This window comes from Monodelphis domestica, chromosome 6 (assembly GCF_027887165.1).
Source record: "Monodelphis domestica isolate mMonDom1 chromosome 6, mMonDom1.pri, whole genome shotgun sequence".
Classification (NCBI taxonomy): domain Eukaryota; kingdom Metazoa; phylum Chordata; class Mammalia; order Didelphimorphia; family Didelphidae; genus Monodelphis; species Monodelphis domestica.
In genome coordinates this window covers 151,904,333-151,976,421 of record NC_077232.1, presented here as the reverse complement: position 1 = coordinate 151,976,421, position 72,089 = coordinate 151,904,333, and the positions used below count along the sequence as shown (strand labels likewise).

Here is a 72,089-nt window from a genome sequence, read left to right as displayed (position 1 = left end):
AGTAATGTACTGAACTGCCATGTCAAAGTCCTGCTCTCTAAAGCAATGTCTTGAAAATTTAATTTCTGCAGATCATCAATCAGAGAGGAGAGGAGGCTGAGAGAGTTTAGAAGATATTCAGTGTCTAATGCTGAGTAAACAGCATTGTGATGAGATTTCAGACTGAATAATGGACCCTAAGGTATCTGAAACTGCTGACCTGTGATTCCCTAGAGGGTGGATTCTGACAAAAACAAGGAACAAATACAAGCTTTGGGGTCTCCAACCCACAAGCTAATCCTAAAATGGGGTTCATCAGATCCCACCAAGCTACAAGTTTGGGGTTTCTAAATCCCATGTTGACAATCCAGATACATCTCTTCTTACCAGTAAACTTATGTAAAAGTTAATTATGAAGGAAGTAGAAATTAATTACATTTTCATTATTTGGATGCAAGATTATTTTAAAAATAAAATAGTATGGAGTATTTGAATTTAGAAATGCTATTTTAAAGGAGTTTGTCTTTTTTTTTTCTTTAGGGTTTACCCTTTTACTTAGAAATCATTATTTTCAAAAGATTTTACTCATCCCTTCTCTCACCCCCAGGCTCCCAAAAAGGGAGGGGAAAACTTCTGGTACCATATGAAGTCTAGGAAATATAGCTCCTGACTCTGTCCATGCTACCTTGTTGATATCACTTAATGTTTGAGTTTTAGGTAACTGTCTTAGACAACATGTTTCAGAAGAGTCAGACTGTAATTAGGAAGGATTACTTCACAGAGCAATTGCCTTACACCAATGGAATCACTAACCTAGTTCATATCCATTATTTTTAAAAGTTTAAGTGCTTGTAGGTTGGCCAGGAGACTCCTGAACAACAATGACCTTGAATGTACTTAATGAAATTATATGGAATGGATCTGCGCCATAAGAAAGATCACCTACCATGAAACTGGACATGACTTTATACTAAGATACATGGCTTTGTTGGAATGACATAGCATCTCCTTATTGTCTCTTATGAAATGGGGATTAGGCAGAAGATAACTGGTCTCAGAGAGTCAGGAGTACGGACACAAATCAAGCTATCAAGAGTTGTTGGGATAGTTCTGGATGCTCTCTTTTGCATCTTCTCACCAAATGTATTTTCTCACCTTGAATTTGGTGCCATACTGGAAGTTTCTCATTTCTTCCCATTTCCCACTCTTCTCACCCTAGTAGCAATGATAATCAAGATGCCTGAGAAACGTCCTTGAGCCTTCTGTAGTTTTTTTTTTCCTATTTAGTAAATGTGATACATTAATAATCTTGAGAAATGCATATTTCCCAGAAGTCACCTCCTGCTCAATCTTCAATGTAAGAGATTTTTACACTTCACATTTTGAAGGAAAATACAATCTCACCATTAAGATTGTACTACAGTTGTAAGACTAGAGTCCTATATTCTATTTGCCTAGTAGATCTTTACTTTGTAAATTATATGACATTTGAGATGAATGTGAAGGCAAGATGTCTGTTCTTTGGTCTCACAAGTTGTCTTAACTTGTATGTAATGACTTTACAGCAATGGACTTTGGCATCAGGTCTCCCCCTCCCCCCAGGATGAATACTTGTTCATATGATGCTGGAGATGGAATTCCTTGTAAGAAGGTTCCCTATGCTTCTCCATAATATGTAAAACAGTTTTTTTTTTGGACTTCATAATTCATTTCCCTATATAAAGAATTTTGTGAAAATTGGATAGATTTCAATTTATTGATTAGTTGTGCTGATGCTTTACTCTTTTTATTTTTGACTTAATATATAATTTGTTACATGGGAAGGCTCTCTGAGAAGAGAAGAGGGATGAATTTTGGAGAAAATTTTGATAATACAAAAAACAAAAGACATAATAAAAAGTTATTATTTAAATTGAATTGGTTTCTTCTTTTCAGCTCAAAAAGAGTATCTACTCTATGACATACTTGAAATATTATACTTTGTTAATACCATAGAATTTAAGATTAATACATAATGTTTAAGAAAAAACATATTCAGAATTATACCTTGGACCTCTGGGAATATATGTCCAAACATGTAATGAATAGCTTTTCCCTTCCTACCTACCAGACAGTAGAAATAAGACCATCTTCATACATTTGGAACTCTGAGTACATAGCACAGTGGGACTTAGGTCAGAGGAATGATTGGGGAGGAGAGGTGAAGACATACAAACTCTTGGGTTAGAAGGTGGAAAAACATTCTAAAGAGACACAGGAAAAACAATTAGAACTGTTTTCAATAGAGATATACAGAACAATTCCTGGCCCAGATTTGACTCTTTAGTTAATCATTTTCTTTTCTTTTTCCTTCAAGTAGTAGAGTTATTATCAATTTATTTCTTTTTTCACTCCTTGAAGGTAAAAACACTCCTTATCCCCACCCAATATAAACTATCCATGAGAGCAATACAACATACACACAGACAACTAAAGTCTTTCACATGTTTTTTTACTTGTAGTTTATTTGAGATTGCAAATATAAGTGTAAACAAACAAAATGAATAAGTTAAAAGGTGTCATTGGCAGTACAAAATATAAAAATCAATTAAGATTCATCTGCATTTTGGACTAACATGAGTTATGATGTATTTGTTTTATTCATTGAAAGAGTTAGGGTCAAGTGGGATCGCTGATAAATATTACATGGAGTCTCTAGTTCAAGAGAGAAAGAGAAAATAGGGAGCTGGCTTTAGGCACTGAATCAAAATGAAATAAAAATAAGAAGAGAAATACAAATTTAAGGATTCTATGGTTTTATTAATCAGATTGTTGGAAGAGTTTGGGAGGGACAGTTAAAGAGAGAAAAAGAGGAAGAAAAAACATAAAAATATATTTTTAATGAGAGATAAAAAGTGTTTGTATAAACAAAACCAATGCAACCAAAATTAGAAGGGAAGCAACAAATTGGGAAACAATTTTCATAACAAAAACCTATGTCAAAGGTCTAATCATGCAAATTTATAAGGAGCTAAATCAATTGTACAAAAAATGAAGCCATTCCTCAATTGATAAATGGACAAGAGACATTAATAGGGAATTGTCAGATAAAGAAATAAAAACTATAAATAAGCAAATGAAGAAGTGTTCTAAATATCTTATGATCAGAGAAATACAAATCAAAACAACTCTGAGGTACCACCTCACACCTAACAGATTGGCTAATATGACAACAAAGGACAATAATAAATGTTGGAGAGGATGTGGCAAAATTGGGACATTAATACATTGGAGGTGGATTGATCCAACCATTCTGGATGGTAATTTGGAACTATGCCCAAAGGGCACTAATAGACTGTCTGCCCTTTGATCCAGCCATAGCACTGCTGGGTTTGTACCCCAAAGAGATCATAAGGGAAAAGACTTGTACAAGAATATTTATAGCTGTGCTCTTTGTGGTGGCAAAAAATTGGAAAATGAGGGAATGCCCTTCAATTGCGTAATGGCTGAACAAATTGTGGTATCTGATGGTGATGGAACACTATTGTGTTGAAAGGAATAATGAATTGGAGGAATACCATGTGAACTGGAAGGACCTCCAGGAAGTGATGCAGAGTGAGAGGAGCAGAACCAGGAGAACATTGTACACAGAGACTGATATACTGTGGTACAATCGAACTTAATGGACTTCTCTACTAGCAGCAATGCAATAATCCAGAACAATTCTGAGGGACTTATGAGAAAGAATTCTATCCACATTCAGAGGAAGAATTGTGGGAATAGAGACACAGAAGAAAAACAACTCCTAGGTCACATGGGCTTATGGGGATATGACTAGGGATATAGACTCTAAATGATCACGCTAGTGCAAATATCATTTATATGGAAATAGTTCTTGATCAATGACACATGTAAAACCCAGTGGAATTGTGTGCCAGCTATGAGTTGGAAGTGGGGTTAGGGGAGGGAAAGAACAGAAATCTTGTATCCATGGAAAAATATTTTAAATTAATTAATTAAAAATTTCCAAAACTTAAAAAAATAAAATGAGAGATAAAAATAAATGGGGATAATTCAACATTTTAGAATATATAGAATACAAGTTTAAAAATGAGCTTAATTGGGCAGCTGGGTGGTTTAGTGAATTGAGAACCAGGCTGAGAGATGAAAGGTCCTGGTTTCAAATTTGGCCTCAAGACACTTCCCAGCTTTGTGACTCTGGGCAAATCACTGAAATACTTAACAGCATTGATTCCAAGACAGAAAGTAAGGGCTTTAAAAAAAACAGCAGTTTTGTTATTAAATGTTTAAATTTAGTGTATAAGTAAATTATTTTTAACAAAATTTTGCTGATTTGTTTAGAATATTCATTTTTTATCTCCTCTGGATATCATGAAAATGGGTCAATGTTAATTTGCATGAGACTCTTCATTGTTGTAAACTGATTATTCAGCATTTCATGTCTTTTAAGGGGAAGATTTAAATGAAACCAGATAGAAGAAAGATTCTAACCTTCTGGCTTCCAGTTTTGAGAAAGATAACATAATGAGAGAGGAAAAGAAAAAAAACCTCTTGAAAAAAGCTGTCTGAGACCACCTATTTTTCTTTCTCAGATCCAGAAGACCAAAGTGTCTTTTTTCTCTAGTTCTTGGCAACTCCAAGTCCACCACTCACCAGGCATGGGACACTGAAAAACCATCTTCCACGACTGAGGAAAGTCTTTTTAATATAGGCTTTTAGTCACATATTAGAAGAATATCTTTTCAATGGAAAAAAGCTCTTTAGTGAAATCGGGGCTATAATTTGTATTTCTCAATCATTTAGCCCTCCCATTTTCTCTCCTTTTTCATCACCAGATCCCTATTGACATCCAAAATCTTCACTCTTCCTGGGACTGGTGAAAATGGGGACTACAATGAGTATATTTAGGGAGCTGAAGAGAAAAGGACACCAAACAAAGAATATCAGAGGTGGACAAGAGAAGATGAAGAGGAAATCCTAAAAGAGGCCATGGTAGAGGACAAGCATATTTCTTGTGGCTAATTGAGGTCACAAGGGTAAGGACCTTTGTATAAGTAAAGTGAATATAAATTAGAAACTGCTTTGAGCATCTTTTTATTTGAAATCTTTGTAATATCCAGAATAAATTAATGAAATCTGTTTATATCTATTTTTCTTATTAAAAAATAAACTTTGACTTGACCTCAAAAGAAGTGAGCCTGACATCATTACAATATCATATCCTAGTACCAAAACTGGAAAGGACTTTAGTGGAAATACAGATCCATTTCATTATTCTAGATTTAGTTGTATCTAACCTTATTTAAGTTTTAACTTCTCCAAAAGAAATCGGGGTATTGGGTATGAGGAGAGGAGGGATATGTGAAGAATAAGACATTTTAAAAAGACTGACAGCAAGATTTTATATTTTTATTTTATAATTTAACCAAGAAAAAACACTTTTCAGGAAGACCGTATAATCTCTAAGAATCTCAGCTACCTACATGGTTTCTGGTATACAATGCTGGATAGGCACTTCTTGCTTGGATTAGTCTAAAAGGGTGTATTAATGATAAGAAATAGACTTTTTTATAAGATTGGGTTTATGTCATGGTCTTTTGGGCAGCCTTTATTCTACTTGATAGAGTTAAATGTGTATGTAGCATATAATGGAAATTCTCAAATAAGGAAATTATTATGCTACATGAAGCAGAAAAGAAGATATATGTATATCTTCAGCATGCTCATAAGAATCTGTAAGTACTGGATTTTCAGTTATGACTAAATCATATTTATGATTTTAATATATTTGCAAAAAAACAAAAATAAACCCAAAGCAATAATAATATTACTCTCTGGAGTGCCATTATCAACTATAATAATCAGTTCTACAATTTCATTCTGGAGTTCATTTTTCAACTCTGCTTTATCAGTGAAATTAACTGCTTTATCAGGAAGTAAAGAGCATGCACGCATTGTCTTTGATAAAAGGAAACAGATTTTAGCACCAACACAGAGCTGTTACCAATGACATTTTCAGTAAGGACATAAATTGTTGATGGCTTAATGTGTCCCCATCTTAACTGCAATTGATTGTATTAGGCAACCCATATATGGATTTTATGGAAAAAAAAAAAACACCACCAAGTGTCTGTATCTGTGTGGATGTGGAGGGAGAGAGGAAATGGAAGAGGTGGGGGCTGGAGAAGAAGGGATAATACAGGATGCCCAGAAGTAGTGTCAGTCAAACAAAAATAAATTTAGGCATTAGTCCTCTGGAAGGAGAGGATAAGCACCCCCACTACTGCTGCTGAGGAAAAAAAAAAAAGTTGGACTCCCCTGTGGCTGTACATTTTGTGAAATATCACCATGACATTAACTCTCTTAGATTTATAGGTATCGAAAAGGTCTCTCCCCCTTATGGAGACAGTAATATGGCCCCTCACAAGCATTATTCCCACCTAAGAGTTATGTCTCTGAAATATTTAGAACATTTTAGTAACTGTGGTGCTTATTTACATTAAATGTACACAAGATTCAATTGCTTATTGAATTGAGAGGTTTGCTATTGTGAGAAATAACATTTGAGGTAACTATTCCCAGTGACACAATGGGGCAGTGGTAGAAACAGAAAAGAAAGGATGAGAGGGGGTTTCAGCCTTATTTCTTCTAGTGCAGCCATTTCTAAGGGAGATCTTGCCAACACTGGTTTTGAACCTGGATGAGCTGCCTTGTATACTGCCAATCTATGGGTTGCAAAAGACTCTATTGCCACTGAGAGATCCATATCATGTTTTTCATGTAGCTTTCAAAAAATTAAGAAAAATATTTTTCTAAATTCTTATTTAATGGGGATTTTGTGTGTATTCATTCAAACTAATGAGGATTAGAGTTCAAGCTGACTGGTTAATATGAAGACCTAGTTATTGAAGTCATGCTCCAGAAAAAAAATAATTTAAAAAACCTTTGGGTGAAATGGTCTTCCAGTTGGCAGTTAGAGATACAGGAAAAAATATCAACAAAATCCTGCACATTGGGGAGGGCTAAGAAGAAGGGAATGGTTGTTTTTTACAACAACCTAAGTAGGGCTTTTGAAGTCCTCAGCCTGGGGATGGAGAACAAAGATTCAAGGGGAAAGAGAGAGAGAGAGCTGGACCAGACAGGGCAGAAGCCTTTTAGCAACTTTATTCATGATATATCCATGCTCTCTACAATCTTATGGCCATTCAAATACTCTCTAAAGAGGTGAATATTGATCACTCCATGCTTCATTCCATTCATATCAAATATCTTCTTTCTTTCCTTTTTTCTTTTTTCAAATCTTTTTTCAAAATCTTGTTCTTCATTTGAGTTAATTTAGACAACACATTCTTCAGAGAATATCTTTCTACTGTTAAAGGGTAATAGTTCTTTGGGTTATTTACCAATTTATTATTTTTTAATAAATTTTCAATCAATTTGGATATGAGGTTGTATGCAATACTTTATTTTGGGGGTATGTAGGAATTTCTCCCCTAATCTGACCAAAATTCAGTTATGTGTGAGCCAAGAGACATTGTGGTTAAGTTTTCATGTTTTTAATTGTGACTAACTTTTCTAATACTGACAAAGGGTGATACTTTTAGGATACAGAATAAGCAATACATTTTTAGCACAAACAAGAAAGAAGTTTGCTATTTTTTTAATAATTGGAAGCCAACATATTTGTTAACTGTAGATATGTTATATTTGTTAATCTCTTTAATTAAATTTAACATCTCTCATAGTACTGTACCAGGAATTATAACAGACACTAGAAGAAAAGAAATATTTTGTTCCTACCTATAAATCATTCATAAATAGAAATAAAGCAAGGGTGCAAATAAATGTAATGCAAAATGGGGGGTGAATAAAGGAAATACATAAAATGGAAGGAACAACATTTTTGAGATTATCCAGGAAGGAAGGAATTTTAAACAATGGAATATCAAACAAAATTTAGAGGTGAAGTACAATAGTTTAAATGCAAAATAGTGACATGATGAAGTTAGAGAATCAGTAAGCTTAAAAGTAATGCTTACCAAAGAATATTAGGTTCTTAGATTCAATGATAATTTTTTCTGCTTTAATGAATATTTGCAAGGTAGATAAGTTTTGGTTGCCATGGGAATCATAATTTTGAATTTTTACACTGTTATTCAAGTAAAATGTCTGCCATGAAGTTACTGGAATGCATTTTTGCATTCAATTATCTTGATTGGTGATGGAGGATGAAGAAAAGAAAAAATGCACCAAATGACATAAAATTATAAATATGAAAGTCTGAAGCAAATTATTTAAAAAACAATTGAAGATAAGATGCTATAATATGAAATTTTCTAAAAGGAATGTTTGGCCCTCTGGTCCCAGTTTCTGATTAAAATTAAATAAAGAAAAATTATCTGTACAAATAAACATTCTCAACAGCATCATTTGTTCTATCAAGGCATATTAGAAACAAATTGATTATTCATTGACTTAGAAATGGATGAAAAATTATAGGCTATAACTGATTGGAATATTATGGCACCATAGGACAAATAAAAAGGAAGGATATAAAATATATTGAAGTATTAAAAAGCAATAATATAGATTGAAGAACAGAAACAAAAAAGAAAAACTAGTTTTTTATTATAGCTATGTCATTAAAATGTAAATATTATAGTAGCAATCAATCCATCAGTGTGAATCAATGAAAAGATTTCTTGATTCTGTTAAATGACTTATAAATTCTGGATTTTCTACTTGTATCTCTATTTGAATACAAGGATTCAGTTGTTTGTCTATTAGTATACTACAGTCTCTTTGATAATTTTTATTTCTACTTTTATTATCTCTGCCATGATTGATAGACTGTATCTAAAAAACAGAATTTTTTTAAGTCTACATTTCTATTATTAGTGATTTGGTGATTTGAATAATGGTTATTACATTCTTTCACTATAAAAATCACCTTCATATTTGTTAAGAATTTCTATGAAAAGCAGAATGCATTTTTTCAGAAATTATGTTTACAAATGTTATTGCATTGAGGGCTACAAATTCCTGAATAGATTGGAATTTAAGGATAAAAGGGTAGGAAATTTCACTTACTGAAAATGAATTGTAGCATATTTTGTTTTTGTGATTTAATATTTTTCTGTTTTGACATCTTTATCTTCATTTTGTGTTTTTTAAGAGATAAGACTTTATATGTCACAAAATGTTACATATGTTATATAATATATTACATATAATTTGTTATTAAAATGAAATAAATGGAGACAGATACAGAGACAAAAAAAAAAACAAAGACATTCAGAGAAGAGAGAAACCATTAGTTTGATAAAATCACAGTAGTATTGAGAAAGACTCCAATACCACAGATCATAAAAGTGGCAAGAGATACATAAATGAAGAATTCATGGTCAATAATCCCCCAAACTTTAATTGTCATTTCTTCATTTATAGAAGAAAAACTCAATTACAATAATTTTTAAAGTATCATTTAATATTGGAAAATTAACACTTTCCTCTAACATGTGTCTCTATAAATGCCCTTCCTTCCAGAGAGACATTTTAGAACAATCTGGATAGAGTCAAATAATTAATTGGTAGCTTCTGAATCAATAAATTAAAATTATTATCCCAGGCTAAACTTGTAGCTTGATTATCTTCCTGTTCTGACTATCATAATCATGGAACACTAATTAAATCCCTTGTGATTATCATCTTTCTTTCAAAGGTAATGCAAGGAATATTCAAGCAGTTTTGTGGTCATTCTGTGGCTTAAAGAAGTTTAAATTTCAGCGATAAAAAGGTATTCTAAATCTCTCAGAGCACCAAAGCAAATGGGCATTTAAATAGCTAAAAATGAATGTCATGAAAGAAAGAGTTTTAAAAATGGAAAACTTTATAAAAATGTTTGTATTACATATTTTCTATTTCAAGTAAATTATATCTATGTATGTATCTATGTATCTATCATCTGTCTATCTGTTTCTCTATCTATCTGTATGCCTATCTATAGATAATTTCCCTCCTGCTTTGGACAGATAAAAAAGCTTAATTATCCAGGCAACCAAGTTCTGTTTGTTAAGCATCAGTAAGCACCAAGTGTGGACTGTCTTTAATATGATATAGCTTAATGACAAAAAAGCTACTCTGCATTATCTAGAATTCTCTTCAGCATACCATTATTGGGAAAGGAATAATATCCTAAAATGTGTTCAAATGCAATAAAAATTTGAATGAGCCACTCTAAATCAACCTAGCTTAAATACCACCTTCCAAGGGTCAACTGAGAGTCAGAGGGAGCAACCAGAACACCAAAATTATCTTTGTCAGCTCTTGGCAGATCTTCCCATCAGTATCTTGCTGTTCCTGTAACACTGAAAAATCCTTTTGAAATGTTAAAAAAAATGTTTTCTATTTAGTTTAAATTGCATCAAGCAACTAGTTTAATTCACTTTTTAATGGACAGACTGATAGATTTTTAAAAATAAATTATTTGGTATTTTCTGAGATTGAATGTTTTTTCTCCTTTGTATTCCAAATCCAAAATATTTAAGGTAAGTTTTGGGTCAAAGAAAGATACTTAAACTTCTTTTCCTGAAATTTTCCTTTCTATCCTGTTTGCTTGGACTTAATATAGCATAAGTTATGCCATGTTAGCTGCCTCAAGTCAGAGATTTAGAGCATTTCCAAAAGAAAATATTAATTTAAAATTATATACAAACTAGTGTTAGTTCACAGTATCTTTAATCTCTGCCTTGAGCAATAGCTCCCTCTTACCAATATCCTAATTGACATTTACATCTAAATGTCCTATATATCTCTGAAATTCCAAAGCCATAACCCAGCTTTTTATAAATTCCCTAAAACCAATAGTCTTCTTCACTTCTCTATTTCTGAAATAATGATTGATCTCTTGACTGTCAAACTCATTAACCTTTTAAAAATTTTGATCTTTCTTGATCTCTCTGTAGCCTTTAAAAATATTCATTTCTCTTTCCCCCTTAATATTCTCTATTTTCTATTAAGGAGTTACTACAATCTCCTGCTTCTTTTCATACCTATATTACCATTCCTTTTTAGTTTTCTTTGCTCCATTTCATCCAGATTACATCTACTAACCATGTAAATGCCACAGGTTTCTGTCTACACACTTTTTTCTTCCTCTAAACTTTCACTGGATCCTTTTAGTTCCTTTTGATTAAAGTATTATGTCTATGCTGATGATTCTCAAACCTTCCCTGACATCTTGGATGACCTCCAGTCTCTCATCTTAAATTTTCTATCAGACACATTGAACTTAATATCTAGTACATACCCTAAACCCAACATGCCTCAAATTGAACTGATATATTCCCCCAAACTCTCCTGCCTTCGAAATGTCTTTATTACTATCAAAGGGAACACTATCCTTTCAGTTCCTCAGACTTACAACCTGGTTGTCATGGTCAAATACTAATTATCTCTTAGCCCTGTCCTCCATATCCAATCTGTTTCCAAAGTGCGCCATTTATAGATTTTACCTTTGAGACACCTGATACTGCCACTACCATTATACAGATCTTTATTATTTCATGACTCATCTATTGTAATATATTTCCTGGTGGCCTGTCCGATACAGTTCTTTCAATCCATCCTCCTTTAATCCACCAAAGTGATTTACTTAACCTCTATGTCACTCCCACCACACACTCAATAAACTTCAGGTGCCTCTTGATTACCTTGAGAATCAAATATAAAATTCTCTGGTAATCAGATTCCTTCAAAATCTAGTCTTCTATTTCCAAAACCCTTCCCCCACCAACTGCACTGAAAGCCTTGGTAAGACTCTTGATGAAAAGAGATAATCTGTGGAACTATTTTTAGTTGCAGTAAATGGATACTCTGGCTTTGCTAGAGAGATACTAGGGGACACCTCAGGATGCCTATTATAATGGAGATAGAAATACTTCTGAGAGATAGAGAGTTGCTACTAGAGGGGTTACTCTGAGGTTGCCTATTGATCACTATTTATGTGTAATACATAAAGATATTTCCTACCCCTCTCCTCCCTTCACCTCCCAGTTTCCACCCATGCCCTTCTGCCTCCCATTCCCCTCCCCGGGTCTTAGTCAGCCACCTTCTAAGTAACTCAGGGGAACTATGAGATCTCAGAGAAATATGCTTTACTCTTCTTTTCTCAAATAAGGGGGTTTATTGGGAACAACAGGATGGAAAACTGAGGTAAGATGAGGTGAGAGGGATGAGGGTTTCCCTAATCTATAATGAGGGATAGGAGGATTTTGGGAAATGTCAGTCCTGTCACAACTGTGACTCAGGGACAGTCAGAAAATGTGGAGGACAAGTATTTTTCTTCTTTTCTTCTTTAAACGAGTTAGATAATCTTTGCTCGAGTAATTCAAGCCCCGACTCTGAAGCCACAAAGGTCTCTCTCTGCCTAGATTAGAAAAAGCCAGTCTCTCCCTTGGTCAGAAACCCGCAGAGAAGAAGTCTCTTAGTTCATCTCCTCTGGCCAGGTTCCAACTGCCTTTCCTGGGAACATTCTATTTGGAATCTTCACCTTGATTGGCAGATAAAGTCCTCAGCTTTCTATCATGCTTGCATGAAAATTCTCTCTTCATGTCTCTCCCACATTCTCCCCTTTTCTTCTTTTTTTTTTAGTATTGATCTTTTCCTCTTTTTTTTTTACTCTTTATTTTTTTTAAAATATATTTTATTTGATCATTTCCAAGCATTATTCGTTAAAGATCATTTTCTTTTCCTCCCCCCCACCCTCCATAGCCGACGCGTAAGTCCACTGGGCATTAGATGTTTTCTTGATTTGAACCCATTGCTTTGTTGATAATATTTGCACTAGAGTGTTCATTTAGAGTCTGTCCTCTGTCATGTCCCCTCAACCTCTGTATTCAGGCAGTTGCTTTTCCTCGGTGTTTCCACTCCCATAGTTTATCCTTTGCTTATGAATGGTGTTTTTTTCTCCTGGATCCCTGCAAGTTGTTCAGGGACATTACACCGCCACTAATGGAGAAGTCCATTACGTTCGATTATACCACAGTGTATTAGTCTCTGTGTACAATGTTCTCCTGGTTCTGCTCCTCTCGCTCTGCATCACTTCCTGGAGGTTGTTCCAGTCTCCATGGAACTCCTCCACTTTATTATTCCTTTTAGCACAATAGTACTCCATCACCAACATATACCACAGTTTGTTCAGCCATTCCCCAATTGATGGGCATCCCCTCGTTTTCCAGTTTTGGGCCACCACAAAGAGCGCAGCTATGAATATTTTTGTACAAGTCTTTTTGTCCATTATCTCTTTGGGGTACAGACCCAGCAGTGCTATGGCTGGGTCAAAGGGTAGATATTCTTTTGTCGCCCTTTGGGCATAGTTCCAAATTGCCCTCCAGAATGGTTGGATCAATTCACAACTCCACCAGCAATGAATCAATGTCCCTACTTTGCCACATCCCCTTTTCTTCTTTTAAAAAAATGCACCTTGCATTTTTAATGATACTTACCTTTATATATATATATATATATATATATATATATATATATGTATAAAACACTATCTATCTATTTCTAACTCTGTTCTATCTTAAATATTTCCTTACCCCCTGAAATAACAAAATCCTAACTTATCTTAGCTATTTTTGTCTACCTAGCTGCTAAGCTAAGAGTGGATATAGGAAAATATTTTAGGTAAGGGATGTACATGAACGTAATTTTACATAAAAAATACTGGAACCATTTTTCAAATCATTCCAACAATTTCACTAACATGCAGAATATGCAATTGTCCTATTTCCTAATATCTATAAATTCACTAAGTAAATAAATAAAACCCCATGTTGCAGGCTATAACTGTTACAGAATACCTTGATTAAAAGATGGAAAGCACAGTTCCCTTCAACCTCCACACCATTACTTACTTATACCTTCAGCTTCTGCCACTAGCTGGGGAAGATTTGGCCTCTGGGCTCATTATTACTCCATCAGCATAATCTAGTTAATCAGCAGAGCAGAGAAGAAGCCCCTTCAGTACAGAATAACCAAAACCCACAAATCCAGCAAATAATCAGAGGAGCAATATTACAACCAATGACAGGGGAGAAAGAAGGAAAAAAATGAGTAAACAACAGAAAAGGGAAAAATAAATTACAATTGACAGCTTCTGTCTAGGTAATGAACAAAGAAAATGGAACAGAATAGGACCAAGGAAAACCAAGTAAAAATTCAAAAACTCTAGGGAATTGGACTCAGGCTTTCAAAGAACTCAAAACACAATTCAAAAAACAATTAAGAGAGGTTGAAGACAATTGGGAAAAGAACTTAAAAAGCAAAATAAGTCATTTGGAAAGAGAGGCACATGAACAAAAATAAGAAAGCAGTGTCTCAAAAGCCAAAGTTGACCAGCTTGAAAACAAGGCAAAGAAAGTGAAAGATGATCTACTGAGAAAAACAGACCAGAAGGAGAAGGATAACCAAAAAGCTAGGGATGAAATTCAGTCTTTAAAAATTGGAATCCAAAAAATAGAAGCAAATGACTTTGCAAGGCAGCAAGAGTCTATAAAATAAAATCAAAATAATGACAAAAAATGAGGAAAATAGGAAAGATCTCATTTATAAAACCACAGAGTTGGATAATAGATCCAGGAGAGACTATTTAAGAATTATTGGACTACTGGAGAATCATGACAAAAGAAAAAGGTTGGACATAGTTCTATATGAAATTATTCAAGAAAACTGCCCAGACATTCTTGAACAAGAGGGAAAAGTGGAGATTAAAAGAATCCATTTATCACCTTCTACATTTAATTCCCAATTGACAAGTCCCAGGAATGTAATAACCAAATTCAAGAACTACCAGACCAAGGAAATAAAATTACAAGCTGCTGAGAAGTCATTCAGATATCATGGAATTGTAGTTAGGATAACACAGGACCTGGCTACATCCACACTGAAGGAACAAAAGGCATGGGATATTATATTCTGGAAAGAAAGGGAACTGCATGTACCACCAAGAATCAACTACCCAGCAAAATTAACTATATTCTTGCAGGGGAAAGTATGCATTTAATGAAATAGAAGACTTTCAAGCAATCATAAAAAAAAACCTGACTTAAAGAGAAAATTTGATGCCCAAACACAGAACTCAAGAGAATCACCAATGGGTAATCAAGAAAGGGGAAAAACAAACAAACAAACAAACAAACAAACTTTTTAAGGGATCCAATAAGTTTAAATAATTTGTATTCCTATAATAAAAGATGACATTGGTAAGTCTTGAAAATTGTTATCATCAGGTTATATAGAATAAGTATACTTAGAGGAAACAGTGACAAACTATAGGATGATATATATATATATATATATATATTTAAACTAGTGGCAAAAAGAGTATAATATTAAGAGAAATGGGAAAATGAATGGGGTAATTTTATATTTCATAAAGAAGCAAATGGGGGAAGGGGGAGAAGACAAAAATCATGGAAGGTTCAAAAATATTGGAGACAGTCTCCAAAAGAATTTTAATCATTACAGTGGGAAGGGTCAGAAAGGACCAAATCAAAGGAAAACCTTGAAACTCCAAATTCAATCATCATCATCAATAACATCATCAACATCAAAGACATTACCATCACTGCCATCATCATCAACATCATCATCAACAACACCAACATCATCAGCATCAATGACATCACAAACACCATCATCAACATTGTCGACCTTAGCATCATCAACAACATCATCATCTTCAACATCACTGACATCAATATCATCATCAACAACTACATCTCCTTCTTCATCATCATCATCATCACCAACATCAACATCCAACTATCCATCTTTTCCTGGCCCAGGAAAGATTTTTGCTGGGTGACCTAACCTAATATCATACTATGCAGACTACTGAAGGAAAAGCCAAAAAACCTAAACTCTAGTCTTGGGTGCCACTATGTTTCCTTTGGTGGTAAATAGAAAGCCTTTTTTTTTTCTTGGATTCAGTTTCTTCTTTTATGTATGAGTGAAGCTTACCTGGACTCTGGATTAAGTTATATCAATTAAATCAAAGTGTAAACCATGTGTAAACAAGAAAAAATAAGCATGTTTTTTGATGAAACAAAAAAAATCTAGTCTCCTCCACCCTACATTTTCAGTCTTTTTTACATCTTACACCATGCCTCTGCCATGTATTTTTTTTTGATCTATTCACTATCTGCCTTAGTATTCTTGTAACAAGACATTTGATTCTTATATAGCATTTTCACTGACTATTCCTCATGCCTAAAATAGTTTCCCTCATTTCTGTCTATTAAATTTCCTGGCTTCCTTCAAGTTCCAACTGAAAATTACTTTCTATAGATGGTAAGCCATCCCTAGTCCCTCTCAATTCAAGTGCCTTCTCTCTCCTAATTATTTCCAATGTATCCATTATGTAGCTTGTTAATACAGGTTTTTTTTCTAGCATTAGATTGTGAGCCCTTTGACTGCAGAAACTATTTTTTCCCTTTCTCTTATAACCAGATTAGTACAGTGCATGACATTTATCTTCATAAATGCTTACTGACTGACTTTATATTCCACAAAACTGGATTATGTCCTGTTCCTTATGCATGGCATTTCATTACAAATCTATGCTTTTATCCATATATAGTTTACTATGCCTACAATATGCTTCCTGATTGTTTCTGCCTATTAGAACTCCTAGGTTTCTTCAGTAATCACCTCAAATGTTACCTCTTATGAAAGTCTATTCCTGACATCACCCGATTTTAATACCACCCACTTACTTTTTGCCTTTATTTTAACATGTATTTATTTTTGTTTATTCATATATCTCCCTTCTCCTAATCCTTCAGAATGTACATTTCTTTTTTTTTTCCACTTTAAACATTATTTTATTTGATCATTTCCAAACATTATTCATTGGAAACAAAGCTCATTTTCTTTTCCTCCCCCCTACCCCCTTCCCACCACCTCTCCCATAGCCGAAGCACGATTCCACTGGGTATCACATGTGTTCTTGGTTTGAACCCATTTCCATGTTGTTGGTATTTGCAATAGAGTGTTCATTTAAAGTCTCTCCTCAGTCGTATCCCCTTCTCCCCTGTAGTCAAGCAGTTGCTTTTCATCGGTGTTTTTACTCCCACAGTTTATCCTCTGCTTGTGGATAGTGTTTTTTAGATCCCTGCAGATTATCCAGGGACATTGCATTGACACTAATGAAGAAGTCCATTACCTTCGATTGTACCACAGTGTCTCAGTCTCTGTGTACAATGTTCTCCTGGTTCTGCTCCTCTCGCTCTGCATCACTTCTTGGAGGTCTTTCCAGTCTCCATGGAATTCCTCTACTTTATTATTCCTTTTAGCACAATAGTATTCCTTCACCAACATATACCACAATTTGTTCAGCCATTCCCCAATTGAAGGGCATCCCCTCATTTTCCAATTTTTGGCCACCACAAAGAGTGCAGCTATAAATATTCTTGTACAAGTCTTTTTACTTATTATCTCTTTGGGGTACAAACCCAGCAGTGCTATAGCTGGATCAAAGGGCAGACAGTCTTTTATCACCATTTGGGCATAGTTCCAAATTGCCCTCCAGAATGATTGGATCAGTTAACAACTCCACCAGCAATGAATTAATGTCCCCACTTTGCCACATCCCCTCCAGCATTCATTACTTTCCATAGCTGTCATGTTAGCCAATCTGCTAGGTGTGAAGTGATACTTTGGGGTTGTTTTGATTTGTATCTCTCTGATTATAAGAGATTTAGAACACTTTTTCATGTGCTTATTAATAGTTTTGATTTCTTTGGCTCAGAACTGCCTGTTCATGTCGCTTGCCCATTTATCAATTGGAGAATGGCTTGATTTTGTGTACAATTGATGTAGCTCTTTTTAAATTTGCGTAATTAAACCTTTGTCAGAGGTTTTTATGAAGATTGTTTCCCAATTTGTTGCTGCCCTTCAGGTTTTATTTGTACAAAATTGGTTTTATTTGTACAAAAACTTTTTAATTTGATATATTCCAGATTATTTATTTTGCATTTTGTTACTCTTTCTAAGTCTTGCTTGGTTTTGAAGTATTTCCCTTCCCAAAGGTCTGACGTGTATGCTATTCTGTGTTCACCTAATTTTCTTATAGTTTCCTTCTTTATGTTCAAGTCATTCTCCCATTTTGAATTTATCTTGGTGTAGGGTGTGAGGTGTTGATATAAACCTAATCTTTCCCACACTGTCCTCCAATTTTCCCAGTAGTTTTTATGAAATAGTGGATTTTTGTCCCAAAAGTTGGGATCTTTGGGTTTGTCATATACTGTCTTGCTGAGTTCGCTTGCCCCCAGTCTATTCCACTGATCCTCCTTTCTGTCTCTTAGCCAGTACCAGATTGTTTTGGTGACCCCTCCTTTATAATATAGTTTGAGATCTGGGACTGCAAGACCCCCTTCCTTTGTATTTTTTTTTCATTATTTCCCTGGATATTGTTGATCTTTTGTTCTTCCAAATTAACTTTGTTATGGTTTTTTTCTAAATCAGTAAAAATTTTTTTTGGAAGTTTCATGGGTATGGCACTAAATAGATAGATGAGTTTGGGTAGGATGGTCATTTTTATTATATTGGCTCATCCTACCCATGAGCAATTAATGTTTTTCTAATTGTTCAAGTCTAGTTTTAGTTGTGTGGAGAGTGTTTTGTAGTTGTGTTCATAAAGTTCCTGTGATTGTCTCGGGAGGTAGATTCCTAAGTATTTTATTTTGTCTAAGGTAATTTTGAATGGGATTTCTCTTTCTAGTTCTTGCTGCTGAGCTGTGTTGGAAATATATAGAAATGCTGATGACTTATGTGGGTTTATTTTATTTATCCTGCAACTTTGCTAAAGTTGTTGATTATTTCAATTAGCTTTTTGATTGAATCTCTAGGATTCTTTAAGTAGACCATCATATCTTCTGCAAAGAGTGATAACTTGGTCTCCTTGTTGCCAATTTTAATGCCTTCAATTTCTTTTCCTTCTCTAATTGCTACTGCTAGTGTTTCTAGTACAATGTCAAATAATAGAGGTGATAATGGGCATCCTTGTTTCACTCCTGATCTTAATGGGAATGCATCTAGTTTATCCCCATTGCAGATGATATTAGTTGATGGTTTTAGATATATACTGTTTATTATTTTTAGGAATGACCCTTCTATTCCTATGTTTTCCAGTGTTTTTAATAGGAATGGGTGTTGTATTTTATCAAAGGCTTTTTCTGTGTCTATTGAAATAATCATGTGGTTCTTGCTAGTTTGCTTGTTGATGTGGTCAATTATGTGGATGGTTTTCCTAATATTGAACCAGCCCTGCATCGCTTGTATAAATCCTACTTGATCATGGTGAATGATCCTTCTGATCACTTGCTGGAGTCTTTTTGCTAGTATCCTATTTAAGATTTTTGCATCTATATTCATTAGGGAGATTGGCCTATAGTTTTCTTTCTCTGTTTTTGACCTGCCTGGTTTTGGAATCAGTACCATGTTTGTGTCGTAAAAGGAGTTTGGTAGAACTCCCTCTTTGCTTATTATGTCACATAGTTTGTATAGTATTGGGGTTAGTTGTTTTTGAATGTTTGATAGAATTCACTGGTGAATCCATCAGGCCCTGGGGATTTTTTCTTAGGAAGTTCTTTGATGGCCTGTTGGATTTCTGTTTCTAATATGGGATTATTTAAGAAATCAATTTCTTCTTCTGTTAGTCTAGGAAATTTGTATTTTTGTAAATATTCATCCATATCACCTACGTTGGTATATTTATTGCCATATAGTTGGGCAAAGTAGTTTTTAATGATTGCCTTAATTTCCTCTTCGTTAGAGGTGAAGAATGTACATTTCTTAAGCAAAGTTTTGTTCTGTTTCTATGTCTTTTTTTCATGGTGTCTGGCAGATAGTCAGCACTTAATGAAACTTATTGAATGAATTAAAATCAGAAAAATATTTCCAGGCCCTCAAACTGGCAATTTAATTGTCATGTTCAAATCTTTGCTATCTCTCACCCCCCATATGCAATCTGTTGCCAAGTTCTGTCAGTTTTGCCCTTCTATTATCTCTCGAATATATTCCCTTTTCTTCTCTGGCACTTTCACCACTCAAGCACAGGACCTCATGACCTTATGCCTGGAATATATCTATATCTATATCTATATCTATATCTATATCTATATCTATATCTATATCTATATCTATATCTACCTCTACCTCTACCTCTACCTCTATCTCTATACATATATATCTATACATATATATCTATATCTATCTATCTATCTATCGATCTATCTATCTATCAATCTACTATCTATATTTCTTATCCATCCTTTATTTAGGTTGTTTTTACATATTACCTTGTCTTCCCATTATTTTTTGAGATTATTTAGGAAAGGGATGTTTTATTGCCATTTTTTGTGTATCCTCATCACATAGCACAGTACCTGGCATATAGTCAGTACTTAAATTCTTATTGCCTGACTGAATAATAAAGGCCTGTGTAAATATTTTATTACATAACAGTACAAGTCATACCAAATATCTTGAACATTGTATTTTACCTTTAAACTTATATAAGTAACAATAAACATGAGTATAATCTAATTATGGGCCATTAGAATAGTTTGTTTCTAAGTTATTGTTCATCACCGTATTTTATTACTCTCCTACAAGAAATGAGCCATAGTCAAATCAAATCAATTTTAGAATGACTGAAAAAAATATAAAATACTTATTGAAAACAGTGAATGTTTTCTCCTGTAATCAAGGCCTGATAGTTACCTTAGTAAATCTGTTAATTGCATATTCTACAGAGAAGAAAAAAATACACACACACACACACACATATATATATATGTACATATATTATATATGAACAAGAATTGAATCTATGACTTCAATAAGTATGGGAAACACACATATAGGGAAACAACCACTAGTGTTCATTGTGCTCTCTACTATTTACTGACCTAGAGGGTTGCCTAGAATTTTCTGAAGATAAATTCTTCCTGCCTGATTATCTCTCTACCAAGTCATACATCACCATTATCATTAGCAATAGCACCAAATAAGACTTTAAGGTCAGCAGAGTTATTTACATGTCTAGTTCTTTTTATCTTAAACACAGCCATATGAATGATAATCTTAGAGAAAATGGGACAATAAATATGGAAGGTAATGCAATCTTATTCTAATATGTTATTGGAATCTTTGAGACTGCCACTGTAATCCAAGCTCTGGAAGCTAGATTCTACCAAGCTGTAGTTATTCTTGCATGTCCAATAGATGATGAATTTCTATTGTTCAGACTATGATGAGAAGGTGGATGGATATGATATCTTGTATAGACAACAAGTTGATTATGGATCAGACCTAGATTAGAAGGGGAAGAAAAAGGGGAAGACTTCTATTGGAAATGTGAAAATTAAATTAAGCCTAAATTCTGTCCTACTGTATTTCCTGGAATGCTATATGGTTTTAAGTAAAAGGACCCTACAATCACTGAAGAACTAAAGATGATAATCATCCAAAAAGCAATGCCCATATTAAGTGTGAATTGCCTGCATTGTGTTCTGCTTATAAATGAAGAAGTGGTATGAGAATATCATCCAAAATCAAGATGAGCAATCATGTAGAAAGAATAATGTATAATCTCTGGTATCTTCAACATATTAACAGAATACAAAGGAAAATCTCAAAATATCTATGGCATATTTATTAGAGGGTGTAGAAAAGAGTAGGCACAGGATAAACTGGTATAGAGGAATTATTATCTATAATCTTGAAATGAATATGCCCAATTGGTAAATAACAGAAATGTTCTATTATATTATAAATATTAATTATTATAGGAGTAATAAATATATTTTGAAATTATTATTTAAAAGTTTCAGAGTACCATCTCAGGGATAGACATATTATGTTAAAAGACAAGTTAAACCTAGCTGTTCAAGGCATTTTCTCAAGATCGTGTTCAGTTATCAGTGATAAATTTTATAGTTATGGTGGCACATAAAACAACAGAAAAATATGAAGTAGACATCAATCCCTGTAATCTCCTCTTTTTTCCATATTGTTTGTGTCAGAATGTTATCTCTGTTGATAGACTTTAAATTCCCTAAGACCAATATTTTCTTTTTCTCACTTTCATCTTTCTATTTCCAGTACCTAGTAGATAATAGTGGCTTAATAAATTATTATTTATTGAATTATTGGTTGATCATAGATCACATTTTTAGAGATAAAGATGTCAGAATTATTTCATGAGGCACCCAAAGGCACTAAGAAATATAATTTTATGGAGTATGACCATCTTATTTTCCATCTTAATAATGCAGTGAGCATCATAAAGTGATGACTCCAAAATGAACTGCAATTTAGGTGTAAAAGTTCTCTGTAGAGGATAAAGAACTCAGAAAAATCTATGGAAATCTTGGCAAGGCACTCCTAAATATTTCAGTATATACTATATACTCAGTTTCTTCAGTGCAAAGCTGTGCAGAGGGTAAGTTGGAAAATAAAGCTCAGGATAAAAATGATGCAAGGTATAGAGTTTTCTAGACTTCTTAGATGCTTCAGACCTGGATATCATTAAGTATTATTTTAAAAGAAATTAGCAAGCAATGGACTAAACATCCAGAACCAAAAAAAAAAAAAGAAAATTGAAATATCCATAGGCAATGTATAACTACTTATTGATGTGTGAAGAATTTCTGAATCAGATATGTAATCAGATCATCCAGTTGTAGTAAAGTTTACTAATTTACTCCTACTAAAGTAAGAGTAAAGTTTAAAAATCAATATTGAATTTGAAGAAGTGATAAAAGTGAAAAGATGATGCAGAATGCTATTATACCTGGTTCATCCAATACCTGGTTAAACAATATGTTGAGTATAAAAATGAGAATATAATAAAACTCAATATATAAATTCTTATCATCATTTATGGGGAACTTTATAAAAGATAGGGGAGTCATCATGAGTAGATAAAATGGCCTGGATATTGCCTCAGTTATCAAATACTTGACCTTATTAAGTTTTATTGTAGTGTTCAAGGTCAAGGCCTTTTTAGTTAAATTTACAAATTATGACAGATTATGCATATTATTATGAATTAAAATAGTGAAAAATAGGGAAGAAAATATGAACCTAAAAACATCTTGGTATGAGACTGAATCATACCAAGAGCATTTGAGAATGAAAAAGGCAACAAATATAAATTAGAATATATTTCCAAGGATTTAAAAATAATATGATCCTATCAACAATGGTATTGGATCCTATGACCTTAGTTTTCAATATTACATAAGGAAATGAAAATTAAAATTAATGAGCTAATATCAGGAAAGAGAGGTAGTTCAGACCAATTACACATTTAAGAGACCTATGCTCAAAGCAAAATATAAACTCATAAAATAATTGAGGTTATATCTTGAGAAAATATATTATTAACAAAAATGATGGAGATTACATAAGCAACTATTAAATATTTTGAATATTTATCTTTTGCACATCTATGAGGATGTTCTAGAACTATATAAAAGTTATCCTTGAATATAATATGAGAAGGGAATGATCAATTTTTCATAGAAAATGTTAAATGTCATATCATATCGTCAGATTTAAATAAACAATGAAAGATAGTAAATAACTTCATTAGTGTTTGATGAGAATTTTTTTTTTGGTTCAATATGAGTAAAAATTAATATTGAGAGATCTCCTTCAACATGGAAATTTTCATGATTATATTGGTTTTGTCTCCCCCAAACTAAAGCAAACTGTGAAAAATAGGACATATTGTAAGAAATACATAACTAAACAAAATGTTGTAAGACTTATGAAATATTATTTAAGGGATTACATTTATCTGACTCATTGGGTTTTATATCAAGGAAATATATTTTCCTGCTGTTTGTTTAAACTGGAGTATTCTTCTTGCCTTTTCCTTTATCTAGATGCATGAACATTCTGAATAAAGCAACATTTCTGGGCTTTGGTCCATTTCTATATATTTGCCCAAAGCAACCATAACTGCATATCCAAGTGATGCATAATTCAAAAGTATTTGTCAGCAAGTTATTTTTATGGCATTGATATACCAATAAAATTCAGATAATACAAGATAGAAGAGGAAATTTTTATAATAAGAAAACTTATAGTTGTAAAATCAGATAGTACCTGAATCTTATTGCCATATTTTATGTTTGTTTATTTTTTGTTTTTATTTTCAAGTCAAATTTCACAGCTGTTAAAGAGCAATTATTCAGAGCCAAATAAAGGATGTATGTTTTTTCAAGGATAATCTTAAACACCCAATGGTTTGGGTTGTTACATATTGATTTGTCCTTGACTTTGGAATATTGTATTTCAGTTCATAATATGATGTTCAAAGTCAATGGAAATTAGAGAAACTTTTCTTTCTTTATTTGGCAGTTTTCCCATTAGATGTTAGGAGAATGTCATTAAATAAGGTTAGGACCATCATTGACTTCTGTCTCCTAATTCCTTCCTGACTGTGAATTTAAAATAAATTATACCCTCTTCTTGGGTCTGAAAAGCCATTTTTGGTCATAGTCACCCCATCTTTGACTGGGCCAGAATGAATGCTACATGAGGACACCAGAGGTCACCCTTACTCTTAGAAGAGGCTGATCCCAAGTTCTGTATGACTCCTGGTCTCCAGAAAATGGGTTCTGACTCAGACTGAGATCATGTTGATCCAACCAGAGTGACACAGAAAGCATGATGTCACTTGTTTTATAAGAAGGAGGATGGAAGAAGTACTTCTCTGCTTTTTGTGGAATGTGTGGGGACTGGAGACTCTTGCTAGCAAAATCACTTTTGGCTGATGAAAATATCATGGCAAACAGTTTAATTAGGCTCATACAAGTGATCATGTGATTTTCTCTCACTAACTTTTGCTAATAATCATAACAGACCAAATGGAAATCTACCAGGTAAACTCACTTTGGGGAGTTAAAGCACTTTCTTTGCATGTGGGAAAAATATTCCTAGACTTAAAAACATTTCTTTACCACAGTAGTTAAGATTTGTGTTTGAGAGATTATGGGAAAATGGAGGAGTAGAGCATGGGACTACTATCCTCTCTAAACTCTCCCACAATCATAAAAAAAATCTGTAGAATTAATGCTAAACAGAAAAGATGTCAGGAGTGAAACAAAAATGGAAAAGAATCAGAAGTGAAGCAGAGTAACCAAGCATAACTTGGAAAATAAACCATACCCTAGATTATAGAAATTGGAAGAGTTAAGTAGGATCCAGAAAATAACAAACACAAAAAAATTCCAAAACACGAGACATCACTACCTAAACCATGGGAACAGAGCTCAAGTCAAACATAAAACTTACAGTTAAACTTATTGGTTTGGCTGCTAATGCTTTGGCGAGTGGAAAGTGAACCAAAGAGAAAGAATCCAAATATAGATAGGTTATTATAGAGACTGAGAGGACCTGGATTCAAATTCAGAGGATAGTGATGTTAATACACGTACTTCTAAAACAGCTAAGAAAAAACTAAAAAAGTCTCAAAAAATTTTTTTGGAAAAGATTAAAAAAGAAATAAAAAACCATATCCCAGAGACTGGAGAAAAATGAGTGAGAAAATAAGAACAATGAAAGAAAATAAAGAAAATTATGAAAGAAACATTGCCCAATTGGAAAAAGAGATCTAAAAACTCACAGAACAATTGATTAAGAATTAAATAAGGGGAAGCAAATGACTTCCCAAGATAACAAGAAATTACAACAAAAAAATCAAAAGGATGAAATAATAGAAGAAAATATGAAACATCTTATAAAAACAACTAACCTGAAAAATAGATTGAGGAGAGATAATATAACAATTCTTGGACTACCAGAAAATTATGATAAAAAGAATTTAGGTACCATACTCCAATAAAAAATCAGTAAGAAAAATTGCCTGGAAGTTCTAGAACCAGAGAATAAAACAGATATTGAAAGAATACACAAATAACAACCACAAAGAAATTCCCAAGTTTAAAATTCACAGGAAGATCACTGTTAAATTCTGTAACTCACAGATCGATGAGAAAATCCAAAAAAGAAGAAGAAAAAAACAATTTAAATACAGTGTAGCATCAGTCAGAAAAACACAAAATTTAGCAGCATCAGCATTCAAAGAATGAAGGCATGGAACAATATTTTGAAGAGCAAAGCAGCTGGATTTTCATCAAAGAATAACAGCCTGGAAAACAGCATAATTACACAAAGGAAAAATAATGGATATTTAATGAACTATAGTAAACTATTCTTGTGGGGAAAAAAAAACAGAAGTTGATACAAAATTCAATTAAAAAAATCATAAAACTATGTTGAACATGCATACCATGATATGAGTGGGAAGAGAATGGAAACTTTTGCTGGCTCTTTGCCTAATCATGACCCCTGCTATATACTCTCCAGATTTCCTTCATGGATTGCAAAACTTTCCCTATCCATTGAAGCTGATCAGTCACTAAGGATATGAATATAGATAATCACTTGGTTTATTCTCTGCCCTTTACAAGACCAAGAAGAAGATTAAATTAGTATAGCTGGTCAACCTAAAAGGACTTTCAGAGGCCTACATTCATTTTCTTCTCCAATATAGTCAGTATACCCATGTGCCTTGAAGGAATTTTGGGAAATTTAACAAACCTAGACAGAGAATGGCATCATGCTTGAAGGATTGTTAAACTGTAGCTATGATTATTTCTAAAATTTTTGTAGAAAATGACCTCTTGGGCAACATGTAAATATCAAATATACTATCCAAGTTTTAGATGAATCTTTACTCCCTAATATGTGAATACTATTTTTAGAATGTTTAAAACATCTGGTTCTAGGTAATTTTAGAACTTTCTTAAGAGGAAAAAAACTAAAACAAAAATTAAAACAAAAATAAGAATATTTAGGGCTTAAGTACAAGTTGGCACAATCAGATTTTTCACACATTGTAAGATTTCTGATCAAGTTTTAAAAAGAGAAAGTTAGTGTGATTGTATATTACTAGACAAACAGCACCACCAAGAAATATATTTTCCTGAAAGCACACTTTCTCTATGTTTACATTCACTTCGACAATTGGCTTAAAGATTATCTCTTACTTATATGACCAAATACTTTAAGGTTCTTATTGGAAGTTATCAGTATGCCCTTTAGGAAAATTGTTATACATTGTCTCACAGAAGCACAATTGTATGTCAACTAATTTTGTATAATACACAGATTAATTCCATATTTATTTTTTACAACAAATCCTATAATTGAGCCTTCTTTTGTTGATCTTGTTATTTTAAATTGTTTTCTTGTCAAGATATGTTTCTGGGCTGAATCCTTCTTTTCTGTGTTTTTTGTAATGGAAGGTCAGCATGGTCAATGATGGCATGGCCTTACATATACTATTTTATGCTGGAGTAGAACTGGTTTTGCTAATAAGCATCTCCCCACTGATCCACAAAAGTTACAAAAAGCTTTAAAATGAAAAAGAATGCATTGGAAATTTTTTTTTTTAAAACTACAGTATTATAGAGTAAGAGCTGAAATGGGCCTTAGAGATCATCTTCTCCAGTCCTCTTATTTTATAGATGAAGAAACAGAGCCAGAGAATGTTATTTGACATAGCTTTTCCAATCAATTACAAAGTTAGGCTTTGAAGCCATGTTTTTCTACATTAACACATCATTCATTACACTGCATAAATCACCAAATTTAGTTTTTTTTTCTTGAGCCAAATATTGTCATTTCTCTCCATGTTATAATGGTTTACTAAAGAAAATGGTAAACAAAAGAGGATTTTAATGAAGATATGAGGTACATACTTTTAAGGCAGAGGTTATTATTTTATAGTATGTGAAATGTTTTAAAATGTATTTGACAATTATTTTCCATGTAATTGATTTATTTTATATATTTCTGTGCATTTTATTTCATTCATTTAAAAATACTATTCTGATAGGGGTCCATGGGTTTCACAAAATTTCCAGAGAGATCTATGGTACACAAAAATGATCAAGAACCTCTGGTTTAGAAATAAAAGGAAATGGAGACTTTTTTCTAATGCATTTTTTTTTTATATATGAGGAAACTATGCCCAAATGAAATGAAATTTGAGCATCAAAGCCAATATCTGCTAGGCCAGGACCTCTTGACCAAAAATCCAGAATTTTGTCCACTTTTACATTATCTTTGACAGTACTAACACGAAGTATGAATCAATGAATTATTTTACACCATAATTTGGGGGCACATTTCAATAGTTGACATGTTAAATGCCAATGATGCATTCATACATTACGAATATATGAAAAGGACACTCCAAAATACATTTTCCCAAGTATACATCCCAAAAGACAGATGCAAAAAAGAAGACCAAGAGGCAAAATACAAAAACAAATAGAAGAAATACATATAAAGTAAGAGAAATTTAAAAATTAACCAATATTTCTTAAGAATATATTTTATACACCATCCAGCGCTAGGTTTTGGCATCGTCTCCATAGTCAATTTGGAGGAAAAGGGAGAGATGGTAATATGAGTTGTACACAAATAATTATGAAACAAAGATAAATGTGAATTATGAAACAAAGAAAAGGCTATGGGATAGCCATATATGGTGTTCTAAGAAAAAAATTTAAAAATAAAGAATATTTTCATCTGGGATTTGGGAGGTGACTAGGAAGGGAGGTGAGAGAAGGCTTCATATAAGAGAAAGACTGTGTGGAGACTTAATAGAAAATAATGTCAACAGGCAGAGATGCAGAATGAATATACATTTAAAGCATGGATGAATAGGTAGAAGAAAGCAGGGTGGAGAATAGGGAAGTTGTTCAGTAAGGCTAGAATACATTGCATGTTTGAAGAAGAGTAATGCCAAATTAGAACATATAGTAAAGGGCCTTGGATGCCTGCCAAGAAATTTGTAGTTTCCTATTTAGAAAGACTAAAAATCAACAACAAATAGACAGTATTTAAAAAAGAGAGGAGTCACCAATTTTCTTCTTGGAATTTTCTAATCATTTTCTCTCAAATTTTCATCATTTATATCAAATCAGGTTGAAACCCTTATTCTAAAAATAAAAACACAAAAATACAATCTTCAAAATAAAAACAAATATCTGGACAAAAGAATGGAGGGAAATAACTCGGTGGATTTTGATTTGTAATTCAGTCATTACTTGTGACAAAAAAAGAAAAAGAGGCAACTATGACTCAGAATATCACTAAAATTATAAAATATTTCTTAAAAGTGACCAAGATAAAATTATAGAAATAGGGAACCAATTTAGTTCTAATAAAAAATATAAAGTATGTTATCAACTGAATTTTTAAAAAATAAATTATAATTTTAAAATTATTGCAAGATTTTAAGTAGGAGAGAAGAGGCAGTATGATCTAGTTGACAAAATCCTAATCCAGAATAAAAAAGAATTGAATTTAAGTATAATTTCTTACATACACTATCAATATAACCTTAGACAAATACATTAATCTCCTAGTGTGCCAGGCAACTCTATTAACATTAAAAATTGCAAAGTAAATGCTAATGGGCTTTGGAAAAACAATTCCCTTAATTGTAATTCCTTATGCCAATGGAAATTAAAAATCTTTTAAACAAAACAAATAAATCAAATAGTTCAAATGGTAAGAGAAAAACTCATATTGATCACAAATATGCTGTCAAAAAGGAATGAAAAGTGAGATAAGTAATATAAGATATATCATTATTTTGGCCTGACAATACTTTCAAATTGTGAGGAAATCTCAGGATGCATCTACTTCTGATACAGATGTGTAACTCTTCTGTAATTTAGTCTTAAAGAACATTAGGGTGTACTGAGAGGTTTTGATTTGCCAGTGTATTATGGAGTTACTATGTGTCAGAGGCAGATAAATTTTTCTTCTTGACTACAGCTAGCCCTAGACTGATGATGCCATACAGTCTTTTTAGTAATCCTGTTTGGCCAAAAAAGATGAGTTAAGAAGAATTAAAAATAATAAATGGGAAGCTTTGATGATAAACCATGTTAATCATATAAATGTTTTTAAAAACCAAATGTCTATATAAATAGATGCTAGGAGGCTTTTGGCAAAATACAATAATAATTATTTTCAAAGAACTCTAGAAATCATTGAAACAAATGGACTTTCCCTTAAAATAATAAAAAGCATTCATTTTAAAGAGCAAACTTTATATGTAATAAAGTAAAATTAGAAGCCTTTTTCAATAAGAAAAACGGTAATCCAAAATCATCCATTATCACCATTGTTATCTAAGTGTTAGAAATACCAGCCAAAGCAATAATAGAAGAAAAGAATATTGAAGTAATAAGAATAGACAAAGAAAAAGGGAAATTATCATTTTGTGGAGATGATAGGATTATATAATTAAAATACCATTGGGAGTATTCTAAAATTGAAATAATTAATTACATAAAAAAAGCTGCAGAATGTAAGATGAATCTACACAAGTAGTGACTATTCATGTATACACATTTATGTATGCAGAGGGAAAAAAAGGCAAGAAGATTCAGAAAGACTATTTCCATTAAAATGATTAGATAAGCAATAAAATTCTTGAGACTGTCTTCCAAGACTCACTCAGGTACAATAATAGATGGAAAAATTTTACTCACCCATGGAAAGACAAATTAATATATTAAAATTGAAACATTACTAAAATGATTTTTATTTATTCAGTGTTTTATCAATCAAATTTTCAAAAGATATTTTTTATACTTGGGAAAAGGTAAAACTAGTCTGTGGAAGAAAATATAGTTTCAAGAATATCAAGCCTAAAACTTGCACTTCCAGTCAATATGGCGGCTTAGAAGCAGCAAAAGTTCAGACCTCTGAAAACCCTTCCTTACTGATCACAAACTGAATACTCCTAGGAGACTTAAATTCAAATTTAACAATAGGACAGAGGCGGGGAACCCTCCTTCTGGACTCAAATCAAAAGGTACACCCCCACAAAAGCCAGAATCCTAGAACACTCTGGTCTAAGGGGAAGGCAGAAGGAATGTCCCAGGACCCCTCCCCCCAAACACAGAGCGCTGAGCCCCCAGCAGCAACTGGAAACTCTGGGCCGGCAAAGGTGCTGTTCTGAAGGGTGCACCTTGAAAGCAACCTGGGCCAGACTCGGGGCATCCAACACAGACAGTAGGGGAGCAGCCGGAGAGAGAGGGGGGAAGCCTGTAGCCCCGTGGCTGGATTCTTCCATTGGAGTCTCACCTGAGTTTTTTGCCTTGGGGCACATCCAGACCAACCCAGTTGAACCTAATCCCATCAAGGGTCCTCAGAGCTCAGGGAGGCCAAGACCCCTCCCCCCCCTAGAGTGCAGGGCCTCCTGAAAGGACAGGAACCTCAGGGCCTGCAAAGGCACTGGGGTACCTTGTGGACAGTGCTGTGCCAGGCTCAGAGCATGGAAATAAGGCAGTGGAGAAACAGCTGGAGAGAACTGAGAGCAGTAACACCAGAAACACTGGCAGGCAGGGGAGGGCAGACCCTGGGCTTCCCCAGGAAGACAGCACAGCTGCAGAGAACAAACAATTTGCCTGGGGCTAAAGCTTCGATCACTAGACTCACACACTGAGAGCAAGCCCTCCTCACTCAGATTTCTGACTGGAAAGGTGAGGAAAAACCATAGAGATGGCAAACAGGGCACAGGAGCAACAGCCTCCAAACACCAAGAAAAGCGAGAAGAAAGGGGGGATTTTGGACATATTTTATGGAGCAAAAATACAAAATACAGAGGAAATAAAAGAGGAAACATAAACAAATGCTCCAAAACCTTCCAAAAGAAATGGAAATTCTCCACAAGCTCTTGAATAATTTAATTTGGAAATTATCAAAAAAGATGGAAGTTTTCTGGCAGGAAAAATGGGAAATAATGCAAAAGGAACTCAGCAATCTGAGGGACCAAAATATGCAAATGCATAAACAACTCAAAGACTCAAAAAACAGATCAGACCAAACTGAAAAGGAAAACCAGTCTTTTAAAGTCAGAATCAAGCAAATGGAAGACAATGAGCTTGCAAAAGAGCAAGAATTAATAAAGCAAAGTCAAAAGACTAAAGAATTAGGAGATAATATAAAATATCTCACTGACAAGGTGACAGACCTGGAAAACAGAGGAAGGTGAGACAATCTGAGAATCATTGGTCTTCCAGAAAATCAAGAAATAAACAGTAATCTTGATATCATAATACATAATATCATCAAAGAAAACTGCCCAGAGATTCTAGAACAAGGTGGATAATATACATTGAAAGAGTTCATAGAACACTCTCTACACTAAATCCCCAAAAGACAACTCCCAGGAATGTAATTGCCAAATTCCAAAGCATCCAAACAAGAAAAAATCTTACAAGAAGCGAGAAAAAAGACAATTTAGATATAAAGGAACACCAATCAGGGTCACACAGGACCTAGCAATTTCCACTCTAAACGACCTTAAGGTATGGAACATGATATTCAGAAAAGTAAGAGAACTGGGTCTTCAATCAAGAATCAGCTATCCATCAAAACTGACTATATACTTCCAGGGGAAAGTATGGGTGTTCAAATAATTAGAAGATTTCCAAGTATTTGTAAAGAAAAGACCAGAGCTCTGTGGAAAGTTTGACATCCAAACACAAAGAGCAAGAGAAACATGAAAAGGTAAATATGAAGGAAAGGGAAAAGGAGAAAAGTGTTATCTTTTTCTTTTATTCAAACTCTCTTTTATAAGTACTACATTTATATCAAATTATACATACACACACACACACACATATATATATATATATTAATATGTCGGGTAAATGTAATGTGTAACTCTCAAAAATTGTATGCATCATTAGAGGAGTAAGAAAAATCACACATAGGAAAATTTGGGGCATGAAGATGATATGGAGAAAGGGATGGGAAGAGCATCTAGATCCATTGGGATCGTGAATTCTACCTTATCCAACAGGGTATGGGAGAAGGGAAAACCAAGGGGGTTTGAGGGGGGAGGGAACACAAAAATGGAGGGGCTAGAAAGGGAAACATATCAAGGGAGGGGACTAGAGGGACTGATTTAAAGTAAATCACTGGCTTAAAAGTTTTAGCTAAAGAAGAAAGGTCAAAATTAGGGGAGAATATCAAAATGCCAGGAGTCCACAAGTGATAATCATAACTTTAAATGTGAATGGGATGAACTCACCCTACATAGATGAATAGCAGAATGGATTAGAATCCCAAACCCTACCATATGTTGTCTTCAAGAAACACACATGAGGTGGGTAGATACCCACAATGTCAGAATTAAAGGATGGAGTAAGACCTTTGGGGCCTCAACTGATAGAAAGAAGGCAGGAGTTGGAATCATGATATCTGACAAAGCTAAAGCAAAAATAAACCTGATTAAAAGGAATAGGGAAGGTAGATATATATTATTAAAAGGGACTATAGGCAATGAGGAAACATCACTAATCAACATGTATGCATCAAATGGTATAACACCCAAATTTCTAATTCAGAAACTAGGAAAAATGAAGTAGGAAATAGACAGTAAAACTATTAGTGGGAGATCTGAACCAACCATTATCAAATTTAGATAAATCAAATAAAAAAATAAATAAGAAAGAGGTAAAAGAGATGAATGAAATCTTAGAAAAAATAGAGTTAAGAGACATATGGAGAAAAATAAATAGGGACAAAAAGGAATACACCTTCTTCTGAGCACCACATGGCACATTCACAAAGATTGACCATACACTAGGTCACAGAAACATGGCACTCAAATGTAGAAAAGTAGAAATAATAAATGCAGCCTTTTCAGATCATAAGGCAATAGAAATAATGATCAGTAAGGGTACATGGAAAAACAAATAAAAATTAATTGGAAATTAAATAATATGATACTCTAAAATTGGTTAGTTAGAGAACAAATCATAGAAATAATTAATAATTTCATTGAGGAAAATGACAATGGTGAGACATCCTTTCAAACCCTATGGGATGCAGCCAAAGCAGTACTCAAAGGAAAATTCATATTCCTGAATGCATATATTAACAAATTAGGGAGGTCAGAGATCAATGAATTGGAAATGCAAATAAAAAAAAAACAAACTTGAAAGTTGGAAAACTGGAAGACAGTGAGGGAGAGACTAGGTCTGGATCAACACCTCACATCCAACACCAAGATAAACTCAGAATGGGTGAATGACTTGAACATAAAGATGGAAACTATAAGCAAATTAGGTGAACACAGAATAGTATACGTATCAGAACTTTGGGAAGGGAAAGACTTTAAAACAAAGCAAGACATAGAGTCACAAAATATAAAATCAATAATTTTGATTACATCAAATTAAAAAGTTTTTGTACAAACAAAACCAATGTAACCAAAATCAGAAGGGAAGCAACAAACTGGGAAACAATCTTCAGAACAAAAACCTCTGACAAAGGTCTAATTACTAAAATTTATAAAGAGCTAAATAAATTGTACAAAAAATCAAGCCATTCTCCAATTTATAAATGGGCAAGGGACATGAATAGGCAATTTTCATTTAAAGAAATCAAAACCATTAATAAGCACATGAAAAAGTGTTCTAAATTTCTTATAATCAGAGAGATGCAAATCAAAATAACTCTAAGGTAACTCTAAGGGAGGAAAATAAAATGATTTTTGTTTCCAGTATATAAGGTTTGAAAATGACCAAATAAAATTATGTTTATAAGTAAAAAAAAATTAAAAAATTAAAAAAAAATCAAGCCTAATACTGAAAAAAACATCAAAAAGCAAGGGTTCTAGATTAATACCAGATATCATACTATATTGCAAATCAATAATAATTAAATTAATTTTATACTGTTAAAAAAAGCTGATCAGTGGAACAGATTAGCTACACAACATACAAAAAAATGAGATCCATTTTCTCTTCATACCTGGCCACAATCCACTGTGAGTACAAATCAAATGATTTTCATAAAGTAACAATTTTTTATAAAGAACAATAGTACAGCAGGTAATGCACTTTCACAAGGTATCAAAATCCCCAAAATTATAATAGCCCATTTAATTACAATAGCAAACAAACTCATTATCATATTTCATATAAGTTGCTATATGACAAAAAAACCTATGAACTGATAGATATTTGTCATAATTTTTACAGATGTAGCAAATCTTTCAATCTAGGCAAATATATTCTCAAACAAAGTAAAACTTATTTGTGTCTAGAACATCACCAAGAAATCTAGATTGTTCTGGTGGAAGTAAATTAAACTGAAAATTTTGCAGAAGCTCTTTTTAGCTGCCGACTTCATAGAAATATCTTAGTAGGAACAATTTTTTGCTTCTCTATCTTTAATACAACATTCTTTAAAATATGAATATAAAAAACTCATCCATTCAGAAATCACTAGTTAATTAAAATTATTTCTGAAGACCCCTTAACATTATAATTAAATTCTTAGCTTTTTAAATTCTCTAAAGGTTGTTAGCCAGGTTGAGTCCATCCATCATCTATGTGACAATTAACAAATGCAAAATGGGGGGGGGAGGCTGTTTATGGACTTTTACAATATTTTACAATATTTTGTTCAATAGTCATAAGGGAAAGGTAACAGAATCTAATAGTTAAAACACAGAAGATTAAAATGATTCAGTGTAACAGAACAGTATCAAATACATATACATGAGTTTAAAAGAACAAAATTTAATCTTAAACAAAACAATCAGCAAAATACGAAAAGATACAAAGGTTTTCATTAAAATAATTGAGTCTGAAAAGGCTTAAAATTTCACCTTCAGACCCTTTAAAGTTCCTTTTTCTAAAATTCAGATCCCTATTGTCAAGACTGTGGGATATCCCATAGTGAGGGAGAACAAGAATTTTAGGAATCTCAAACTGGGCAGGCTCAAATGGCAAAGGCTTGTAAGGGGATGAATTTCTCCCCTGAATGTCAGGCAAGATAGTAAAAGGATGAGTGGCAGAAAGAAGAAAAAACATCCTAAAGCTGGAAGCTGTTTGAAATAGGTAATGCAGTGCTCTTTCATAGAATATGCTATGATTATAACCAACTTCCTGTTTGGAAGTCTCTTCCTTCTCCAGTCCCCCCAGAGGTAAAAAGCTAGTTTCCCCAGAGGGAATTAGGAGGCTAAGTATTGCCTAAGGAAAGAGACACTATGTTTTTGTTTTTGATTTTTTTTTTTGCTATCTGCCCTGAGGAGCAACTCCAAGGACTCCTAGCTTCTTGGTGTCAGCAATCAGCCCAGCATGGGCAGCAACAGTGATCAGGGTTGGGTTGGGGAGGAGGCTTATTTAGGTTCAGAGCTGGAGATCATGAGGAGGATTTCTGGAGGCTGGGGGCTGGGTCGGGTGAGTGATCTGGGTCCAGAAGATCAGGAGGAAGTAGTATCAGCAATGTCAGAGTCAGCAAAGAGAAGGAATGAAGGAGGAATGAGGAATGTAGGACTCAAGCAGTTGGATGAGAGAAGCAGTTTATTTCTTCTTTGCCAAGAGTCCCCCCTGTTAAAAATAGCTTGGCCAGTAGGGAGAGCAAGCAACCTGGCAAAAAGAAGGAAAAGAAAAATGCAGCAGCTCCAAAAAAGAATTGGAGTTAGTGAGGGTGGGTGGGGTGGGCATAAAATCTTGGCAAGAGAAATGTGGCCTTAAAAAATTTTATCTAGGCTATCATAAAAATTTGAGGGGTTCTTCTCTTACTAGTGGTTGCCATCAATGTAAAAGTTAAAATTAAATCTCAATAATAATATTGTATTTTAAGAGATTTCTTAATGATCATTAGAAATCAAGGAATAAAGAAGATACAAAATAAAGACCACATACCCATGGCTGGTTAGTCATTTTTTAGTCATCCCCACTCACCACCATCAATGCTGATTCTACATCAAAGAGTGGGAGCCTCTAAAGCACATACCCTTTATCCTCTGTCTACAGGAAGTAAGTAATGACAGGAAGTCAGTGGGCTCTTGGGATATGTAGTTCTTTTTTTAGGGTAACAGATTTTTAATCATACAGTAAGACAGATGAGCAAAATCAGCTGATGTGACACTGTTGGGGACACTCAGTAACCCATACTTCCATAGACAGAGGAAGGAAGCCTGTGTCATTAACTGTTCCCCAGGATCAGTTAGTCTAAGTATGCTGCTTAAAAGTATTTTTGTTTTTTGTAGTCACCATGTATATCATTCTCCAGTGCTGCCTTCATTATTCTCCCAAATAAACTATAATCTACCCCTGCTTTCCATATCTTGTCCTCATTAAGCTGATTTCTAAGATAAAAGGGGGCAAAACTACCCATTATTTTCCTATTAAGTTTCATTTTTTAAATGAAAGAATGGCTCAAAGCTTTCTCACAGGAAATGCAAATAAAGGTGTTGATAGAGTTGGTTTTATCTTAGGTACAGAGGCAGAAAGAAACATCATTTCATGGTATGCTTGGTTGGTTATCTAGTATTGAAATGTTTATAATCATGAGCTTAAAAACCCATGAAAATTATATGAAAATTATTACAGTTTATACACAAACATCATTTGTAAAAGGAGAGAGATAAAGAAATTATATGACAAATTTAACAAAACAATCTAAATGAAATCAATATATATCCATGTGTATTTTTTTTCCTACTCAGTGATTTTAAAACAATTGTGGGGACAGAAAAGGGCAACAGAGAAAATTATTTTGGAAGATATGGCATAATACCAAGAACCAAGAAGAGAAAGGGATATCACAGACTCCCATATAGGAAAATTCAGTAGGTTTTGGGGCGCTATTACCTTTATGGCAAAAGATGGTCATTATTGTGCAGTATAATGGGATAGCTTGGATAAGTAAAAGCAGTTCAAAAATCACACATTAACACTTGAGAAGAAGGACTTGAAGTTTCTTTATATATAGCTTTGTCTTATTGGAATACACATGGGCAGAAATGATTCTTACCATTAGTCCATCCCTGACTATTGTCTTTGAAAGAACCCATTTTATACATGCACAGTTTACATCTTGATGATGTGGTTAGTTATCCAATACATGCCACAGAAACTCTGTACAGGGTTCAAATCATGGTCATCATTTAAAGTAAAAAAGAATATTGTTGGAATCTAATCCAATTTTCATTTTATAGATGAGGAAATTATTTCCTATTCAGATTAAGTACATTTCCTATGGTTGTACAAATAATGAGTCTTAGTAGTAATTTGAACCCAGGTCCCCTAACAGTCAACTCAAGACTCTTTCAATGGTTCAATGTTTCCATTTCAGTAATATAAGAACAAATACACATGGGCACCTATATGTACATATATGCACATCCTCCTTTTTATTTTAGTGCCATAACTGGAAGAAATGCCTTTAAAATTCTTAAGCCAATTTAAAATGTAATGCTCTATGATATTTGGTCTCTTTTGGACATTTTTCTTATATATTTTTGGTTGTTTCCGTATATTTTCAAGTTTTCCACAAGTCCTTTCTTGGCCATTTCAGGAATGTCTTTGTCTTAGATTCCCCTTTTCTTTAGTGTAATCTGTGTCTTCCATTCATCTTTCCTGAAAACATATTTGCCATAGATATGAGCCATATTAGAAGAGTTTATTATTGGAAGTAGAGTCAGGAATACTTTACTTCAGATTTTGCTTTAAACTCTAAACAGCAAGCTCTGTGATACTAGAGAAATCACTTAATCACTGTCTGCCTCAAATTTTTCATATGTAAAAAAGTGATAACAACAGCTCTTGCCTCACAGGGTTTTGAGGAAACTCAAATAAGTTAATGTATGTATAAAGCACTAAGAAAACCTCAATGTATATTATAAAGTCCAATTATTACAATTGAGGAGAAACATAGACAACACCATGCTATTTGAATGTCTATCTTGATTTATAATATAAAATAGATAAATGTTCTCATACGAATGGGTGATGGGACTACTTTATCAAATAAGTGTTTTAAAGAATTAAATGAATAATCCTCTGTTCTCATTTTAAAATTTCACTGTCTGTATAAGCCTATAAAATACAGAAAAAGTGATTTCCCTTGGCATAGCTGTATGGGGAGAATTATATCCTGTGTCATTAATGCCATATACATTTCTTAGAAGCATTGACTTGTGAGAAAGAATTAAACTTTTGATCCTTTTTTTCTACTTGATGTACAATTATTTTGGTATATATCTTATCACCAAAATGTATAGAGCAATTGGGTCAATATCTTGAGCATAATTTATTATCTTTTCCAGGTTTCTCAATAAGAGTAATTCGAGTTTCCGAGAAAAACTCAGAGATATTTCTCCATAATAACATAGTCATAAATTTCGTTGACTACCAAGGCTAATAAATTTTCAAAGTGTTTACAGAGTTCTATAGTTATGCCATCTGTTATAGGAGCTCTTTTTATACTTACAAATGTTTAATGATCATATTGATTTTTCTAATGTCAAATTTTTGGGGAATTCATGGGCTTTAAGTGAAGATACACATTTTCAAATAATCAAAGATAATTAATCTTATTTCTAAGGAGTATTGACAATATTTTAAAGTTTTCTTTAATAAATCAAACAATATCACTTATTTTAAGCTACATTTCATAATTTTATTATGCATCTGAATTTTGGAAAATTCAGTTGCATATTTAATGACAATCATTTGGAATAATAAATTCCATATTTCCAAATAGTATTCCAATAATTTGAATAACAAACCTACAAAACCTACAGTCTTTATTCTATCATTCAGATCTGCATAGGAATGACTCTGATAACTCAATAGGATTGTACTGAAATTGTATGTTGTAAGAAGTATGAGTAGTGAAAAAGTTATCAAGAAGATGCACTGCCATGGGTAGTGTAAACAAAAGTTCACAAGTGACTTTTAGTTCTGGTTCAGTCTCTCAGTAAATGTTGCTATATACGTCACAAAAGGTTGTCCTTCAAAAATGGGTTTAAGTATGACTTCAAGGCTGAAATTACATTATATGTAATTGTTGGCACTGAATTCTTTTAAAAAGTGGTAGCAATTTCCAAAGCAACATTTATAGCATTAACTTGGAAATAAAGGGTCTGTATATAATTATTTTGATGAATTCATGATATACTTGTTATTGGTGCTCTCTTGACCAATGAAGATCACAACCACTCCATGCCCTTCTTTCTGTGTAGTTCTTGCTCATGTGTCTGCATAAGTACTTCCAAACGAATCCAATCTACAAAGATTACAACCTCATTCTTTGAAAATCTCTGAATACCTTGATAGGGGCACTCTAAGGGTCTGCTTTGAACCCCCTCTTTCATTTTCGATTTATAACATAAATTCTTAGATTAGGTTAACAGATTCCATAGGTTATGAATAGATTTATGGGAGTCTAAATTTGAATCTGAAAATATTAATTTTTAGTTTTTCTAATATCCAAAAGAAATTTGTCATTTACTTCAGTTATAAATTTTTAAATATTTGAAAAAGGAGTTTATAGGCTTCTGTAGACTGCCTAAGGTGTTGGTTACATGGACATGAATATGAAATTATAATGATATTGACTATTATCCATTATTTCTCATTTTATTATCTCACTAATTCCCATTTTTATTACAATATCTAGCTAGGTAACTCACAGATATCTATGTCTAGTCCTGGAATTTTTCATATGATCCAGAACCACATTAACATTTACCTATTGAAAATTTCCAAATTTGATGTACAATAGATACCTGAAAATAAAGAAATACAAATCAGAACTTATTACTTTTCCCAACTCATATTTTTTAAGTTCCCTATTTTCCCATTATCTTTCTAGTACCTTTGAATCTTTGGGTTTATCCTTCTAATTCTCCCTAATCACATATATTTTACCAACAGTTGTCAAATGTTGTCAATTTTAGATTCACAAAAAAATTTTTCCATATACCCCATTATTTTCCACTCACATATCTACCACCCAAGGTCAGATCTTCAGTTTATTTCACCTGAACTATTGCAATAGACTTCAAATTGCTCTCTTTTCAAAGTTTCTACCTGTTCCTATTCATTCTTCATATAATTGCCAAAGTAACTTTCCTAAAGTGAATATCTGAATATATCCCTCTTTTTGATCAACTTTAATAGCTCCCTAAAGCTTCTGGGATCAAATATAAATTATCTTGACATTTAATGCCCTGTGCAACCTTGTCCTTTCTTATTTTTCCAGCCTTATTATGTATTATTCTTTTCTGTACATTCTTTGATTGCACCAAATTGCCCTTCTTACTGTTTATCACATTCAACACAGACATTGTCTCCCATTGGATGTTCTACGTGTAATAAGTTCTTTCTTTGCTTGATCATGAAAAATCCCAGATAACTATGAAATCTAAGTGTAATTATAATTTCAGAAAGATGTCCCCTTCTGCTCCTGCCTCAAGGTTAACTCTTTTCTCTTTGGATCATGTTCTGTAAAGACCTATGTTTGTTATATGTTCCTGTCTCCTTCCCATTGCAATGTAAACTTCTTAAGGTAGGAATTATTTCACTTTTTTTTTCTTTTCCTCTAGGTGCACAAGATATAATGAGTGCATAAGGAAATATATTGGTAGAACTAATATATAAGGTTGTACAACATTTTCTTAAGCATTTCTTGTCATAGCATAAATGGACCGGCAATAATTAGCAGTGAATTGATATTATCTTGAACATTAGTTAAAGGCTGATGTCCTATGACCAATGCCCTAGAAAAAGAGTTCTCATTAAATTTAATCAAATTGCATTGATTAAAATAAGAAGCATGTTTCCACAACAAAAACTGGATTGAGAGAATGTCTCCAGTCAATAAATTTTATCAAATCAGTGAACAAGTTTAACGGAAGGAATTTTGAGAAATTGGTATAATGTGAGATAGAAGATCAATAAGTGAAATTTAAGTACTCTATATTTTATGTTACTATTTGTCATTCAGTAAATAAGAAAATTAGTCATTCAGTAAAGGAGTATGTGACTATTATGCACAAGACATTGTGCTAAGTGATGAAGTACCATCTTTGTTTACTATTAATGTCAATATTTTAATGTCTACTTAGCTTAATAATATAATTTTAACTGGCCTTTAAATAAAAATCTGCATTTAATTTCTCTATACATAAACATGATTAAAATAACTGATTAATTCATAGAACTATTTCTTGAGAAAAAGTTTTTTGAATTGTTCAGTTTTAAAAATTCAATGTAGATACAATTTTTAAATAATAGTTTTCTGACATTTTGCAGTCCATGTTCTATCACTCGTACCTTTTCTATCTTCACAAGACAGCAGGTAATATATGCTACAGACACGTTATCATATAATACATATTTCTGTGTTCATGATGTAAAAGAAAACCTATCAATTATTAGAGAAAAATTCACAGAGAAAATAAAATGAAAAATTATTTGCTTCAGTCTCTATTTAAATTCCATTAGTTCCTTCAATGGTAGTGGCCAGCCTCATTCTTTTTGAGTCCCTTGGAGTTTTCCTGGATCTTTTAATTGTTAAAAATAGTTAATTCATTCAGTTGATCTTTATTGCTATTACTGGGTAGGTCCTTTTCTTCTGGCTTTGATCTCTTTGGGATACAAACCTAGTAGGGTATTTCTGGGTAAAAGGGATTTTTGGATATAATTTCAAGCTCAGAAAATGTTGTATAATGAAAAATTGAGATATAAATGTAATGAACTATTATTGTGCCATGATAAATGATGAAATTAATAGTTTCAGAAGAAATTGGAAGGACATTTCTTTTTAGATACAGACCAGAGAAAACAGAAGGAATTTTATTTTGTTTTTTTCACTGACAATAACAGAAAAAAAAATCCAGTCAACACAGTGCTAATCTATGAGTCCAAAGAATGAAGATGAAATATGCCACTCACCTTCTAAATTGGGAGATAATAATTAGATTAAAATTGAAGGATGATTAATATATTTTATTTCATTTTTAGAACAATAACATTTATTAAGTATTTTAAGGGGAAAAAAAGGTTAACAAGTTAGTACTAAAAATGTGAATACAAATTTCAAGAGTTGAATTCTTAAATATTCAAATTTATAAATCATTTCTTTTAGCTGAGGAAATAGAAAAATACATATTATACAATAGTAGCAAGTTATAATAATAATTTACATGTTATAACAGATTTTACACTATTGAAAAATTCATATTCTGGATGTTTGCACAAAGCATTCCAATATTATAAAAATACCTATTAGTAAGCAATCATTTACCAGTGAGTTACTAAACAGTTTAACCATTTTTACTAATTTCTATGACTCTGATAGGTCTAAAAACCCCTACCAAGTCTTAGAGTAGTTATGAAAAATCAGTGCAATTATTTAAGTGATATAACTAAAAGGCAATGAAATATAAATATCAAATAAGAAACTGTAAACTAAATTGTGGTTCTTAATATAGGCCAAATGTAGAAGAAAAAGATTGTGCTTAATAAAACCCACAAAACTGCACTATAGAACTCCTTTTAATAGCTTTCCATAATTTAACCATTTTCCCATTCTGAAAAATGCTCCTTGACTATGATTCAGTGGAATCAATTTTGTGAATGCATTTTTATCATGTAAATAACAAATGAGTAGTTATGATTAAAAAAAAACAAACAAACATCCAAAAGGGATCCTATGTTGTTCATCACAAGCTTCTGGCATCTCTCACCACTTAGTCAAATGGTTTTATCATTCCTTTGGTTTAAAAGCAGATGGAACAATCGGTTGGAATTTTAGCTTTGATAATCATAAGGCTGCCACTTCCACCATGTTGTAAAGCACTGGTGATTGGCTCTTTGAACTTCTTTTCCATTAGTCTCTTTGAAAGACTTGTAAGCAAGTGCTTCAGATGATCATTTGGAGGAGGCCCAACACCACCACTCAACTGTACTAAAGCATTCAATCCCCTTTAAACACTTCACCATCCAAATGTGTCAGAGCTGCCTTCAACACTGGAATCTGTCTAGGTAACAGGGGCACAGTTTTTTTAGTAGCACCTTCAACCAAAAGTAATTCTTTAAAATCTTCCTTTGAAAAAAATCTGTAGGGATGTTTAGTCTCTCTTAGTTCCTCTGCTAAAGTAATAAAAAGAGGATCAAATGGAAGAGTTTCAGGAAGACAATCCCACTGTAATTTGTGTTTTGCTGAACTATTATATACCAACATGTGAGGAATACCTCCTTTAGAGTAAAAAGCAGCAAAAGCAGATGGAGCTTGTGGTTTGATCACCAAACGGGTCAATAGTTTTAGGATTAAGCTTATCACTTGGTCGAGGGTGAGGTTTCCTTACAGAATCTGGAGAATTCTTGGAAGGTAGTAACTTGTTTTCATCTACTACAGATCTATGTTTTTCTTGGGAACCTGATGATATTCTTTGTTCGTAGTTTCCTGTCACTCTTGTTTCTCATCTGGAGGCTTCCATATCTCTCTGATTTCTGCATTCTTGTTTTCTTAGTGTTGGCTCCTGACCCTCAGGAGCGCAGGTCTCCACTGCAGCTGTCCTAGCACAGAGCTCCGGACCCCAAACCCCTACATCCCTCCATATAGACCCTGGTCAGCACAGAGGCCTGGCCCAGGGCCCTCAGTCCCATTACCCGTGGACCTGCTTCCACTCGAGCCAGGCTTGAAGGTGATGGATAAGGCTCGAAGGAAGAGACGACGGCTGATTAATATATTAAAAGACAGTATGAGAAATACTTTTTTTCCAAAAACATCTAGAAATTTTCTTGGCAAGGTATTTACTTTTAATTGGTCAAATAAAGAGGAAGTTCTGTTTGGCCTTTATTTTAAAAGAGGATGAATAGTGTAATTGAATGATTATCTTGACTTGTATTTCAATTAGAGTCAAGTGAGGAACAGTAGAACACAATCATCTGCTTTATTTTCTCTTCCAGTCATTGAAGTCCATTTGCAGTACAAAAGTCTGTATGAATAGCAATGATCTGGGATATAGTAGATTACCTTGGTGTCTTCTATGTCTGACCAAGCTCTGAATAAAAGAAGTCTTTATAAGCATCCTGTATATATTCCCCTAAATCAATGAGGATTTGAGGCCTTTCAGTTACTCTCAACCTGTTTGATGCCATTTGCCTAGACAGTTTTGCTAGGGTGTTGTAACTTCATATGCTACAGTTTCTTGGGGCTGTAGGTAAGAGTTGGATGAAAGATCTACACCAAAAGTAGATGAGCAACTCTCAAAGAGACTGTAATATTTAGAAAAATAGCTGATTAAAGAACTCTACCAAGTTCCTTTTATGACGCCAATATGGTGCTAGTACCTAAACCAGGAAGAGAAAAAAAAAGAGAACTATAGTCCAATCACCCTAATAGATACTGATGCAAAACTGTTAAATAAAATACAAGCAAAGATATGTCAATATATCACAAGGATCAGACATTATGATCAGGAGAGTTTCATGCTACAAAGGCAAGAATGGTTCAATTTTAGGAAAAGTATCAGCATAATTGACTAAAAACACTAGTGAAAATTGGAATAAATTGGACATTCCTTAAAATGATAAATAACATTAGCAAACTATCAGCAAGTATTATTTTAATGGGGATAAGCTGGATGACTGCCCAATAAGATCAAGAGTGAAGCACAGATGACCACTATCACCACTAATAAAAAAAAATATTGCACTAAAAATGCTAGCTATGACTTTAAGTGAAGATGAAAGAAAACAAAGGAATTATAATGGGTAATGGGGAAATAAAACTGTCATTCTTTGCAAATGACATGATGGTATACTTAGAGAATCCTTAAAAAACAACCAAAAATTAAATAAAACAATTAAAAACTTTAGTAAAGTTGCTGGATATAAAATAAACCCACATAAATCATCAGCTTTTTCCTATACTACCCACATAGTCCAACAGCAAGACAAAGAAAGAAAAGTCCCATTAAAATAATTTTAGACAGTATAAAATTAGCTGGGAATCCATATACAAAGCAGGAACTAGATGATCATAGTTACAAAACACTTTTTCCCCCCCAAAAAGTCAAATCTTCAAAAACAGAGAAAGAAAACTATGGGACAATCTCCTTAATGAACACAGATGCAAAAATCTTAAATAGAATACTAGAAAAAAGAATACAGCAAGTGATCATGAGGGTTATTCATTATGATCAGGTAGGATTTGAATGCAATGATGGTTCAATATTAGGAAAAGCATTCACATAATTGACCATATCAACAAGCAAACCAACAAAAATCATGTCATTATATCAAAAGATGCAGAAAAAGCCTTTGACAAAATACAACACTCATTCCTATTGAAAACACTAGAAAGTAAAGGAATAGAAGGGCCTTTCCTAAAAATAATAAACAGCATATATCTAAAACCATCAGCAAGTATCATCTACAATGGGGAAAAATTAGAGGCATTCCTAATTAGACCAGGAATGAAGCAAGGATGCCCATTATTATCTCTATTATTTAACATTGTACTAGAAACACTAGCAGTCGCAATTAGAGAAGAAAAAGAAATTGAAGTTATTAAAATAGTTAATGAGGAGACCAAGCTTATCACTCTTTGCAGATGTTATGATGGTTTCCTTAAGGAATCCTAAAGAATCAACTAAAAAGATAGTGGAAATAATCAACAACTTTAGCAAAATTGCAGGATACAAAATAAACCCACATAAGTCATCAGCATTTCTATATATTTCTAACACATCCAGGCAACAGGAGTTAGAAAGAGAAATTCCATTTAAAATCACCCTACACACAATATAAAATACTTAAGGATCTATCTGCCAAGATAAACACAGGAATTATATGAGTACATCTAACTACAAAACACTTTACACACAATTAAAACTAAATCTAAACAATTAGAAAAGTATTAATTGCTCATGCGTACAATGAGATAAAATAATAAAAATGACCATCCTATCCAAATTAATTAATTTATTTAGTGCCAAATCTATCAAACTACCAAGAAACTTCTCTACTGAATTAGAAAAAAAAAAACTATAACAAAGTTCATTTGAAAAAAACAAAGGATCAAAAATATCAATGGAAATACCAGATCTCAAACTATACTATAAAGCAGTGGTCATCAAAACAATATGGTACTGGCTAAGATGCAGAAGGGAGGATCAGTGAATTAGGCTTGGGGTAAACTTCAGCAAGATAGTCTATGATAAACCCAAAGACCAGAGCTTTGGGGATGAAAATCCAGTATTTGACAAAAACTGCTGAGAAAATTGGAAAACATTATGGGAGAGATTGGGTTTAGATCAACATCTCACACCCAATACCAAGATAAATTCAGAATGGGTGAATGACTTGAATATAAAGAAGGAAACTATAAGTAAATTAGGTGAACACAGAATACTATACTTGTCAGATCTTTGGGAAAGTAAAGATTTTAAGACCAAGCAAGAGTTATAAAAAATTACAAAATATAAAATAAATGATTTTGATTACACTACATTAAAAAGGGTTTGTACAAATAAAACCAATAGAACCAAAATGATAAGGGAAGCAACAAATTGAAAAAAAAATTTATAACAAAAACATGTGACAAAGATATAAATATTAAAATATATAAAGAGTTAAACAGCAAGTCTTTTCCCAACAGATAAATGGGCAAAGGACATGAATAGGCAATTTTCAGATAAAGAAATACAAACTATCAATAAGCACATGAAAAAATGTCATAAATCTCTCATGGTCAGAGAAATACAAATCACAAAAACTCTGAGGTACCACTTCACAGCTAGCAGATTACCTAACATGACAGCAAAAGAAAGTAATAAATATTAGAGGGGATGTGGCAAAATTGGGGCATTAATGCATTGCTGATGGAGTTGTGAATTGATCCAACCAATCTGGAGGGAAATTTGGACCTATTTGCAAAGGGCACTAAAAGGCTGTCTGCCTTTTGATCCAGCCATAGCACTGCTGGGTTTATACCCCAAAGGATAATAAGGAAAAATACATGTACAAGAATATTCATAGCTTCACTCTTTGTAGTGGCAAAAAATTGGAAAATGAAGGGATGACCTTCAATTGGGTAAGACTTGAACAAATAGTATAAAATTGTGAGGAAGTACTATAATGCTACAAGAAATAATGAACAAGGTACTTTTGGAACAATCTGAGAAGTTTTATGACCTAATGCAAAGTGAAATGAGGAAAATTACTACAAAAATTATTATAAATTATTATTACAATTATTACAATTTAAAGTAAAAGTATTACAATTAAACGTAAAATTATTATAATTAAAAGTATTTCAAGAGGCTGATTTTAATGCCTTTCAATTGGGGAATGGTGGTGTCTGTTGGTGATGGAATATTATTGTGCTCAAAGGAATAATGAACTGGAGGAATTCCATGTGAACTGGAACAACCTCCAGGAATTGATGCAGAGCAAAAGGAGCAAAACCAGGAGAACATTATACATAGAAACTGATACACTGTGGTATAATTGAATGTAATAGACTTCTCTACCAGCAGCAATGCAATGGTCCAAGACATTTCTGAGGGACTCATGAGAAAGAATACTATCCATATCCAGAGAAAGAACTATGGGAGTAGAAATACAGAAGAAAAACAACAGCTTGATCACATGGGTTGATGAGGATATGATTGAGGATGTACACTCTATACCATCACTCTAGTGCAAATATCAATAATATGGAAATAGGTCTTGATCAATGGCACATGTAAAACCCAGTGGAATTGAGAATCAGGTATGAGTGGGGGACTGGTTGTGGAGGAGGGGAAGGAAAGAACATGAATCATGTAACCATGGGAAAATATTCTAAATTAATTAATTAAATACAATTTTTTCAGTTAAAAAAGTCAGATCAAAATAATTGGAAATCATTAGTTGTTCACGAGTAAGTCAAGCTAATATAACAAAAATGAATATTCTACCTGAAATAATTTACCACTTCAGTGCTATATTAGTTATTTCATTAAGTTAAAATAGTAAAATTCATCTGAAATATTAAGGGAATTAATGGAAAAAATTAAAAAGGGAATTGGCTTAGATGTACTGGATCTCAAATCATATTATAACAAGGTAACCATCAAAACAATCTCTTTCTGGCTATGAACTAGATTACTGAATCAGTAAAATGCATTAGGCACTCAACACAACAATGAATGACAATAGTAACCTAGTATTTGACAAACCCAAAGATCCAAGTTTTTTGAAGGAGTCACTATTGAACAAAAAATGCCCAAAAAATCTTGAAAACAGAATGGCAGAAAATAGGATCTAAACCCCACATCACATATCAATATAAAGTCAAAAGGAAATATGATCTTGAAATAAAGGATGAAAAAATAAAAGAATTGGGGGAACACAAAATAATTTGCCTTAGTACTTATGGATTATGTAATAATTTATAATGAATCAAGACATAAAGAACATACTAATATGTAAAATAATTAACTTTGAATACATTCAAATAAAAAAAAACTTTTGCACAAAAATAAATTCAATGAAAGCAAGATCAGAAGGGAAATAACAAAATGGGGAAAAATTTATACCAAGTCATCTCTGACAAGACTCTCATTTCTCAAATAAATATCTTAATAAAAGTCATTTCCCAAATGAAAAATGGTCAAAGAATATGAACATGCACTTCTTAGATGAAGAAATTAATTTTGTCTTAATTAAAAAAAATGTTTAAATAAAAACCCTTACCTTCCATCTTAGTATCAATACTGTGTTTTGGTTCTAAGGCAGAAGAGCAGTTAGGGCTAGGTAGTGGTTGCTGAGTGACTTGCCTAGGGTCACACAGTTAGGAAGTATGTAAGGTCAGATTTGAACCCAGGACTTCTCATCTCTAGGCATGGCTCTCACTCCACTGAGCCACCCAGGTTCACCCAATACTAATTTTTTTTTAACTTGGAAAAAATGCATCAAATGAGTATTATTTAGTGAAATTCAAAGTAAAACTACTTTAATGTACTTTCTCACACTTCTCAGGCTGGCTAATATAATAGAAAAGGAAAATAATAAATTCTGGGAATGATGTGAAAAAATTGGGAAACTAATACAATGTTGGTGGAATTGTGAACTGATACAACCATTATGGAGAACAATTTGGAACTGTGCCCAGAGTTCATTAAACTATGCATACACTTTGAGCCATAAATATTACAGTCTTTATCCTAAAGAGATCAATGATAAGAAAAAAGGACCTATTTGTACAAAAGGATTTATAGCAGCTCTTTTTTTGTTGGCAAAGATTGGAAAGTGAAGGGAAGTCCCTCAGTTAGGGAATGCCCAAATCAGTTGTGGTGTATGGTTTTATGGAATACTATTGAGGCATAAAAAATGACAAGAAAATGATTATAAAAATCACCTGGAAAGACATATGAAGTGATGTAAAGTGACATGAATAAAACGAGAAGAAAGATGTATAAAGAAGTGTTAATAAGGTGTGGTGCAATGTAAAGATCTAAGACATCTCCATGGGACTCATGTGAAAAAATGCCTTCTACCACTATAGAAGGAACTGATAAAGTCTGAATACACACTGAAACTAATAATATTTTTAGTTTTCCCTTGATTTTTTTCTTGCATAAGCAATCTGTGTCTTCTTTCACAATATAATTATGGAAAAATGTATTGCATGATAGCATTTATATAAACTGTATCATATTACCTGACATCTTATTTGTCATTTTTTCATTTTCATTAGGAATATGATTCCTTGGCTTAAATAGTTACATTTAATATATTTCTAAACCTTCTAGCCAAACTTGAGATCTGAATTTTTAAACTGTCCAGAGAACATATTCACTCAAATAGACTTCTGTCACATCAGATTCAATAATGCATTTCCCCTGACCAAGAAATAACGCTTCTTTCTGATGTAATGATTTGTATTTTTGAGTATCATTTTACCTCTTTTCCTTGATTTCTTTATCTGGAAAATGGAGCTAATAATAGTATCTACCTCATAGCTTTGTTATGAGGATTAAGATAATATTTATAAAGTTATTTGCGCAATCCTGGTACATTGTAAGGCATATATTACATTTATTATTATCATTGTTATTATTTTCATATTGAAAGTCAAATAATGCTTTCATCTAGGTCACCTATTTTTTTCTTTTTCTTTTTATTTGGTCAATTTCAAACATTATTCCTTGCTTACACAGGATCACCTATTTTTAAAACTCTTTTCATCCTATAATGTTCTTCTATCTGTCCTTCACTATTTAACATCCTTCCAAAAGATTAAGGAAAATTCAAGTCAATTTTTTTCAGATCTTCTAAGGTGTATTAACATCTTCCTTCAGTGAATATCTAGAACCTGGGCTTGACAATAGACAATTATGAAATGGGTGACATTCCTTTGCTTTCTTTTGTTTGTGGATAATTTAGTATCTTTCCTCACTGAATGCTGAAATTCTACTTTTGAAGTACAAGGACTATACTTTGTCCCAATCTAGCAAGAATCTCCCATTTTCTCCTGTTCCTCTCAATTGTCTCTCATTTCCCCTATTTTCAATGTGTGTGTGTGTGTACACTCATATACCCATAGATATACACCTATGTGCATATATTGTTTGCATTATGTCTCCTCCATTGTATTCTGAAGGCATCAAGTCAGAGATTGTCTCTTAGGCTAGTGTTTAAGCACATAGTAGATACTGAAATACTTGACTGACTAAGGAAATAATTAAGTTTTATTATACGTCTTTCCTGGAATGTTGGCTAATGTTTCTTTTTGATAAGCGAGGTATTATAATATTTACACAGGTCTTTACAGGTTTTCATAAAGTTGTTCCTATTATAGTGACATTTAGCAATAGACATTTATACTTTTCTGTGGATGCTTTGACTGTGCCCCCTTTCCTCCTATGATTTTTGAGCTTCCAATCTCAATCTCACTTACTGTTATGGCAAAGTTCTGAAAATTGTTTATATTTTCTATAATTTTTTTAAGGATACTATATTTCTTCTTAGGGATAATAGAGACTATAAATTTTTGAATTGGTTTTCTAGGGTGGATTTATGCGTTCAAACTAAAAAAATATTTTAATAATAACAATGATAATTAATGATGCTAATAGTTAATATCCATAATAAATTCCTCGTGCCATGCCAGGCACCATAATAGATACTTTATAATTATTATATAATTATTATCTCTTTTGATCTTCACAACAATCCTGGGAGGTAGATACTATTATAACCCTCATTTTACAAATGAGAAAAACAAGGCAAGTTACTTGTCCAATTTAGTATAACCTGTCTTATTCAAATTCACTTGCAATAATGATATTGCTTTTGTTATTCATTTAATAATTTAATCTCTTAATAATTTATAATGAATTACTTATTTAATCCTTTATTTTAGTTCATAATTCATCAGTTCTTTGTTTAGAGATGAAGTAACTTCTTATGATTTTCCATTTGTGTGAACTTATATATTTTATATATGTTTTATTTGTTTATATATGTTATTTATATACATTGCTGTGTCATTTAGACTGGATACCAATGACATAAAGTAATAGAGCATTTCATTTATGACTGGTTACATATATCTCCATTTTCCCCATGGTATTATAAGTATGTAAAGAAAATGTTTGCCATCTGCATTTCATGTACATAGATTCTTATCTGATTTAATTAGTCCATAGTATTTAACCCAAAGCATTTCCATCAAGTGGATTATGGATATTTGAGTTTTGTCCCTTTTTCTAGTACAATCAATGCAATATTGACTTTAATCAGATTGAAAACTTAAGTCATGCTGTCTGTTTGTTTGACTGTTAGGGATAGCTCTGTCACACTGACCTACATACTGTTAATGAGAATAAGTACATCATCTGATACCAATTGGCCATTGTTTCAAAGTGTTTGGGTGGGCTACTAATTTACTAAAGGGATCTTAGGGCACACACAATCATTGCTGTACTTCATCCAGGTTGACATTCCCCTACTTTTCTGCATACATGACATAGGCAATGGGATATGGTTTGATGGGTTATTATTCTATTAGTTTTCACAGTGGATAGTAGGCTCAGGACCTTGAGACAAGAATAACTGAGTTTAAATTTGGTCTCAGACATGTAACAGCCCTTTCCTCTCAAGTGATGATTTAAGAAAAAAATGAGCTCTATATAAATATGAACTATATTTATTCCATTATCCCATCTAATGCTATTTTTAAATGAAATGAAAATAAGGAATGGTTCCTAAATCTTCAAAAATACTTAGCTCTACTAAGAATTTTCCTCTTTTTTCCAAAATCAAGATAGCACTAGACTGTGTCTAAGTATCAGTTAAGTGGCTCAGCAATATTTGTTGCCTTCAAGTATATCTTTTTTGATTTTCTCAATGTTAAAACCTTTTCCAGTGTTTCTTTCCACTCTTTCCTATTTCACTCACTCTCTGCTATTTCTTTAGCAGATTCTGTATCTTGAAGTTCATCACATGATATCTGTAATTGCAGGTTTTGTCCCATTGTTACTGCACTGTTGCTATCAGGTAAGCCTTCTGGTAACCATACTGCACAACCACACTCCCTCAGACTTGATAAATGATTTGCTCCCAAGGCTAGGATAATAAAGTGTGTTAAAAATATAGATAAAAAAATTTATCAGAGAAAGAGAGAGAAAGCCAGGTACCTAAGGATAAGGGACTGATGCTTTAGAAAGGAGAGGTGATTTATATTCCTTATTCTAGGTATTACCAAGGACACAGCTTTCAAAAGAATAAAGCTGCCTAGTCCTGAGAAAAAGGCAAGATGTTAGATTATTCTGACAGCTTTTTTAATTGACAGAATGGACAATTGTACAAGGAAATCCTTGAGATCCAAAAGAGGCATTAAAAATATATCCACATTTCTATTACTTTTTTGTGTGTTTGAAAGGGAATCATAAGGCAAAGACAGAGACATATATTTGTTTAATCAAATGAACTCATTCTCTTATCTTTGAAGTGTACATGTTTATAAAATATTTAAATTGTTAAAGTATTCTATATTACATTTTTAGTAGTAGGTCCACAATCTCTGTTTTAGGTTCTATCATTTAAAAAAAATCCTTGAGGTTCAAATAGGGAAATAAGGAAAAAAAGAGGTAAATATTTTTTACTTCTGTCTTAGTTTTTAAAACCACATATATTTAATTTGAGAACACCACATAAAATCAAAGCACAGTATCATACTCATCTTTAATTACATTGTCCTGTGGAGCAAATGTAAGTTATTAATCTTTAATACCTCTAGGTCAAATTTTTATGTCTGTAACATATGCCCCACTTTAATGGAACTTTCCTTTTCCCTCTCTTGTTCCCTACTGTTTCTGCTATGAAACTAGATCATCATTTATTTTGTAGATATCAATATATTTTTCTATTATTTTGAGATATTCTGTAATGGAATAAGGTGATTAAAATGCATTACCACTTGAAAGCAAATGCTTTATTTGAGGTAAATTACTTCTGTAACACTATGGGATACAAGAGTGCACGTCAACATAATTCCCTTACCTTTTGTCTAGACACTCTGCATTAAGATCTATAGTATATACCTTAGAAACAATGCCATAAAGGTGTCACCAGATTCAAACCCAGATCTTCTATTCCAAGCCACCTCTTTCCAAATGGTCAAAATACTTTTGTAAATATACATACATATATATATATATATATGTATACATATATTTTTTAATTGTAATAATGCCTTATACTAGGACAGTGGTTTTCTCTTTTCTAAAGACTTTTATAAACATCTGATACTGCACAATGAGGCTTCATAAATGTTCTTATCTTCAATTTATGGATTAAACCCTAAAACAAGAAATAGCAAGGGATTGTTATCCATTGTCACAGAGCAATTTAGGGATGAAGGTCGTTCTAGATCTGATTGTTAGTTTGGTATGATTTCCATTGTTATAAATTTGCTTCTTCAGCTCAGTGGGAAAGTACTATAGAAATTCTATATTACAACTCATCTCTTTTTTTGTAGATGTAGAGTTCTGGAAGAGATGATTTTCTTACTCAAAAATTTGCAGAGCAAATATTCAAACTTAAATCATCTGACATTAAATCTAGCATATTTTCAAAACTAGTATATTTCCTTGTAATTTTCTGCTATTTTGCCATTTTATTTTAAATGTATCTCAATTCACTTTTTTGTCATCTCTCCCTTTGTGATCAAAAGATTCACAGATAGGTAAATAAAAGAGAAGCTATAAAAATGAATACAAAAGCAATTGGAGATATTAACAACTCGGAAATTTAAGAAAAAATTTACAATTAAGTGGTCCTTGAGCTGAAACTGATAGAGATGTAGGGATTCCAGGTCATTTTGCATCTAAGTACTTCCAGATTCTTGTGATAATATTGTTTGTCATTTCTTATAACAGTAGTATGCAATTACAATCATACACCACAACTTATTCAGCTATTCCCCAATTGATGGACAGTCATTTAGTTTTCAATTCCTTGCTAACACAAAAATTTAGTATAAATATTTTAGAACATATTTTTTTTTCATTTCCCTTTATCACCTTTGGAAACAAAAATAATAGTGGTATGACTAAGTTAAAAATCATACACAGTTTTTTAACTCTTTGAGTATAATTTCAGATTGGTCTCCAAAATGGTTGGATAAATTCATAGTTCCATCAACAAGGTATTCGTGTTCTAACCACATCTCCTCCAATATTTGACATTTTGTCCCTTTAGCACCTTAGCCAATCTAATAGGTATGAGATGATATTTCAGAATTGCCATGATTTACATTTCTCTAAATAATAATGATACACACAGGCATATGTGCTTTCTTTATCCAAAGACTTTCTGTCCATATCTTTAACCACTTAAACTAACATTGCTTTCATTTTAATTTTGACTATTAGTTTTATTTTTAAAAAATACCTTTCAATTGAACATATTTTAAATTATCCATTTTATATTTCACAATGTATTCTATATTCTAATGGCACCTACCTTCTCAAGTCCATTACTTCTAGTAAGATTGGATTACTTTCTGATACTCAAAAATGACTTAAAATGTATTATTCCTCCCCTCCACCCCACCTTCTGTTATTCTTTCCACCTGGTATGTACATTCTTCTCAGAACCTCTTAGATTCCTTAGTTTTCAGCATATATCAGCTCAAAGACCATATTTGCATGACATATTTCCTGATACTTCCTCCTAAAACTACTAGCACCTTCACTTACAAAATTATCTTGCATATATTATAAACATACATATGATGAACATATTGTTTCCCTCAATAGAATATAAAATATGTTTTGTTTTTGTGGGAAAGGGACTCTGTTTTGGGTCTATATCTTCAGATCTTACCTCTATTTTGGGTATTTGTGAAAGGGAGGTTTTGCTTTGTTCAAGAGTAAATATTTATTAATATTTTATGCATCATTCCAAATTGCTTTCTAGAATGGTTTTACAAACTCACAAGTCCACCAACAGTTCATTAATTCTGTTTTCCCATTGCCCATGCAATATGCATGATTTTTTGATATTTTTGCCAATCTGATGGATGTGAAGCAGAATATTAGACTTGCTTTAATGTGTCTCTCTCTAATTAGTGGTGATTAAGAAAAAAAATTTAATTGACTCTACATGGCCATGGTTTATTACCTCTTAAAACAGTTGGTTCAGCCCAGGGGAGTCCACGTGCTGGGCGCAGGTGGTTGAAAGGGTTCCCCAGCGCACAGCAGGGAAGTCCCTGCCCAGTTGATTGTGGACAGAAGCATAACTTCTGGCCACTTGTTCTCCTTCCTGAAGGCTGGCAAAAGGTCCCTTTCAAGCAGTCAGTCCCTCCCCCACAGGTTCACAAAATTTCAGTTCCAGCATTTTCATCTGTTTTGGGTAAAGCAAAACAGCATTTATTAAAATGGTATTTTTACATGCAATGCATGTGGAGAATCAGTGAAGAAAGGGCGAGTGGAAAAACATATGAACTTTGCAGGAGCTGTCAATGCCTTTCTTGCTTTGTGGCAAAGATTTCTGGGGTGATGAATACAAAAAATACATGAAATGCATCAGTGAAGATCAGAAATATGGGGGCAAAGGATATGAGATCAAAACCAACCAAGCAGATGTTAAACAGCAAGAATGGATTCAGAAGATTCATGAAGTAATGAAGAAACCCACTACCCCCCAAATTGTGAGAGATTTTAGAAGAAGTTAGTGGTTTTGATAACATTCCGAGAAAAAAGGCCAAATTTTGGAATTGGATGAAGAACAGTTTAAAAATTTATGACTCTCTTCAGGATCAGGTGTGGGATATCTTTTCTGAAGATACCAGAAATGGGCCAAATACAAAAGAGCAAGAGAAACAGCCCCTCAACCAAGTGGAGAATCAACATGCAGAAAACAAAGTTAAGACAACACCCACTGAAGTTAGTGAAAGAACAGTTGGACAACCAGGGGCAAAGAAGAATAAAAGAGAATGCAAAGAAGAAAGACAGTACAAGAAAAAAGAAAAGAAAGAACTGAAGATAGAAAACCATCAGGAAAATTCAAGTGATCAGAAATCCAAAAAGCGCAAGAGGAGCCAGGTAGGAGAACTTGATGCCAACAAGGAAGAAAAGTCAGAAATGAGCAACACAGAAAAAAAGAAAAATAAGAAGAAAAAAGGAATGTGCAGCAAATCAGAAGTGAATGGAAATGGAATCATGTTGAAATGAAGACAGAGGAAGAGACAAAAGCACCTGCAGGAAAAAGAAAATGTAAGCATGCAGAAGAAGTTGATTCTAAGAAGAAAAAAATGAAACATACAGAAGATACTAACATAGAGACTGAAAATAGTGAAACTCCTATAAAAGGGAAATTCAACTGGAAAGTAACTATCAAAGCAGTTCTGAAAGAGGCTCCCGACAATGAAATATCAATTAAAAATTAAGGAAAAAGGTTTTAGCTCAATACTTTGCAGTGACTAATGAACACCACAAATCTGAAGAGTAGCTGATAGTCATCTTTACCAAGAAGATCAGTAAGAACCCCTGCTTTAAGCTCCTAAAGGAGAAACTAAAACTTTTGAAATGAACATTTTCCTACTTTGTTAAAAATATGTACTATTCCTGAATTCTGCCTTACATCACTATCTGTAAAACAGAAAGAAAATTTGACAGCCACTGAGATTTTGTATTGTTGTTGTTCTTTTTTAAATGTTAGGAAAATGTATATTTTTGGTAGAGCATTTAATTGAAAATAAAGATAACTGCTGATCATTTTTCTAAATTTTTGGTATAGAAAATTACTGGAGCTGAGAAAACATGAATTTGTTTAATAGGATATACTGATATCTTGGCAACAGTTAAACACAATAGCATTGATGTGTCATTTCTTGAATGGTAAGTCAGGAATTTTAATTAAATTGAAATACATTTAAAAAAATAAAAGAGTTGGTTCAAATTCATACACAATTTATCATATCAACAATGGCTCTTACTTTTTAGAAATTTGGACCAATTCTTTGTACATTTTAGAAGAAAAGTTTTTCAGATAAATTTATTGAAAATGTTATTTTCCAGTTAATTAATTTCATGGTAATATTATTTTATTAGATATGAAAACATTTAATTTTTATCTTCCATGCTTTGGTCAAATTTTTTCTTTAACCTATATATGTAATAGATATGTTCCCATTAAAGAAAAAAATCTTACCTTCAGTATTAGATTCAATACTAAGACTGGATTTTAAGGCGGAAAACTAAGAAGGACTAGGAAATTAGAATTAAAGTGATTTGTCCTAGGTCACATAGGTAGGAAGTAGACAAGACCAGATTTAACCCCAGATTTTTCCAACTACAATCCTGGCACTCTATGCACTATGCTAACTCCCTGCCTTATTATTTAAAAAAAATATGTCTATTGTGCATTTTATGTCAAAATCATGTACCCATTTGGACTTTTATCTTGGTATAATATATCATATGAAATGTCTATCTAAATCTAATTTCTTTTTTAATTACTGTATAATGTTCCTTGCATTTTTTTTTTATCAAATACAGAGTATCTACGGGCCGATTGTCTTTGCTTTTATCTTATAATAGACAGCTCAATATACCTGTTTGGTACATTGTATATCTATTTTTTTCCCACTGATGAGGCTGTATTTTTTCTAGACTGAAATATTTTTTGAGAATTATTGCTTTCTAATATAACCTTATAATGCTAGTAAGTATTCACTGATAATGTCCATTCAACATTACTTTATTTCCCTTGAAAGACTTGCCTTTTTCCCTATTTTTTCTAGTTTTATAGATTTATCCATTGATGGTTTAATTAATATAGCATTGAAAAAGTGCATTGAAAAGTTTTTTTTTCATTTTTGTTACCAATTTATATTATATGTGTTTATTTGGGAATTTTAAAAATTGTGTGCTTTTCTGCTAATTTTGGTTGAATTGCCAATTCAGAGGGAATTTTTTATTGTGTATTTATTCTCCAATTAATTTAAGAAAATTTTAATAATGCTTTATGAAATTAGGATTGGGAAAGTTCCTTCCTAATATCCTTCCATTAACTTGCAAATAGATGATTCTTATAAATTATTTAATGATTTTCCTCTAGCATTTTCTTTTTCATTTTTGATCAATATCCGCATGTGAATTTCAAAATTCCTTTTCAGCTTCCCTACTTCCACTATAATCAAGGATGTTTGGAAGTCCTCTATTTCATTGGAAGTCTGATTTTGTCATTGTTGGAGTATATTAAGTTATGCTAGGTAAATTATTCATTTTTTTCAATTTATTCTATTGCTTTTTCCACTCCATCATTTAAAAAATACCAATTAGAAACAGAATAGAAATCCATCAAGTTGTTAAGAAAGGGTAACAGAATTATCTAATTTGATTTTTTTAAAAAGAGAAAACAAGTTAAAGTTAAAAGCAACTTTCATCAAAAATAAATATCACCTATGTTCTGTATTTATTTAGTTACAACTGCTGAATTTTATGTAATATTGACTATATTTTCTTGCTATCTTAATTATTTCTCAATGGTTTGTGGTATTTTTTCTTTAATCTGGAAGCTCTGGATTTTGATGGTCACATTTCTGCTTTGTTCTGTGTATATATGTATATATACATATATATGTATGTATATATACACATACATAGAAACATAAATATATTTACATATATCTAAATATTTATATAAAGGAAAATTAGTGTGAATTATATAAATATAATCCATAAAATGTAATCGATAAAAAATAAGAATAACTAGATGTGAGGTAAGCATATTTGATGAAATAACTTTTGTTCTATTTATATGTTATTTGTACCAAGAGTAATCAAAAGTCATACCCCCCCAAATGTGCTCCTTGGTGTGAATCTATGGGAGGACATAATGAAGAGTCACACAAGTTTCGTAGGTGAGGTTAAGTTGGGGGTATTATTCTTAGAAACAATATTTGCTTTGATGCAATCATAGAGTTACTTGGGCTTTTAGTAAAGTTCTTTTAAAAAATCAGTGGAATAGAACAGACAAGCAACAAACACTTGTAATAGATTATGGTCCCCTTGTGTATGACAAAAGCAAAAAGATCTAAGATTTGGGGATAAAATCCATTATTTGATAGAAAAAACATTTTTGGGAAAACTCCAAATTATTCAGGAAGAAACTACAAATTGAACACTATTACACCATTTTCCTATTTACCAAGGTAAGATCAAAATAGATCAATGACCCAGGCATAAATGGAGATGTAATAAGAAAATCAGAACAGGGACTAGTCACCTATCAGATTTATGGATAGGAGAAGAATTTGTGAATAAACAAGAGATGGAAAGTACTTTAAGATATAAAATGTATCATTTTAAATATATTAAATTAAAAGGGATTTATACAAATAGAACTCACATAGATGAGATTGGAAGGAAAACAATAAATTGGGGGAGCAATTATAGAGTTTTTTGGATAGAGGTCTCATATCTAAAAAATATAGAGAACATTGTCAAATTTATAAACATATAAGCCATTTTCTAATTGACAAGTGATCAGAAGATATTAGCAGACTGTTCTGGACTGAAGAAATTAAAGTTAGGTATACTGTAAAAGCTGCTGAAATTTTTTATGGAGTAAAGAAATGCAAAGCAAAACTACCCTAAGATCATCTCACACCTATGAAATTGGCTAAAATGATAAATGTTGGAGGGGATATGGAAAAATGGGGTCACTAATACATTGTTGTTGGAACTTTGAACTAATCCAACTATTTTGGAGAACAATCTGGAAATAGACTCAAATAATTATAAAAGTGTATACATTTTGACCAAACAATGCCATTACTGGGTTTATTTCCTAAGGTGATCAGTAAAAAAAAAAAAAAAAAAGAGAGAGAGAGAGAGAGAAAGGAACAATGTTTTTGTTTTTGTTTTTTAATATCTTTAGAAGCAATCTTTGTTAGGACAAAGAAGTAGAAATTGAAGAAATGCCCAACAAATGGAAAATGGCTAAAGAATTTGTGGTATGTGATTCTGATGCAATACTTTTGCACCATTAGAAATGACAAACAGGTTAATTTAAAAAAAAATAGAAAAGACCTACATGAAGTAATGAGAATTGAAATGCAAAGAATCAGAAGAAAATTATATACAGCAGCAGAAATCCTCTTGGAAAAATATTTTGTCTGTATCTACCTCGAGAGAAAGAATTGAAAATACAAACAAACACAACAATTTTAAATAGACATGCATTTTTTTTGTCAAGTAATTCCTTCCCTAATCAAAGAAATGAAAAATGGAAGTTACCTGGGTATTTTCATGTAAGATATAAACATGTAAATTTTAAAAACATACAAAAATGTATAGTCAAGCTATTATTAGGAAAAAACTCCTAGTAATCTCTTTAAAATTAAAACTAGAAGGACTAAACTAAATTAGACATTTTATCACTATGGTATTTGATATATCTTACTATAAACATTATTTTATTATTTAGAGTATATCCATCTCACTCTATTTGACTATTGCTATGACATGCATGCTTTTTTAACTGGTTAACTATTATGGTATTTAAAATCAATTAAACTGGATAGCATTAATTTTTAATTTATAAACCATTATTTCAGCTTCATTATATAACTCAGCTGATCATGATTCCAAAAACAAAACAAAACTATAGAGCATAAATTTTTAAAAATAAAATTAAAATTATCTCTGTATTATAATAGGAGACAAGAGAAGTTAGAGCAATATTCAGAAATTTACTGTATTTGTACTAGCTATCCTTATTTTTTTCAATATGCTTAATGTTATGAGTAACTAAAGCATATTTTTGCGTAACTCAAGATCAACACAAGAAAATATTTTCCAGTATTACACAAAACTCTAAATAGTATCGTCATGTTTTTGTTTTCCAAATTAAAATTAGCAAATTTTAAAGCTCATATCACAATCTAAGAATATAGCTTTTGAAAATGATTGCTAATTAAATACTTATTTATGTTCTGTGATAATGACAATCATATTCATATCTTTATGGCCCCACTTAACTTTAAACTTGGGAAGAGCAAGGATCTAATAGAGTTAAACAACATCATCAGTTGTGATTACAAGTAGGTAGAATATGAATTGTATATGTTAAAATCAAAATAAAAGTAATAATGATAAGGCTTTAGAAATAATATCTAAAATAATAGTATACAAGTATTTAAAAAAAGTTGTCACTGAGATTTTCTCTTTTCTCCACCCTGTTTAACCTTGATAGTCTTTTAAAAGTAGAATTTTCTTGATAGAGATAAGGCCTGCTAGATTACAAAATATCAAAGTAGTTTTACAAGGTTTTGTAAAGACCCATGTTAATCTTCTGTGATATAAGAGCACATGTAAGTATTCTTCCATTTTATTCTAGTAAATCCAATAGCCTGATCAAGTTAGGAGCCAGCTGTTACACAATTCAGCAAGGAACAATCAAGAAAATAGAAGCTATTGCCTCAGGAAATTAGGATAAATCTCTATTCTTGAATGATAATGTATGCCAGGGAAATCTGTTTTAGCTTGTAGGTAATCTTTTGGCTTTCTCTATACACTGTCAGTTGGTTGGAGTATAAAAACACTAGTAAACATACTTAGAATAATTGCATAGAAATGAAATGATCCAGCACAACAAGAAGAGAGGCCAAGCGAAATCTGCCAGGATTCTAGCCTATCATTCCATAGAAACTTGGCATTTCAACCCTGATGTGCTATATCAAGTTCCTACTCTGGAAATATTTTCAGGATACATCTCTTTGGCTCTACTGCCTGTGTAACTCACTAGAAAACAAACATCATTCAGTAGAAAATATCTTTATTAAATGAATATTCACCTGTCTTAATATTCCAATATAATTATTTTTTAAACTAAAACTATTCACAATAGTTTCTTTACAACCAAGCAGTCAACAGAAAATCACTTTAATTACAGCTCTATTGAAGACAGAAAAGCTTGGATTATTGCCATTAAAGTCAATAAGGCAATTTAGAAATTAATAAGCATTTGTCTGTCTGGATAAGGCTTCATGAATTTTAAATATGATGAAAAATTGCAGTATTACATCTTCTGTCAAGTGATGGTCTCCCGCTATTAGCAGTGGCAGTTTAAAACTCACTGGGTCTTTTTTTTTTAATGAACAATACACATGTGCCTTTCTAGGAAGTTAATATCTGCATATTTATTGAGATGTCTTAATATTTTTCTCAAGTGTATGGTAATTAAAAAGAGGAGGGAACTTGGTTTATTTTCAATTCCATTTAAAACTGAAAGACATGCAGCTGGTGTCCACCAATTGGAAAATCATATCATGAAACATTCACCATAATGTCTTTATTTGAGCTTTTCTAAGATTTAAGAGACAAATTCAATTTTGGCATGTGAAAACTGAGAAAAGTGGAGTTATAAAAAAGAGAGCTAAGAAATTTTGGAGTATTCAGCAAGGTTATGCTCAGAAGGAATTTCAGCCTTCTACTAATTTGTTAAACTCTCTATCTCTGTCTTATGTGTAACATTGTTTAGGATATCCCTCATTAGGTGTCCACCTCACAGGAACCAGTAAGTTTATAAATGAGTATGTGTCAATGAAATTGGAGTCCTGACTTTATTCTGTAAAAAACTACCAGTCAAAGTTGCTGCTGTTCAATTCTATAATTGTTAGCAGACTTGCTATTCAAGGACTAAAGGAATAAGTTGAAGAAAAATATACTTGACGCATTTCCCAGAAAATTGTTTATGAACAATTACGGAACATCTTTCTAGAATTTGCCACATTCTGATTTCTCTCTTGGCTTCTGGGGAAAATATCTGTCTTCCTTACATTAAAACCAAAAAGCAGCTTAAGGTCACAACAGAATGACAGAAAAAAAAACAACAACCCTAAAACATCCTCAAACAAGTACTATTTCAGATAACTACACCAAATTAATTTTTAATTTGCACTTAACTAAATCCATTAAAGTTAATATTTCATCATAAAAACCACTATTGTACTTTTTAAGGAAAATGCCACTTTATTTTTTCTCTATAAAACTTAGTATTATATCTTATAGTTTAGAGCAGACTGATGGTATGACTAAGCCATTTTTTTCCTTTTTTGATTACCTTTTCATTATTTCCTTTATTTATTTTTATTTCTAAAAACGTTACCTTCTGTCTTATCATCAATATTGTGTGCTGGTTCTAAGACAAAAGAATGAGAAGGGTTAGGCAATGGAGGTTTATTGACTTTCCCAGAGTCACACAGTGGGTAGTACTTGAGGACTGGTAAAAACCCAGAAAACAAGCTAAGAATTGAATCAAGGAAGGACTGAAGTTTAAGAGGGTGCCCTGATTCCCCATAAAACAGAGATTACCTATAATTAAATAGGTAAAATGACCAAATAACAAAAATATCACCTAACTCTAAAATAATTTTTATAGGGACAAAGATCAAGGAACAGACACAGAAGGAGATAGTGAAAGCAAAGGAAACAAATCCAACGTCCAAAAAAATGTGAATTAGACATAGATTCTGAAAAATCTCAAAAAAGATTAAAAAAATTAAGAAAGGCAGAGTAAAAGTGGGAAAGGGAAATGAAAGTGATGCAAGGAGACAGGAAAGTTATACAAGAAGAAATGGGACAATTGAAAAAAACTGACAGAGGAAAATCACATATATATTAAAAATAAAAATTGACCATCTAGAAACTAATGATTTCATGAGCAATAAAGAAACAATAAAGCAGAATCAAAGGAATGAAAAAATAGAGGAAAACATGAAATATCTTATTTAAACAATTGACCTAGAAAATAGATCTAGGAGAAACAATTTGAGTATTATTTGACAATCTGAAAGCAATGATCAAGAAAACAAACCTTGGACATCATATTATAAGAAATTATCAAAGAAACCTGCCCAGAGATCTTCAAATAAGAAAAATAAAAGAATTCACAGATAGCCTTTGTAACCACGAAAAATGTGAGTTTCAAGACTGTGAATTGCCAAAACTGTAAAGATCATTTTTTAGTGTCTTGATTTAAAACAAAAATAAGTGGTTGCCATGGGAAAAATTCTCAAATATGAAAATGCCCAAGTCAGCTGGGTTTTATGGAGATTTTAATCAATACAAATGAAGGAATTAAGGAAAGGGAGAGAGATAGAGTAGAGAGTAAATAGCATGAAGGGCCTGAGCCTTAAGAGGGACTAGTCAGTCTTTAATCACTCACCACAAGATCTTCCTAAAGCAAAACTCCAGTCCTTCACTGAAATACTTAACTCCTGAACTCAGTTCAGAGACCCAGCTCCTCCAAACTAACTCCAACTCCAACTAAGTTCAGAGTGGCAGCTCCTTTTAAAGAGAAATTTCTCTTATATCACTTCCCCTAAATTTTCATATCTACCAATCACAGTAGACATTTTCCCCAGGACTGACTATTCTTAGTTCACATCTTCTTTTGTTATCACCTTCTCTGAGTAGACAAAACTTCACACCTCTTGCCTTTTGTAAGTTGCTTGACCTTTTTAGTGATTAATTTAACATTTATAGGTACTTAGCACCCTTTTGTATTAGATCTAAAAATAGACCTAGCTTAGGGTTTTTGCTTCACTATAAGTATGAGTTTGGGACTTTTCATTGTTTAGTAAGGAATTTTTACAACTTTATCTTCCCCTAAGGCACTGTCTTAGCAGCATGGAGTAATTTTAAAGTTCTCAATACATTCCTGACCAAGTACCTATATTGTTACAATAGGGGAATTTGCTTAACCAAATCTTCTAAGGTATAGTCTGAGCAAATTTTTAGATTCACACCTTCAGAAAGAAATCCTCAGTTGACAAATTCCAAGAATGAAATAGCTAAATTCAAAAGCCACCAAGTCACGGAAAAAACACTTCAAAAAGCTAGAAAGAAACCATTCAAATACCATGAAGCTACAATGAGAATCACATAGGACCTAGCAGCACCTACGTTAAAGGATTGAAATGAAATGATTGAGGATGAAAATGATATTCAGGAAGGCAAAAAATTTGGGTTCATAATCCAAAGTCAACTATTCAGGGAAACCGAGTATATTCTTTTAGGGGAAAAAAAAGAACATTCAATAAGATAAAAGATTGCCAAGCATTGCTGAGGAATAAACCAGAACTAAACAAAAAATGTGAAGTCCAAATGCCAGACACAAGATAATCCCAAAAAGTTAAATGCAAAAGAAAAAAATTAAGGGACTCATTGAGGGCAAAATGTTTATATGTCTACATAGAAAGAGGATATTTATAATTATAAAAATTACTTTCATTTGTAGAGAAGATAGAAGGAATTTGCTCAGAAAGAGGGTGAAGAAGTTAAGTTGATTATGATGATCTGATGTATATGGTAATATGTGATGATATGTGTATTTAAATATGATGATATTAAATGATATGTATGTATGATATGTATGCATGTGAATGATATTTTTTTAAAAATCAAAGGGTGAAAGAGAGCTATACACTGAGAGGAGGGAAGGAAGAATGGGGAAAATTATATAACATAAAGAGGCATGAAAAATCATTATAGAGAAAGGAGGATAATGGTAATGGGTAATGCTTAAATTTTACTCTCATTGTAACTGGCTCAGAGAGGGCAAAACAAGTATATTTTATTTTGTGGGGTATATAATTCTGTCTCAGCCTACAGGGTATTAGAAGAGGAATAAGACAAGGAAAGAGTGGAGATAATTGGAGGGAGGGGAAAGGGTGACAAAAGGTATCACTTGTTTATATGGGTTTAGGATTTGGGTTTTTCATTTTGAAAAGATTATATTATAATCTATTATATAAATGAGTAATAGGGAAATAACTTTTTAGTGATAATATATGTATAATCCATGGGAATTTTTTTGTCAACTTTGGGAGAGGGGGAGGGAAGAGGAAGGAGACAACAAGAATCAGTTAACCATGGAAAAAAATTAAAAGAAATTAAAAAAAAATTTTTAAATCAATTTATTAAGTAACTACTATATGCTAAAAAGTATGCTAAGCATTGGGAATACAAAGAAAGAAATAGGCAATCCCTACTCTCTAGAGAGAGATTTTTCCAAGAAAAAATTTAAGTCCTCTGTTCAGCAAAGTGTAAATAGGGAAATTCTCAAGGTCCTTGGTCACCTATATGATGCTTTTCTCATCTTTTTTTTTTCTTTCCAAGAAACTCTTCCTGAGGAAGCCTTAGATCTTCTCAGGTCATTTCTTTAAGCAGGAGGCAGCAAAAAAATATCCTTTGTCTGCCCCTCAAGTAGGCAGAGAGCCTTAAAGGATCATTTAATTCACCATTAAGGAGAATCTTAAATAATTGTCTAGTTTTAAGTTTACCATAACTTTACATAATCAACAGAAATGGTTTAAACATCGAAGGAGATCATGGAGGTTCTGGGTAACTAATCCTTACTGCTGTTAGAACTATAATAAAACAAATGAGCACCGACAGGACATGCAATAGACACGGTGCTACATGGTACTATGGTAAAATTATACAATGCAAGGTATTTAGTTACAACACGCTTAAGTACATCCAGGTCATAGTAAATGGTCAGGCTAAAAGTACATACCTAATCTACATACACAGCAACTTTTTATGAACTGGAAAGCATAGCTAACTAATAAAGTAAAGCTAGCTAGCTAAAACAAAAACACTATCAATAGGCTGACATAAAACTGAATTTTGTCTATAAATTTATGGATATGCAAAACAAAAGACATAGCATAAATATAACATGTAACAGAAGAAAAAGAAAAACAAAATAAATAACAAGCATACTAGAAGATGCATTTGTCATTACCTGAAAGGTATATTTCATAAGGCAATTCTGTGCCCTTATTCCCTAGATATGCATATGAATCTATTTTAGGTTTACTTGTGTTTACCATAACAGACTAGTGGCAGGCGTCATGGGTATAGTTCCACTGTCTCTGAATAATGATCTCTCTGTTTCTATATACAAAATTAGATGTTACAGGCTGACCTCTAGGATCCTTATTAACTTATTTATCTCTACCTAAGGTGGCAATAGCTGCAGAGAAGATATCAAGGTGTTGGCTCTCTGTGAGTTATCTGTACCCTGGAATCTCTAGGACATATGAACAGAAAAGGGGTTGCCTCTGGGTTCAGATCTCTTGTCCCAGGATAGCATACAGTCCCTTTATTTATGTAAACACACTAACATATACAGAAATATACATGTAACCTTGTCATCATACATATTTAAATATGTATATGTATATATAAATGCAAACCTCATTTATATGTTCATGTATGCTTGAATATATATGTAAAGCCCTGGGTCCGTATCTCCTCTGAGCTTCAGATTCTCTTCTCAGATTCTTACCGCATGTATCAAAATCATTATTGTACTGGAAACATCTCAAACACAAGTCAAAAAATGAAATTAAAAAAAATATCCCCCAAACTGTTTCTTTTTTTTCCAGTGATACATTAGGCAAAGCTTAGCAGCTGATTGCTCCTCACCCTCTCCCTATCAAAATAATCTGCATTATTAACATTTTCTTTATCACTTTCCTAAATCTACACAATCAACAACACATTCAATTAACATGAGATTTACTGTAGTATGATATAACATAAAATGTTATATGATACAATAAAAACAAAGGGATACAATAAAATGTAACATCTAATAAGAATTATATTAATATGTAATATAATATGAGATACCATAACATATGTCATAACATCACAACAGAATACAATGTATTGCAACCTAACAAATAAAACAAAGCAATATGATAAAAACTATTCTTTATATAGGCTACAATTCTCTATGTAAAATTTAATAATTCTTTATGTAAAAGGTATTTACATACTAATGGAAGAAACAAGTTTATATTAAATATATACAGCATACATATAATGCAAATGTATCTTTATATATATATTAGGAGACTTCAACTTGACTTTATATTAAGCAAAAATAGATTAAGGAAGTATGAGGTAGTGAAAAAGAGCATCTGTAGGGGGATTGTGTGTGAAGAACTGAGAAAGAACAGAAAGTGAAAGGATCACAATAAGTCAAGCAATTTACTACTCTGAGATAGACTAGAGCATCCTTCTGCAACTCATCAGTAACCTGGAAGATGGAAGAGAGAGAGAGTTGGCCTTACATGTCAAGGACAGCATATTCCCCAATATAGAACCCAGAGCTCTTGGTCTCTGCCTTTATATCTTGGTCTTATTGAACAGCTTCACAGGAATCTAGCAAATTGGAGTCCTTAGGGACAGTCAATCCCATTGTGGGGAATGCCACAAAGTCATTCTGATTAAGAAAGATACATAACCTTGCCTAAAAATATCAGGTGAAATGTGTTAAACTTGCTGTGGTCAGGCAAGCACTAGATTCTATAACTAAATGAAGCTGATTAAACCAGTCATTAGGTTTATAATAACTTCCAAATACATAGACAGTAAGTAAATCAGTGGTAATACTTAGAATTCGTTCAGTTAGTGCCTAACCACAAGGTTAGGTTGTGTATGTCTTGCTTTTAGGCTTAACTCAAAACTCTCAAAAGCCATATGATCTCCTTGAAGAAGATATTTAATCTTGCTTACAATAAATTCTGTTTTGTCCAGAAGTTTGCTCTCAGTATTTTTCTTTTACAGTATTAGTAAGTTACTAGAATAGTTTTACGAGTTCACGAGTCTACCAATAGTTCATTAGTGTCATGATTTTGGCATCCTCTCCAGCATTTGACTTTTTCCTTTTTGTTAATATTAGACACTTTTGAGAGGTGTTAGATGTCCTTATCAATAGTGACAGAGGATTTTTTTAATACAAATATAAATAATTTTGATCTCTTCTTCTGAAAACTGACTTCATACAATTGACTGTCATCTGGGACATGGATTTTATTTTATTTGTATTATTTTGCCTTAATTACAAATATATTTGAGAAGTGGGTCTGTTATCAGAGAACCTTGCAATTTTTCCTCAGTTTCCTTCCACAATTCATTATAGTATATTTTTATTTGTGCACAAGCATTTAAAGTTAATGTAAACAAAATTATCTACTTTATTTCCCATAATGCTTTCTATCTCTTGTTTTATCATAAATTCTACCCTTATCCATAGATCTGATAGATAAATTTTTCAGTGTTTCCTATATTTGAATATGATATCACCATTCATGTCTAAAAAATGAATCCATTTTAAACCTATCTTGGTATAATATTTGAGACATTGGTATATATTTAGTTTCTAGAAAACTGCTTTCTAAGGTTTTTTAGTAATTTGTTTTTCAAAAAGTAAAAAGTTTTTGTTTGAAAACCTGGATTTTTTAGTTTATCAAACATTAAATTATTATGGTCATTTATTATTAAGTTTTGTGTATCTAATCTATTCACTGGTCTATCTTTCTAGTCAATAACAGATTATTTTGAAGACTTTCACTTCATAATGTAGTTTCAAATCTGGTACTGCTAGACTGATTTCTTTCACATTTTTTCTCTAATTCCCTTGATAGTAGTATTGTTTTTAGAATTCATAAATGCTAAAAAAATCTCAAAAAATCTGTGATAGCTGGATGAAGATGATTACAGATATTATCTATAAATATATTTAAATTCAGATCCATAAAATGACCATGAACTCAAATCCCATCCAACAACATTCAAGCAATAAATGCAGTGTATTTTAGTTAGAAACTATGAGGTACTCATGAGGAACCTGAACACATTCCTTTAAAACCAGCTCTGAAGTTTTACAGTGTGGCAACTTACTTTCTCTCAACCTTTTAATAATCCCTATCCTTGCTTAACCTCTGTATATTTTTTCTCCCTCCACTTATTTCTCCATTCCTAAGAAGCATTACTGTGAACTTCTCACATCCTAATAATGAAACCTTCATAAATTCCTCACTGACTTCTAAATAAATTTCAGACTCATGCTAACATTTAAGGCTTTTAACATTCTTCTATATTATCTTTGCAGCTTTATTTTGATTTACTGCCCAGAAAAGACAAAAGCAAACAAATGAACAGAACCCAAAACTGTAATCCAAAAGATACACCCCCCCAAAGCTGGAATCTGAGAATAATTGGGTATAAAGGGAAAGCAGAAGGAAGGTCACAGGACCCCTGCCACACACACCAAGATAGCTGAGCCCCCAGTTGCATCGGAGACCTCTGAGCAGGTAAAGGTGCTGGTCTAGAGGGCATACATTGTGAGCAGGGCTGAGCCAGGCTCAGAGCATCCAAAACAGGTGGCAGGGAAGCAGCCAGAGAGAGATTGAAGAGCTGGTAGCCTGGGTGGCTGGGTCCTTCCATTTGGCTCCAGCCACACTGGAGGTTTTTGCCTCAGGGCACATCTAGCCCAAACCAGTTGAACTTAATCCCATCAGGAGTCTCCAGAACTCAGAGAGGCCAGGACCCCTCCCCCCACAGAGTGCTCAGCCTCCAGCAAGGACAGGAAACACGGGACAGGGAAAAGGCACTGGACTAGAGAGTGTACCATGTGGGCAGAGCTGTACCTGGCTCAGAGCATCGAACACAGGTAGTGGGGAAGCAACTGGAGAGAACTGGAGAGAGCCTGGGTGCCTGAGACCTTCCATTTGGCTCTAGACCTTCCATTTGGCTCCAGCCTTCCAGAAGGTCTTGGCCTCAGAGCACTTAGGGTCCAACA

General features: G+C 32.7%; 2 pseudogenes; one reads left to right on the top strand and one right to left on the bottom strand.

Annotated features, from left to right (window-relative positions):
* Window positions 1–43,627: 43,627 nt before the first annotated feature.
* On the bottom strand, window positions 43,628–44,432 carry LOC100014152 (PACRG-like protein; annotated as a pseudogene).
* Window positions 44,433–56,867: 12,435 nt separating this feature from the next.
* On the top strand, window positions 56,868–58,041 carry LOC100014188 (cell growth-regulating nucleolar protein-like; annotated as a pseudogene).
* The last annotated feature ends 14,048 nt before the right edge of the window (window positions 58,042–72,089 follow it).